This window comes from Salvelinus namaycush, chromosome 39 (genome assembly GCF_016432855.1).
Source record: "Salvelinus namaycush isolate Seneca chromosome 39, SaNama_1.0, whole genome shotgun sequence".
Lineage (NCBI taxonomy): Eukaryota > Metazoa > Chordata > Actinopteri > Salmoniformes > Salmonidae > Salvelinus > Salvelinus namaycush.
The window spans coordinates 20,681,153-20,753,241 of NC_052345.1; the positions used below are offsets into that span (position 1 = coordinate 20,681,153).

Here is a 72,089-nt window from a genome sequence, read left to right on the forward strand (position 1 = left end):
GGATTTTAATATAGGTTTAGGGGTGGGGGGGATAGCAGTGCAGACGCCATAACCGGGCTAATGGCTTGCCATGGTCTGGTTGATGGAGGCCTGCACACTACTCCGACAATGGCTGGTTCCACTTGGTGCAACTCCCGGGGGGTTGCGCGGAGGCTTGACTATATTTTTCTGTCTAGGTCCTTGGGTCAGTTGAAGCCTTTACTGGTTTGTTTCGTGGGATTGAAGGCCTCCGGTCCATGTGTGAGGGGGTGTTAGAGTGGTGGGATTTAGTTAAGGTAAGGTATGGACAACAAACTAAAGGACCTGAATTGGTTGAGCCTCCACAAGTGCTTGCCGGTACGTTTCATCATGTACAGGCATAGCTTGGCGCGATCCCCCACCTGTCCAAGACAATCTTGTGGCGGGGAGGAGACACCTTTTGGGACTGTGCCTTTGCCGGAGTCGTATGGGCACGGATGTTGTTAGGTGGGTGAAAGGGAGTTTTGTTTTAACTTGGGCTAGGGTAGAGAGAGGTGTAGGGAGAGCGAGGGGGACGGTCAGGGACAGGTTTCTGCTCTGACTTCTCATAAGCCTCTTTAAACGGGGGCTGTGGGAAGCCAGGCAGGACATGGTAAAGACAGGGAGAGATTGGGGGGTGGAGGGGATAGTGAGGAGGGAGGAGAGGAAGTGGGGGCAGCATGCTGCCCGGGAGAGGTGGAAGGGAGGTTTAGGGCTGGGGTTAATTTAGATGATTTAAGGGGATAGATTAGGGACGGGAGATAGGGGAAGGTAGGGCTTTAGAGATGTAGTTTGTAGGCATGAAGGGGAGGGAAGATGCTCCCCTGAGTTTTTTGTTATGGGTTTTTGTTTCGTTTTGAATTTAAAAATGCCTATATTTGAGTTTGTTTGGAATATTGATGGTTTTGTTTTGAAGGAATGGCATTGTACATAATAAAAACTTTTATTTATATATAAATAAATAAATAAAAATTCTTCCACTATGTCAATATAGTGCATGGTATGTAAGTTTAGTATCACTTTTCAACCAACCCAGTTCATTTGTTGAAAATAAAAAATGTTGAAATCAACAATACATCAAAGGATTCAACTACTGAAAACTGAAACAAACGATTGGATCAAACAGATCAATCCCACTGGACATTGGGTTTGATTCAGACCCTGCCAGTGTACCAGGTGGACATTGGGTTTGATTCAGACCCTGCCAGTGTACCAGCTGGACATTGGGTTTGATTCAGACCCTGCCAGCATGGCCAGAGATGTAACTTAGAACCACAGTACCAACACAGACCTTTCATGCATGACTAAAAACACCTAAGTATTAGATTTACTGCCCTGGTCTAGTATGTCACTGCATCAGACACCATTCACAATTCTGGCTGAGGTACGAGTAAAACATGACATATTATTTCCTAACCATTCACAATGCTGGCTGGGGTACGAGTAAAACATGACATATTATTTCCTAACCATTCACAATGCTGGCTGAGGTACGAGTAAAACATGACAAATTATTTCCTAACCATTCACAATGCTGGCTGAGGTACGAGTAAAGCATGACATATTATTTCCTAACCATTCACAATGCTGGCTGAGGTACGAGTAAAACATGAAATATTATTTCCTAATTGTAAAAAAATCCCCACTCCATAATCAACTAGTCTCTCTCTGTTTAACCAGAATAACATGAGTTGTGCCCTTCAAACTGTTAGACTGTTAGTCCATAATCATATTCAGCTACTTAGATGCCATGTATTGTCATGTTATGTTCTCTATAATGAAACATCACCAAGTGAAATAAAGTTGATAAGATATTCTTAATAGACATTAAATAAAAAATGGTTGTTCAGAAATCATTAATTATCATGTTGCTCTCATGAAATGAACAAAGTATTTCACAATCCTAACTGCTGATATTCACAGAGAATAATTACAAGGATCATATTTCTCAGTTGCATTGACCTGCAGACATCAGACACCACCTCTCCCTTATGCACATGTGACTGAAATGTAACCAATCACTGAGCCAGCTTTGATGCCCCAATAAAAAAAACAGCAAGGTTCTGCCAGCCAGTGGGATAATTCCAGTGCAGTACATGTGTAAAGGACGTAGAGGGATAATTCCAGTACAGTACATGTGTAAAGGGATAATTCCAGTACAGTACACGTGTAAAGGGATAATTCCAGTTCAGTACATGTGTAGAGGGATAATTCCAGTTCAGTACATGTGTAGAGGGATAATTCCAGTTCAGTAAATGTTTAAAGGGTGGAGAGGGATAATTCCAGTACAGTACATGTGTAGAGGGATAATTCCAGTACAGTACATGTGTAGAGGGATATTTCCAGTACATTACATGTGTAAAGTGTGTTGAGGGATAATTCCAGTGCGCCGGTTATTGACTGGAGACTTAAAATGCTGAAAACAGGTTCCTAGTGGAATGACAACAACATGGCTGCTTGTTAAAGAAGAGATGGAGGGAGAGAGAGGTAACCATATGCTGAAAACAGGTTCCTAGTGGAATGACAACAACATGGCTGCTTGTTAAAGAAGAGATGGAGGGAGAGAGAGAGGTAACCATATGCTGAAAACAGGTCCCTAGTGGAATGACAACAACATGGCTGCTTGTTGAAGAAGAGATGGAGGTAGAGAGAGAGGTAACCATATGCTGAAAACAGGTGTATTTATCCCTGTGTTTCCTGTCTCTCTGTGCCAGTTCATCTTGTATGTCCAAGTCACTCAGCGTGGTTATTCCCGTGCCCATGCCTCCTCTATTCTCTTTTTTATAGTCCTCCCGGTTCTGACCCTTGCCTGTATTCTGGACTCTGTACCCGCCTGCCTGACCATTCTGCCTGCCTTGACCTCGAGCCTGCCTGCCACTCTGTACCTCCTGGACTCTGAACTGGTTTTGACCTTTTGCCTGTCCACGACCATTCTCTTGCCTTCTCCCTTTTTGGATCAATAAACATCTAAGTGTCCAACCATCTGCCTCCTGTGTCTGCATCTGGTTCTCGCCTTGTGCCCTGATACATATGTGTACTTGGTTAGGAGACTCTCCTGTGAGCGACGCAGAGAAGCCCCTGTATTGTCTCTGCATAGTAGCTGCTCTGTCTGTTGCATTACCATCACACTGTTTGATATCTCTGTCCATCTTCTCAAGGGTGTGTTTCACAAGGTCCACAAAGTACTGTCCAGTCGATGACTCACAGTCAATGACCTCAATGAGTCTCTGGTGGACAACATCAGTGACATATCGCAGAACTACTGCACACTGGTCTTTGGATGTTAAATCCTGTGTTGTGTCCATTCATATTGAGAACATCCCTGCCTTTCTCACTTCAACAGCAACTGTCTGCTGAATCAACATTCTGATGACTACAATGACTTTATTTGCTGTTGTTTTGGACGTCATAGTTACCAAGGACCCTCTTCCTTTACTTCCCATCTGCTTCTCGCTCTTCTCAATGCTCCACTAACATGCTCTTGTAGGCAGACATCATATTTGCTTAGTAACAATATAAGCTCAAGAAACGTGTCGTGATTGACGGCCATGTTTTCCAAGTTATATGCAGCTTCGTGTCTGTGTCCTCTGTAGCTACGCCCACATTTACCAATAACTTTAACTACAACAATCACACTTTCCATGACCTGCCTCCTCTTTCTGACCTGTTCTCGTTGAACAGACATTATCACTCAGAAGGGTACGGATGTCTGCTTTGCTGGCTCTGAGGAAAAAGGCTTCTGCACGTTCTCTATGGGTCTTGCTTCTCTCATGTTCCTGTACTCTCTGATGGACATGTTTCCAGGCCTCCTTTGACAAATGCAATATCACTGGCTGAAGGTTTTGTGAATGCAAGACATACTGAGCAGAACAAGGAGTGAGTTACTTCATTGTAGGTCAGCCATTTTCTGTTTGTTCCATCTTTGGAGTGGAATATATTGGGAATGACTCTTTGAGGGGTTGTTTTGGGTGATACTGAAAAAATAAGTCAAAATCCTTGGACTGAGGACGGGCAAAATGATTTTCAGTGCCACTCTGTACCTTTATTTTCCCTGTACTGGGCTCTGAACCTCTCTCTCTCTCTCTCTCTCTCTCTGCACATCTGGTTGCTCTGCAGAATTGTAAGGACTGACGCCGGACAGGAGAAGCAGGCACGGGGGTCAAACATTTATTCTGGAACGGACAAAGAACACAACAGGAACAGCGTAGGATAAACAAGAACTATGACAAACAATCCCGAAGCAGGGAACAGAGCTATGAAACAGACAGTTATAGGGAAGGAAATTACACAAGTAATTGAGTCCACGTGAGTCCAATGAGCGCTGATGCGTGTGACGGGGAAAGGCAGGTGTGCGTACTGAAAGTGGCTTAAGGGCGTAATGTTGGGGAGGAAGAGCGGGAGCAGGCATGACAAGAATGAGATTAACATTGTAAATAACCTAAATTTAAACGTGTATTACTTGTGCAGTCATCGATTGTATGCCTCCCGATTACAGTCCTACTGATAATCTCATAAATAAAGCACATATGAATGTAAAATCATAGCCTCCATGTTTAGGTTTGTGCTCTGAAGTTGTACCTGAAGGTTCCTGCTCTGAGTCTGACTCTGAACTGACCACCATCTCCAGTTCTGCAGGAGCACCTGAAGGTTCCTGCTCTGAGTCTGACTCTGAACTGACCACCATCTCCAGTTCTGCAGGAGCACCTGAAGGTTCCTGCTCTGAGTCTGACTCTGAACTGACCACCGTCTCCAGTTCTGCAGGAGCACCTGAAGGTTCCTGCTCTGAGTCTGACTCTGAACTGACCACCGTCTCCAGTTCTGCAGGAGCACCTGAAGGTTCCTGCTCTGAGTCTGACTCTGAACTGACCACCATCTCCAATTCTGCAGGAGCACCTGAAGCTCTAGTGCTGTTGCTGCTTCCTTCTCCACCTTTACAAAGAAAATAGTCTGTTATCATACTATCATTAGTGTAGCAGTAGGCTACATTCTACATTAATACAGCTCTGTAAATAATTAAGAGTGGTCTGTTAATTTGGAGTGGTCTGTTAATTTGGAGTGGTCTGTTAATTTGGAGTAGTCTGTTAAGTTGGAGTGTTCTGTTAATTTGGAGTAGTTTGTTAATTTGGAGTAGTTTGTTAATTTGGAGTAGTTTGTTAATTTGGAGTGGTCTGTTAATTTTTCACAGAGCTGTATGTTATTGTAACTTGTAATGCTGGTACTAATGGTGCTAATGATCTTTGTCATTTCCTGTGCTGCGTCACACAGGCTACTGTGTTATGTTCATGGATGTATTATGGTTACGTTACTGTAGCCTGTTTCGCTGTACAGTGTATGTACACTTTCCCCAGCTTATGTGGCAAGAGTTATGACCGAATCCTGGCAAGTTCATAGTCTAGGTTTTACATATTCTCATTCACCCCTTTAGATTTGTGTGTATTAGGTAGTTGTTGGGGAATTGTTAGATCACTTGATAGATATTACTGCACTGTCAGAACTAGAAGCACAAGCATTTCGCTACACTCACATTAACATCTGCTAACCATGTGTACGTGACCAATACAATTTGATTTTTGATTTGATTAGATTTTCCAGTTAGCTTCCAACTTGAAAGAGGGAACTTTAGCATAAAACCCACATGGAAAACTGAGATTCAGCAAATAACATATAAAGAGGCTTATTTGACACCAAACCAACAACAGTAGTTACTAGAACATAGATTGCTAATGTATGATGTAAAAGGTGGATTTTATGATGTAATGTCAACTTTATACATTTCTATCCCCGGGACCAAAAACTCATGCTTCCTGCATTGAACTTGTCTGCACATTTTAAATATACGTTTTACTCTACTGCGTTACCCACTCCAGTCAACAGATGGCGGTCTGCGACTTTAAGGCAATGCTGTTAGTGTGACGTATAATCTAGTGGACGGAACGCTTCTTTCAACAGCAGCAACAGTCAGCCACCTCGGTAGTTTGCTAGACAAACTAGCCGAACCAATAAAGCTCTTTAGACGCTTTCGTGTATATTAGTCACTTTGTTTTAAACCCACTTCTGTTGTCTAGTTAATTATCCGATTTAATTTCATATTTACTTCGTTGTTTTTGGTCAGCTAGCGGGCTGGTTAAGTTAGCACTAGCCTAGCTAGCTAACATCCCCGAACATGAGGTCACTAAGCTACTCTCCTGTTAAAGAAGTGAAAGAAGAAGAGAAAGACGTTTCAGTGAAAGAAGAGGAAGACGCGTTCAGAGTGAAAGAGGAGGAGGATGTTACAGTAAAAGAAGAGGAGGAAGAGAAAGAGGAAAATTCAGTTTTTGGAGTGAAAGAGGAGGATTGGGAGATGACTGTCACATCCAAAAATGAGGAGGAAGAAGAGGAGGAAACTGGATATTTGGGCCAAGTTTCCCAAAGGCATCTTAAGGCATCCGATGGTTCTAACGATGAACGTGCCCTGGTTAACACTAGTAAGTAACTGTTTTAAATAGTTGTTGAACTGATGTTTGGTATTAAAGGAGAAATCTGCAATTGTTACATCCATATTGTGACTTTTAAATTATTTATTTATAGCCATTGATTCTTGAAGAATATAACACATGTCTCATGAGCTTAGTTCAACTGTTGTACCACATCAGAACCCCAAATAAGCTTTTTTTACTCCAATGTTTAGAAACAATGTAAACCAACACTGTATAGCCTCAACATGGTTAAAACTATAATGTTGTTATCATGGATGGTCAGTCCTTGCATCCATAGGTCTGTCTATGAATTTGAGAGTAGTTAAATGTCCCCAGCCCCATAATCATCTTATTACCAAAACAGTGGTGGAATGACAGATTTGTTATTGTTTGAACTGCAGATTGGTTGATTGATTTGTAGATTTTTTAAAACCTAGGATTTAAACAGAAGCAAAATGGCAGCCCAGAGACCTGAGCTGTGTTTGAATACTAACCGTACTATTTGTGACGTAAATAGAGTATATAGTATGCTTGTTGGTCATAGTATGCCAAAGGTTCCTGGATGTTGTACTACATTTGCCAAAATACGAAGTATACGAGCAGTGGACACTATTTCAGTGCAATTCTAAAGAAAATGGTCGTGGCTTCACAATTCTTTCAGAATCAAAGAAAATGTTGGAAAATATGCAAGTCAGACGAGAGCCGATACAAATTCATTTCTTTAACTAATTATGACAAATGTTAAGAAAATGTTGAGCATTGTAATAAAATAATGGCTTTTCAAATAAGTTAACTGATGGTAATTTGTTAGCTACACTGTCCTTACGAACCGCATAACATATCATTACAGTAGCATGTACCGGTATGTTAACTACACTCTCCTTACGAACCACATAACATATCATTACAGCAGTATGTACCGGTATGTTAACTACACTGTCCTTACGAACCACATAACATATCATTACAGCAGTATGTACCGGTATGTTAGCTACGCTGTTCTTACGAACCACATAGCATATCATTACAGCAGTATGTACCGGTATGTTAACTACACTGTCCTTATGAACCACATAACATATCATTACAGCAGTATGTACCGGTATGTTAACTACACTCTCCTTACGAACCACATAACATATCATTACAGCAGTATGTACCGGTATGTTAGCTACGCTGTCCTTACGAACCACATTACATATCATTACAGCAGTATGTACCGGTATGTTAACTACACTGTCCTTACGAACCACATAACATATCATTACAGTAGTATGTAAAGGTATGTTAGCTACACTGTCCTTACGAACCACATTACATATCATTACAGCAGTATGTACCGGTATGTTAACTACACTGTCCTTACGAACCACATATCATTACAGCAGTATGTACCGGTATGTTAACTACACTGTCCTTACGAACCACATAACATATCATTACAGCAGTATGTACCGGTATGTTAGCTACGCTGTCCTTACGAACCACATTACATATCATTACAGCAGTATGTACCGACCGGTATGTTAACTACACTGTCCTTACGAACCACATAACATATCATTACAGCAGTATGTACTGGTATGTTAACTACACTGTCCTTACGAACCACATAACATATCATTACAGCAGTATGTACCGGTATGTTAGCTACACTGTCCTTACGAACCACATAGCATATCATTACAGCAGTATGTACCGGTATGTTAACTACACTGTCCTTACGAACCACATAACATATCATTACAGCAGTATGTACCGGTATGTTAGCTACACTGTCCTTACGAACCACATAACATATCATTACAGCAGTATGTACCGGTATGTTAGCTACACTGTCCTTACGAACCACATAACATATCATTACAGCAGTATGTACCGGTATGTTAACTACACTGTCCTTACGAACCACATAACATATCATTACAGCAGTATGTACCGGTATGTTAGCTACACTGTCCTTACGAACCACATAACATATCATTACAGCAGTATGTACCGGTATGTTAACTACACTGTCCTTACGAACCACATAACATATCATTACAGCAGTATGTACTGGTATGTTAACTACACTGTCCTTACGAACCACATAACATATCATTACAGCAGTATGTACCGGTATGTTAACTAGCTACCTAACGTTAGTTGGCTACTTATACATCAAACTTGCCGGTATATGAACTATATTCTAACTAACTACCCAACGTTTATTGACTTGATTATTCCCGTCATTCTTAGCTTAGCTAAATGGTATAGTCGTTCTCAATGGACATTCGGGTGCTTTCATAAATTCGCTCTGGCTCTCTACTCTGATTTCAGAGCACTCTTGTCTGAGTACCAGAGAGCAGAATAATGAATTTACTAGCGCTCAACACCCGTTGAATATGTCCAGGAGTCAGTAATCGAAGGCAAAAAAAATGTTATTCAATTGGTGCCAGCAGGATAGTTAGTCAGCAACGTTCTGGATTACATGAAAACTGCCTAACCAGCTTTGCTAGGGCGAGTGAAATGGTAAGAGTGAAGTTTTCTCTCATTTGTGTCTGGAAGTAGCTAGCAAGCTGAGGTCAGAGCGGTCAAATCAACCCAACTCCTCGGCCAGAGCGGCCAGTGGCTCCGAGAGCCAGTTAGCTTGGGTGCTTGACTGCCATTGTGAGGTCACAATGCTCAGATCAACCCTACTAGAGCGTCCTGCAAAACAGTTTCATTTAATTTATAATAGTATCTCAAAATCATTGTCTGTGATTAATCCACATTCTATCTAAATGAAAATTATACAAATCTATAAATAACTTTTATTGCCATATATGTAAATATAGCCTACATAAAGCCAACAAATTAAAGCATTGCAGCCTGCAGGTAGAAAATATCCTGATAAAAATAAATATCCTATAAATCACATTGGCTGCACATGACCTGTCTACAACAAACTTGAAACATTTTCCTGCTGTCAGTGAGTTCGGACAGACACAGCTGTTGGATATTTGTGCAAATAAAGTAATCAGGTATTTTATAATATTTCCACTAGAGGTCGACCAATTATGATTTTTCAACGCCGATACCGATTATTGGAGGACCAAAAAAAGCCGATACTGAATAATTGTCAGATTTTATAAAAAAAAAAAAAAAAAAAATTGTTTTTTGTTGTTGTTATAATGACAATTACAACAATACTGAATGAACACTTATTTTAACTTAATATAATACATCAATAAAATCAATTTAGCCTCAAATAAATAATGAAACATGTTCAATTTGGTTTAAATAATGCAAAAACAAAGTGTTGGAGAAGAAAGTAAAAGTGCAATATGTGCCATGTAAAAAAGCTAACGTTTAAGTTCCTTGCTCAGAACATGAGAACATATGAAAGCTGGTGGTTCCTTTTAACATGAGTCTTCAATATTCCCAGGTAAGAAGTTTTAGGTTGTAGTTATTATAGGAATAATAGGACTATTTCTCTCTATACGATTTGTATTTCATATACCTTTGACTATTGGATGTTCTTATAGGCACTTTAGTATTGCCAGTGTAACAGTATAGCTTCCGTCCCTCTCCTCGCTCCTACCTGGGCTCGAACCAGGAACACATCGACAACAGCCACCATCGAAGCAGCGTTACCCATGCAGAAAAAGGGGAACAACTACTCCAAGTCTCAGAGCGAGTGACGTTTGAAACGCTATTAGCGCGCACCCCGCTAACTAGCTAGCCATTTCACATCGGTTACACCAGCCTTATCTCGGGAGTTGATATGCTTGAAGTCATAAACAGCGCAATAGCTGCTGGCAAATGCACGAAAGTGCTGTTTGAATGAATGATTACCAGCTTGCTGCTGCCTACCATCGCTCAGTCGGACTGCTCTATCAAATCATAGACTTAATTCTAACATAATAACACACCTAAATACGAGCCTTTGGTCATTAATATGGTCGAATCCGGAAACTATCATTTCGAAAACAAAACGTTTATTCTTTCAGTGAAATACGGAACCGTTCCGTATCTTATCTAACGGATGGCATCCCTAAGTCTAAATATTGCTGTTACATTGTACAACCTTCAATGTTATGTCATAATTATGTACAATTCTGGCAAATTAATTACGGCCGTTGTTAGGAATAAATGGACTTCACACAGGTCGCAATGAGCCAGGCGGCCCAAACTGCTGCATATACCCTGACTGCTTGCACGGAACGCAAGAGAAGTGACACAATTTCCCTAATTATAAGAAATTCATGTTAGCAGGCAATATTAACTAAATATGCAGGTTTAAAAATATATACTTGTGTATTGATTTTAAAGAAAGGCATTGATGTTTATGATTAGGTACATTGGTGCAACGACGGTGCTTTTTTCGCAAATGCGCTTGTTAAATCATCACCGTTTGTCGAAGTAGGCACATCGATTATATGCAACGCAGGACACGCTAGATAAACTAGTAATATCATCAACCTTGTGTAGTTAACTAGTGATTATGTTAAGATTGATTGTTTTAAATAAGATACGTTTAATGCTAGCTAGCAACTTACCTTGGCTTCTTGCTGCCCTCGTGTAACAGGTAGTCAGCCTGCCACGCAGGCTCCACGGGGAGTGCAATGTAAGGCAGGTGGTTAGAGCGTTGGACTAGTAACCGGAAGATTGCAAAAAAAGAATCCCCGAGCTGACGAGGTAAAAATCTGTCGTTCTGCCCCTGAACAAGGCAATTAACCCACCGTTCCTAGGCTGTCATTGAAAATAAGAATGTGTTCTCAACTGACTTGCCTTGTTAAATAAAGGTGTAAAAAAATCTGCCAATTCGGTGTCCAAAAACGATTAATCGGTCGACCTCTAGTTTAGTATCCTGTTACCCTCTTCCTGTTGAACCAGGAGATGTAAGGATTGGAGAGAAGGAGGAGTGTCCAAAGTGGGGTATATATCCTTGTGATGGTGAGAACATGTTTTAGTCTGAATTACAGCTGTAACAACCCTTTGGGAAGAATTAAACTTGGTTAAGCTTCTCTAGTGTCCGTGAGTTATTTACTCTGAAAATTGAGAACCTAACACTATAATTACTGTTCCCTGAAGGAGGGAAATGAGGTACAACACCTGTTTGGCCCCACCCCTTCCTGGGTCGGTAAAGAGCGGTATTTTATTTAAGGAATAAATCCGAGCCTCACGCTCATCACCTGTAGAAGGCGGGGCTTCCAGCGAGGCGTGAATTTAATAGTATGTTGTACTAGTTTCCCTCCTTCGGGGAACAGTAGTTATAGTCATAATACTGGATCTTGCTGTCATTTAGTGGCTCCTTATGTTACGCTAGGAAAACAGTTTTCATGGGCACAGAAATATTAAATAATTTTACAGTTTGCTCAATCCAATGGTTTTTAACAGAGTCATCTTGTAATCCAAGATGGCGTAGCAGTAAGACATGTTTGTTGTAAATGTTATGTTTTTTTCATCTTTTTTTGTATGTATTGCAATATATTTCAATCTCATGTCAGATTTCAAAAAAGCTTTTCGGCGAAAGCATAAGATGCTATTATCTGATGATAGCACAACAGTAAACAAAGAGAGTAGCATATTTCAACACTGCAGGCACGACACAAAACGCAGAAATAAAATATATAATTCATGCCTTACCTTTTTGTTGGCACTCCAATATGTCCCATAAACATCACAAATGGTCATTTTGTTCGATTAATTCCGTCGATATATATCCAAAATGTCAATTTATTTGGCGCGTTTCATCCAGAAAAACACAGCTTCCAACTTGCGCAACGTCACTACAAAATATATCAAAAGTTACATGTAAACTTTACCAAAACATTTCAAACTACTTTTGTAATACAACGTTAGGTATTTTTAAACGTTAATAATCGATCAATTTGAAGACCGGATGATCTGTGTTTAATACAAAAAGAAAACAAACTGATGCAACTTTTTTGGTAATGTGCCTCTCTCAAACAATTTACTTCAAGTGACCCTCATTTACGATGGCCGTACTTCTTCATTACTCAAAGGAATAACCTCAACCAATTTCCAAAGACTGGTGACATCCAGTGGAAGCGGTAGGAACTGCAAACAAGTCCCTTAGAAATCTGGTGTCCCAATGAAAACCCATTGAAAAGACAGTGACCTCAAAAAAATAAAAATTCTGAATGGTTTGTCCTCTGGGTTTTGCCTGCTACATAAGTTCTGTTATTCTCACAGACATGATTCAAACAGTTTTAGAAACTTCAGAGTGTTTTCTATCCGAATCTACTAATAATACGCATATCTTATATTCTGGGGATGAGTAGCAGGCAGTTGAATTTTGGCATGCTATTTATCCAAAAGTGAAAATGCTGCCCCCTACCCCGAAGAAGTTAATCACGGTACTCCATTTTGTTTATTTTGTTTCTGTCGGCCCCAGCCTCGAACTCAGGCCCTGTGTGTAGTTAACTGACCCTCTCTGCCCATTCATTCCCATTTTACCTGTTGCTGTCTTAGCTGATTAACTGTTGTCTTACCCGTTGTTGTCTTAGCTAGCTCTCCCAATCAACACCTGTGATTGCTTTATGCCTCGCTTTATGTCTCTCTAATGTCAATCTGCCTTGTATACTGTTGTTTAGGGTAGTTATCATTGTTTTATTTGACTGCGGAGCCCCTAGTCCCACTCAACATGGCTCAGAGAACTCTTTTGTCCCACCTCCCACACATGCGGTGATCTCACCGAGCATAACTGGTGCCTCCAGAGATGCAACCTCTCTTATCGTCACTCAATGCCTAGGTTTACTTCCACTGTACCCGCACCCTACCATACCCCTGTCTGTACATTATGCCTTGAATCTATCCTACCACACCCAGGAATCTGCCCGTTTTATTCTCTGTTCACAACGCACTAGACGACCAGTTCTGATAGCCTTTAGCCGTACCCTGATGTTGATGTTCTGACTATCCTACCGATCCTTGACTTCGGTGATGTCATTTACAAAATAGCCTCCAACACTCTACTCAGCAAACTGGATGCAGTCCTTCACAGTGCCATCCGTTTTGTCACCAATGCCCCATATACCACCCACCACTGCGAACTGTATGCTCTTGTCAGCTGGCCCTCACTACATATTCGTTGCCAAACCCACTGGCTCCAGGTCATCTATAAGTCTTTGCTAGGTAAAGTCCCCCCTTATCTCAGCTCGCTGGTCAGCATAGCAACACCTCCTTTGGCCACCTTTCCTTCCAGTTCTCTGCTGCCAATGACTGGAAGGAATTGCAAAAATCGCTGAAGTTGGAGACTTATATCTCCCTCACTAACTTCAAGCATCAGCTATCTGAGCAGCTTACCGATTGCTGCAGCTGTACACAGCCCATCTGTAAATAGGCCACCCAATCTACCTACCTCATCCCCATGTTTTTATTTTCTTTTTTTGCTCTTTTGCACACCAGTATTTCTACTTGCACATCATCATCTGCACATCTATCACTCCAGTGTTAATGCTAAATTGTAATTACTTTGCTACTATGGCCTATTTATTGCCTTACCTCCGTACTCCATTTGCACACACTGTATATCGTTTTTTCTATTGTGTTATTGACTGTACGTTTGTTTATCCCACGTGTAACTCTGTTTTTTTTTGTCTGACTGCTTTTCTTTATCTTGGCCAGGTCGCAGTTGTAAATGAGAACTTGTTCTCAACTGGCCTACCTGGTTAAATAAAGGTGAAATACAAAAAGTCTTAACTTTCTTGACAACACCCAAATGGATACTGTCATTAACGTGATTCTTCAATAATTACACATAATTCTTAATACTATAGCAAACGTTATATTAAACAGGACATTCAAACGAAACATACAATTATAATCCAAAGTAGTGTGAAATGTACTCATAAGCAACCTGGAAATGGAGGTTACTCCCCTGAGTTTTCCCCCATTCACATTCAGAATATATTGTGAAAAACTAAAATCTTTGCTCACCATTTTTGCTCCAGGCAGATATAGTACATCCATAACTATTGGCATCACCTTTTACACTGGATTTACCGCTGTTCTGGGCCTTTAATCATCTGTCTGACTTTTGTTTACACAGGAGAGATACGGGACTATCGTGGATCTTCTGGGGAGCCTCAACAACCTCATGATGCTGTAGAGGCAGAGAAGAGTCTCTCTGGGTCAGAACACCTCAATAAACACCTGCAGAGATCCACAGGGAAGAGAACTCACTGCTGCTCTGACTGTGGGAAGAGATTCACCTCCTCATCAGACATTAAAATTCATCAGAGGATCCACACAGGAGAGAAACCTTTTAGCTGTACTCACTGTGGGAAGAATTTTACTACATCAAGCCATCTGACAGTCCACCAGAGAACACACACAGGAGATAAACCTTATAGCTGTGATCAATGTGGGAAGAGTTTTACTACTTCTAGCTATCTGACAGTGCACCAGAGAACACACACAGGAGAGAAACCTTATAGCTGTGATCAATGTGGGAAGAGTTTTACTACATCTGTCTCTCTGACTTTACACCAGAGAACACACACAGGAGAGAAACCTTATAGCTGTGATCAATGTGGGAAGAGTTTTGTTCGATCTAGCTCTCTGACAGTGCACCAGAGAACACACACAGGAGATAAACCTTATAGCTGTGATCAATGTGGGAAGAGTTTTGTTCAATCTAGCTCTCTGACAGTGCACCAGAGAATACACACAGGAGATAAATCTTATAGCTGTGATCAATGTGGGAAGAGTTTTGTTCAATCTAGCTCTCTGACAGTGCACCAGAGAACACACACAGGAGATAAACCTTATAGCTGTGATCAATGTGGGAAGAGTTTTGCTCACCGAAGCAGCCTGAAATCACACCAGAGAACACACACAGGAGAGAAACTTATAGCTGTGACCAGACATAATCTGATAAAAGATCTCTGACCAATCATCAGAAAATACATGAAGCAGTTGTTAAATGATGTCACAATGTAGAATGTTTTTAACACTGTAGTGGGAGTATTTTAATGATGTCACAATATAGAATGTTTTAACATTGTACAAGGAGTATTTTAATGATGTCACAATGTAGAACCCTAAATGTTTGTCCCCTGTTCTATTGATTTCAACATGATATGGATATTAGCCTCGGGGGAAAATCCAGGCTCTGAATTGAAAGAGTACTATTTATGAGATTTAGTAAGTACACATTATTCCCAGATTCCATGTGGTTTTTGAGCTGTTAGTTTTAACAGGACGTGCAACCTCATCTCCCTCCTGTCGCACAATTGATTTCAACATGATATCGATTAGTTATGACAAAAAAGTGTTGCGTTCCTTTGTTTAGCGACCCCTACATTTACATGCATCACTCCACAATGTAGCTGATTGTCTTCTGCAGGTTGTCCTCTAACCAGTGAGGTAAACGATATCTCCCATTTCCATGTATTTTGTTAGTTGTGTTAGTTTCAACAGCACGAACAACCTGATTTCCCCCCTAATCGATATCAGTGATTTATTGCTGCTTGTGCAGTTTATAAGGAGCTTGTTTAAGAAAATACAAGAAATATGATTATTGTGGCAGATGTTTGTGTAAATAGCACGTTATGTTTAGGTTTTCAATTTATCCCAAACTGTTTCTGCATATTGGTTATTGATTTGGACACGTTAAAACTGTGTTTTGACATTGAGGCTATCCCACCTAGCACAATGTAATTGAAAAGACGTTGAAAATAAAACTATGCAATCAAATATTATTATATTTTTTTTTTTATTATACCATGCCTTACCATTAAGTTAATTATTGACAATACATATTAACAAAGGGGTGTCCATTTGGTTTTGATCGTTCATATTTACAATTCATGTAACTTTTAGTAATCATAATTATTTATGCAACCAACTGACAATTTTCGGGTATAATTATATTGACATTGTTGCCCTTCTTTTAGAATAGCAGGGTTAATTCTCAGATGTGCCAACCCAAATGTACTAGAGCATGACATTGGGGACTGGGCCCCGATCCAACAACATGCCTATTGAGTGATCCCTGAAAAGAGAGAGAAGCTCTGCAGTTAGGTGGAAAGTTACTACGGATAGTGCAGGAGTTTCCTCTTGAAATCAGACATGTCTGCGTTAAGGACAACTTTGTTGCTGATTTTCTCAAGGGTGGGCAGTCATAGTTGTGCGTTTAGCCAGTGCGTTGCCATGGATCACAATTTATTTTGACTGCACGTTTTTCCGTATTGGTGATGAGTTTAGTTTGGGCTCTTTCCAAGGGGACGAGAGTTCTAGAATCTAGTGAGTTTTAGAAAGACGAGAGTTCTAGAAGCTAGTGAGTTTTTGGGAGACGAGAGTTCTAGAAGCTAGTGAGTTTTAGGATTCTATAGAAAGAAAAAGGAGAAAAAAATAATACGATCGTATATTATTATTTAGAAATACGTGTTTTTTCTTGTTTTTAATTGTTTGCAGCCAGTAGACACCATGTTTATATTGTAGAAGGTGAAGCATTGTAGTTGATTATATTGAGAAATGGAAGTTGTTTTCTGTTGGTGGTGAGCAAACTTGTCCAACAAAAATATAGGATTTATTTGTTGTCTTAAGGGGAAAGGTGTTCCAGGCTTTGGTTTTTCCATTTATGTTTTGAGGTTGGACTTTAGCACGTATAGCTTGTTAGCACATAGGGCGCACTGATTGGTTTCACCTCGTTAGTCAGTATGTGTAACACCAGTTCTTTTGTTTGCCTCTTCTTGGGCAGATTTAGTGGGTCTCATGGTGGGTGTCTTTTATGTCCCAGTTGTTGTTACTAGTCAACCTTCAGTGGAGACTGAGAGCAAAACTGCAAGATTATGTTATAATACTTTTATTGCATCAAATGGTTGTTTTATGCAACAGAATAGAGGGTTCTTATGACTATTGTGTCTGTGTGTTCTACTTAGGATGGGCCTCTGGGAGATAACACTGACAGGAGATTTACAATGTCTTTTGGGTGATAAAACCTAAAGAGACCACATTCCAGAGCATGAGTTAATGTTTCTGTTCTATATGGTATCAGGGAGAGATGACCTCAGGGACAGACCCTGGTCTCTACACAAAGAGTGCTGTTTTTACAGCAGATACTGTCTGCTGAGAATTATAAGTATCTTTCATACAAATCTTAACCTTGTGACCCGTTCTATACATCTGTTGTTCGTCATGTAGGTTGAAAAGGGTGTATCTTGGCTATGAAAGACCATTGTACTTTTGTCCCGTGGGTTGACCAGCCATCATTATCGTAGAGCACTCAATTGATTCTCTTTATATGTGTACGTTGTATTGACCTGCTCCCTTATTAAGTGAATAAAGATTTAGTTTAAGAATAACTCTGACTTGTGTGATAAGTTTTCTCTCATTTGATATTAAAGAAATTAACCAGCACATTTGGGGATGTGAATCTTGACTTGGAAACCGCTTCTAACGACCTGGGTAAATGGTGCACGAGGGATCCCTCTAACTTGATCTCAGGGAGACCGCATTTCGGGAAAGGAGCCGATGGACCCACCTTTGATCTGAGATGCAGCGAGCCGAGTGGATACCACATCTTGAACATAGTTTAAACAAAAGAGGTGAGCGAAACACGCAAAGGGGAGTTTTTATCAAAACCTCGTAGGCTCTGAGTGTGTATTCCAGCGTGAGGGGGGTCACCTTGGAGGTGTAAACAGGGCCCAGTCAGGAGGCTCTGAGTGTGTATTCCAGTGTGAGGGGGGTCACCTTGGAGGTGTAAACAGGGCCCAGTCAGGAGGTTCTGTGTGTGTATTCCAGTGTGAGGGGGGTCACCTTGGAGGTGTAAACAGGGCCCAGTCAGGAGGCTCTGAGTGTGTATTCCAGTGTGAGGGGGGTCACCTTGGAGGTGTAAACAGGGCCCAGTCAGGAGGCTCTTAGTGTGTATTCCAGTGTGAGGGGGGTCACCTTGGAGGTGTAAACAGGGCCCAGTCAGGAGGCTCTGAGTGTGTATTCCAGTGTGAGGGGGGTCACCTTGGAGGTGTAAACAGGGCCCAGTCAGGAGGCTCTGAGTGTGTATTTCAGCGTGAGGGGGGTCACCTTAGAGGTGTAAACAGGGCCCAGTCAGGAGGCTCTGAGTGTGTATTCCAGCGTGAGGGGGGTCACCTTGGAGGTGTAAACAGGGCCCAGTCAGGAGGCTCTGAGTGTGTATTCCAGTGTGAGGGGGGTCACCTTGGAGGTGTAAACAGGGCCCAGTCAGGAGGTTCTGTGTGTGTATTCCAGTGTGAGGGGGGTCACCTTGGAGGTGTAAACAGGGCCCAGTCAGGAGGCTCTGAGTGTGTATTCCAGTGTGAGGGGGGTCACCTTGGAGGTGTAAACAGGGCCCAGTCAGGAGGCTCTTAGTGTGTATTCCAGTGTGAGGGGGGTCACCTTGGAGGTGTAAACAGGGCCCAGTCAGGAGGCTCTGAGTGTGTATTCCAGTGTGAGGGGGGTCACCTTGGAGGTGTAAACAGGGCCCAGTGAGGAGGCTCTGAGTGTGTATTTCAGCGTGAGGGGGGTCACCTTAGAGGTGTAAACAGGGCCCAGTCAGGAGGCTCTGAGTGTGTATTCCAGCGTGAGGGGGGTCACCTTGGAGGTGTAAACAGGGCCCAGTCAGGAGGCTCTGAGTGTGTATTCCAGTGTGAGGGGGTCACCTTGGAGGTGTAAACAGGGCCCAGTCAGGAGGCTCTGAGTGTGTATTCCAGTGTGAGGGGGGTCACCTTGGAGGTGTAGACAGGGCCCAGTCAGGAGGCTCTGGGTGTGTATTCCTGTGTGAGGGGGCACCTTGGAGGTGTAAACAGGGCCGAGTCAGTAGGCTCTGAGTGTGTATTCCTGTGTGAGGGAGGCTCCTTGGAGGTGTAAAGAGGGCCGAGACAGTAGGCTCTGAGTGTGTACTCCTGTGTGAGGGGGGCTCCTTGGAGGTGTAAAGAGGCCCGAGACAGTAGGCTCTGAGTGTGTATTCCTGTGTGAGGGGGGCTCCTTGGACGTGTAAACAGGGCCGCGGCAGTAGGCTCTGAGTGTGTATTCCTGTGTGAGGGGGACTCCTTGGAGGTGTAAAGAGGGGCGAGCCAGCTATCTGTGTGAACTGGATGAACTAGAATCTGTGTTTACTAAGACAATTTATGATATAGTATAAGATAGTAAGGTGCACCTGTAATTATTTTAAACCTGTACCCCATTTTAGAAGTATTGAAAGATGTAAATGTATGAGTTGCATTATCCTAGGAACTAACCATGAGATAGAAATGTGAAAATATTCCTGCAGGTTAAAACCTTTCTGGACTACCCATCCCGGATCCGGGATCATTCTCATCAGAAACGCTGACTAGCATAGCCTAGCCTAGCGCCACAGGGATATCATATAATTTCATGAAATCATAAGTCCAATACAGCAAATGAAAGATAAACATCTTGTGAATCCAGCCAACATGTCCGATTTTTAAAATGTTTTACAGCGAAAACACACTATATATTTATGTTAGCTCACCACAATAGCCAAAAACACACCGCCATTTTTCCACCACAAAGGTAGCTTTCACAAAACCCACAAGTAGAGATAAAATTAATCACTAACCTTTGAACAACTTCATCAGATGACAGTCTTATAACATCATGTTATACAATACATTTGTTTTGTTCGAAAATTTGCATATTTATAAGTATAAATCGTAGTTTTACATTGCAGCCACGTCACAAATAGCACCAAAACAGCCAGAATAATTACAGAGAGCAACGTGAAATACATAAATACTCATCATAAAACATTTATGAAAAATACATGTTGTACAGCAAATGAAAGATAAACATCTTGTGAATCCAGCCAATATTTCCAATTTTTTAAGTGTTTTACAGCGAAAACACAACATATATTTATGTTAGCTCACCACAATATCCAAAAACACAACGCCATTTTTCCACCGCAAAGGTAGCTTTCACAAAACCCACAAATAGAGATAAAATTAATCACTAACCTTTGAACAACTTCATCAGATGACAGTCTTATAACATCATGTTATACAAAACATTTATGTTTTGTTCGAAAATGTGCATATTTAATAGCTACAAATCCTGGTTTTACATTGTGAATACGGCGCCATAATGCACCAAATTGTCCAGAGAAATTTTGGACAGTCACGTAATCTAACCAAAAAACTCATCATAAACTTTACTAAAAAATACATGTTGTACAGCAAATGAAAGATACACTGGTTCTTAATGCAACCGCTGTGTTAGATTTAAAAAAATAACTTTAGTACAAAGTACAGCATGCAATATTCTGATACAGCGCCCAGCATTTCTCCGCCATGTTGGAGCCAACATATTCCACAAAAATACGAAATAACATCATAAATATTCTCTTACCTTTGATGATCTTCCATCAGAATGTAGTGCAAGGAGTCCTAGTTCCACAATAAATCGTTGTTTTGTTTTAGAATGTCCATTTCTTCTGTCGAATTAGCAACTTTGGCGCGATTAGTTGTGCGCATTGTGGCGCGCACATGTCCAACAACTCTTGGCGCATGCAACGAAAAATTCCAAAAGTCACAATAAATGTCGAATAAACTGGTCAAACTCGGTTGAAAATCCATCTTTATGATGTTTTTCTCATATGTATCCAATAAAGTCAGAGACGGAGCATTTCGTCGTGTATACCTAACGCATTTCAGAAGACAATGTCGTGTTCCCTGGTGCGCATCTGAATACTGCCAATAGGGCGGACCTGTCACTCCAAAAGCTCTCATTCGGTCTCACATCAAGCTAGACACCCCATTCAACATTCTACTGCCTGTTGACATCTAGTGGAAGGCGTATGAAGTGCATACAGATCCATAAATATAAGGCAATTGAATAGGCAAGCCCTGACACAGAGACCCATTTTCAGAATTTTCACTTCCTGTTTGGAAGTTTGCTGCCAAATGAGTTCTGTTTTACTCACAGATATAATTCAAACAGTTTTAGAAACTTCAGAGTGTTTTCTATCCAATAGTAATAATAATATGCATATCGTATGATCTAGAACAGAGTACGAGGCCGTTTAATTTGGGCACGATTTTTTCCCAAAGTGAAAACAGCGCCCCCTATTTCCAAGAGGTTAATTAAAATATTGTTGAAAAACAACTAATTGATTAGGTATTTTTGGGGATAGCATTGTGTGACTGATATGAGAGTTGTGTGAATGTGGAAATGAGTCTTAATCTGACGTTTGGATAGTAACATATAGAAATATGCTTAATCAAATGATTGAAATTTGGATAATAAGCGAGATGATATTTTAGAAAGCAACGGAAGGTCTATAGTTCCTGGGAGGCTTGATTTTGCCGTGGTCTCTGGGAGGTTAGAGAACCGTTGAGAATCCCATGGTCATTGTCCGGGAAACAAAAGTTTATTTTTTGTTCTGCTGGGAGTATGTTTGGAGAGCTGCTTCTTAGCATTGTAGAGTCCTTGAAAAAGCAAATGGAATGGTTGTTGTGAGTACCTGAGAATTTCTTACGTTTTATATGGATTTTGTGAATATATGAAAATATGATTAATTGTATGTGTGTATAATGATTACTAGAGATTTGATAAAGTAATACTGGGAATATAATTAGATACAATTTAAATAACCAATATATAGATGAACGTAGGTTTTGAGTTGGTATCTTTCATGGATCATTTGATAAAGATGAGGTTGAAGCATTATTAAACAGTCTGCAAAGTCTGGGCAGTTGTCTCAGAAACTGATGGGAGTGTGTCCATTTTAGGGCAAGTTACCCTAACGATGTAACTATAAAACGCTTATTAGATGTTCTCCGTCCGGGTACTACATTTGAAATAAAACTGCCCTTAAGGGCTGGGAGGTTCTTCCCAGTATGAGAGGAGTTGCTAGATTTATTGAAATAACCTTTTTCCATAAAGTTAGAGTGAACCAAGGTGGCTGACCAGCTGTTGAAGGAGCGTCCCGTCCACTAGATTATACGTCACAGTGGCAGAATCACCTGATAGACGCACATCGCCATCTGCTGACTGGAGTTGGTATCGCAGTTGAGAAAATACTTTCAGACAAAAAGTTAAAAAGCGACTGCCCCTAAAAACAAACGACTCCCTTTGAAAACGGGCGATGTGGCATCAAACATTTATTATAGTGTAAAAATGTACTACAAAGTGTAGCTAAATAGAATAACTTTGGTCATACCCACTCAGCATATGACGTCCAAGGACGTTGAATTATGGGCGATATCAGGTCTGATTGTTGTGGCCGCTATTTCGCCCCAAAATAGTCATCCCAAATTGGGCTGTGTATAACTATGTAAATGTCTCTCGGAGTGACTTTTATCAATATACACTCTAAAAAGTAAAGGTTCCTGGAATATCCTTTAGGGGTTCTTCAAATTGAAACTGTTGGGGAACCCCTAAAAGTTATTTGAAGAACATTTTGGTGTTCATTTTTTTAACTCCCTGTCCCCCCTCCCTCCATTATAAAAATAACAATTTTGATTTAAATTTGCAGACATGTCAGATCATAATAAATAATACATTTACTTTGTATAGTGCTTTTCATGACATTTAAAAAATATAAAAAATAATGATGTACAATAAAAACAACATACATAAAAAATGTTTCATAGGTAAACTAACAATATTGTAGACTTGATGCTAAATACAGATTTTTCAGCTTTAGTGTGAAGTTAATACACATACAATTAACAAAGAACATAACAAATGTTCAGCTGTAGTTTTATATAAGCATGTACACCTATGTTTATGAAGAAACAGATGATTGGTGCATAGGCATACCTTGTCATGGACATAAAGGCCACTCGGGTCCTCATTGAAGAGGTAGGGCAAGAGCAGAATCGCTGCTGTGGTCTCCAGTCCAATTAAAGCAAAGCAATGATCTTACTACACTTGCTAATTTTATTACAAAATACATTAGAGAAAGGGAAGGAATAAGAGCAAATCCCTCTTCTGTAATGTCCTTCAGGGACTGTCAACATAGCAGGATGATGTCCTCACCCCTGCCTCGTCTCTCTACCTCTGATAGTCCTTGAATTCTCTTTTTGTCTATATCCATTCCATGGACTTGATTCATTTCTGAGAAGATCTGAAAAGATAATTTGCACACGTTTGTATGCTAATAGATTTGACTGCTATGTAGGTTAAATGTACACTTCAAATGCAGCTGTCCTACAACATATCTGTACCTTCTTCTTGATCCCAATTGCATTGTGTCCATGTTCTGTCCTATAAGAATTTCAAAGGAAGAGAAAATGTGTCAAAGAATAGTCTTACAAGCATTAAAACATATATATATATATATATATATATATATATATATATATATATATATATATATATATATATATATATATACTAGCCAATACAGTACTGCCATACAGTAACAGTACTGCCATACAGTCCTAATATCACATTTCAAGATATCTTTGTACACAAATTGTTCAATATTTTATCAGGCTGACTTGAAAGATTATACGCAACATTTTGCTGCGTGGCAATACTGTGTTTGGAGTCTGAAGGGCATTTATACAAAAGAGGTAGTCTAGACACTGTATTAATACCATTATGCATTTGAATCCCATCTACAGCTACCATCTAAGATATTAATTTCCCTCCACAAGGGGGCGAACATGTAACGTTTTCAAAATGGGATAGTATTGTACATGTAACGTTTCCAGAATGGGATAGTATTGTCCATGTAACGTTTCCAAAATGGGATAGTATTGTCCATGCAACGTTTCCAAAATGGGATAATATTGTACATGTAACGTTTCCAAAATGGGATAGTATTGTCCATGTAACGTTTCCAAAATGGGATAGTATTGTACATGTAACGTTTCCAAAATGGGATAGTATTGTCCATGTAACGTTATGCCCCCTTGTGAGGTAATAGTATTGCATGCTGTAGCAGGCTATATAAAGAGGAAGACCTCCATTGACGATTCAGTTCGTTGTAACATCTCGTCTGGACAGGTCACCGTCCTTAGTTAGCTAGTTAACGTTAGCTAGTTCATTATCACAAAAGTGAGAACTTCTCTAGATTGGAAACTTACGTTAATGAGTGTAACGCCGACGGTCAAACCAGGCTTTCTAATATTTACGGTAATTAACTATAGTAACGTTATGGAAGTTATTCACAGGAAACCATCATTGTCTTCGTTATTCGTTATTAGTATGTTATATTATTATATATAAATTATTTCGAGACATATTCAGAGCCAAACATCAACCCAACTTAACCTTTTTTTTTTCTTTTTTTTTAAAACTCTGTTTATTAAGTTTTACACACACAGACAAGACAAAGCAATATAAATAATATACTCAACTAGAAAAAATACAAATAATACATATAAAAAAAATAACTTTAAAGATACCATACTTGAGACAAGTTAAACACACCAGGCAGAAGGCTACAAAAGGTTAAAGGGCAATCTATAGTATAGGGACAGAGCAAACACCTCACCATTGTTCCTGTAAACAGTCAAGGGATGGGGTGGAGAAATGCAACCACTCACAGACAGTCAAGGCCACAGACCAACCATCCACTGGACCAAAAAAAAAAAGTTTACAATGCTTTAAAATAAAAAATGAATAATAATAATTTTATGTAGGCGTGAACAGAATTAAAAAATAAAAATAACTGGGAAAAACAAGCTCACACCTTAGTCTCTGCCCGGGCAAGATGAACAAGGCATCCACAGGTCACAATCAATAAGCACATCAACCTTAATGCCCCCCCCCCCCCCCCCCCCCCCCAGAAAAAAACACAGAGAAATGCTCATCCAACCTCTAAGTCACAGGGGGGTCAAATACAGACTTATTTTGGTTTTAATAGGAATGCCATCAGAGGATGGACTGTTTAAAGTAAGACCGGAATGGAACCCAAGCCTCATTAAACAGTTTGGGGTTCCCACGTGAATTTAATTTAATTTTTTCTAGTTTCAGAGAGCACAACACATCTCTCACCCAATATTTATAAGATGGGGGAGCTGCCATCTTCCAGTTCTGTAGTATTAGCCGTCTAGCTAAAAGAGTTGTATAAGCAACAGTGTCCGACTGGATTCTTGACAGGGGGGTACCTATGGGCAGTACTCCAAAAAGGGCTGTAAGGGGAGAGGGATCTATAACAGTGTTATATATATCAGAGAAACATTTAAATATTAATTCCCAGAAACCTGACAGTTTATGACAGCCCCAGAACATATGCAACAGTGTGGCTGGTTCAATTTTACATCTGACACAGGTAGGATCAAAATCAGAGAATATTCTTCCAAGTCTGGCCCCAGACCAGTGGATACGGTGAACCACCTTGAATTGAATGAGGCTGTGTCTAGTGCTAAAAGAGGACGAATGCACCCTGCGCAGCACAGATTCCCAGGTGTCTTCCCCAAGTTCCTCCCCCAAATCCTTTTCCCATCGAGTCTTTAAAGGCACCAAAGAAGGGTTCTGTAAGTCATGAATGATTGCATATACATCTGAAATTGCGCCCCTAGGAAGCTTGTTCAGCTCCAGGATGCTCTCTATAGCTGTATTCGCAGGCCTATGGGGAAATTCAGGTGTGTTAGCTCTGACAAAGTTCCTAGTCTGGAGATAGCGGAAAAAGTGGGATTGGGGGAGGTTGAACCTTTCCTGTAGCTGAGCAAAAGAGGCAAATGTATCATCAAAGAATAATTGGGCTAGTGAGGAGAGGCCTAGTGAGTGCCAGATGCCAAAAGCCCCATCATTCAAAGATGGAGGAAATAAAATGTTCTGATCGATTGGGCCTGATAGAGAAAAGCCTCGGAGGCCAAAGGCTAAACGGAACTGATTCCAAATTTTAAGAGACTGTTTTACAATTGGGTTGACACACCTTTTGCCTAGGGACATTGGGAGAGACGAGCACAACACAGAAGAAAGTGCAGCAGGTTTACACGATTCAGACTCCATCTGGACCCAGATTGGTCTAGGGCCAGTAGAATCAGTCTGCAGCCAGTACAGAAGGGCTCTGAAATTTGCAGCCCAATAGTATGTCTGAAAATTTGGTAGAGCTAAACCCCCCAATGACTTAGGCTTCTGTAAATGTTTTCTACCAATCCGTGGTACCTTGCCATCCCAAATAAAATGCATGAATGTTTGATCCAGTGAAATAAAAAAAGATTTTGGAATAAAAATGGGTAAACATTGAAATAAATATAGAAATTTGGGCAACACACTCATTTTAATGACATTAATCCTTCCGATAAGAGAAAGAGGTAGCGCATTCCAAAAAGTAAAAGATTGTTTCAAACTGTCTGCTAGAGCAACCAAGTTTTCCTGAAACAGATTTGAATATTTCCTTGTCACTTTAACTCCCAAGTAGGTGAATTGATCCCGGACAATCCTAAACTGAGAACTTGTAAAAGAGCACTTTAAAGCAGCCTTGTTTACAGGAAAAAGCTCACTCTTGCCTAGATTCAGCTTGTACCCTGAGATTGATCCAAACCTTTTAAGAACAGATAAGGTGCGTGGCAATGAGGTATCAGGGTTAGAGATAAACAAAAGGAGGTCATCCGCATATAGCGAGACTTTCTGCTCTGAGCCCGTCCTGATTATTCCTTGAATGGCATCATTAGAGCGTAGTGCAATGGCGAGAGGTTCGATTGCCAAAGCAAACAACAAGGGGGAGAGTGGACAGCCCTGTCTGGATCCGCGGTGCAAGGGAAAATAGTCAGAAGACAAGTTGTTAGTCCGTACCGAAGCCATGGGGGAAAAATAAAGAATCTTTATCCACGCAATGAATTTGGGGCCAAAGCCAAATCTATAAAGGGTAGCTGTTAGGTAATCCCACTCAACGCGGTCAAACGCTTTTTCTGCATCAAGTGAGACCACCACCTCTGGGTCCTCCGAAGCTGGGGAGTACAGTATATTCATAAGGCGCCTAATATTGAAAAACAAATGCCTATTTCTCACAAAGCCAGTCTGGTCAGAGTGTATTACTTGATGCAGCGAGCCTTCCATACGGATGGCTAAAAGCTTGGCTAGGATTTTGTAATCACAGTTTAAAAGCGAGATTGGGCGATAGGACCCACATTCCAGGGGGTCTTTGTTTTTCTTTAATAGTAATGAAATTGAAGCCTGATAAAGACTAGGCGGTAGCTTTGAGGTATTAAGGCACTCTGCAAATAGTCGAGACAAGAATGGGCAAAGCAGACCAGAAAACGTCCTGTAAAATTTGGTTGGAAAACCATCCGGACCCGGTGATTTACCACTTTTCATTGCGGACACTGCTGTTGCAATCTCCTCAGGTGTAAATTCTTCTTCTAGACAGTCATGGGTGTCTGTATCAATTGAAGGCATATTCAGGCCATTAAAGAAGGAATCAATCAGCAAAGGGTCTTGAGGGGATTCAGAGGTGTATAGCGCAGAGTAAAATTGTTTGAATTGTTCATTGATCTCTTTATGTATAACTGTGGTGGCACCAGACGGGGTCCTTATTTGTGGGATTAAACGTGAGGCCTCAGATTTACGGATCTGATGTGCAAGGAGTTTACTGGCCTTGTCGCCTTGTTCATACACTCTGTACCGAGCTCGCAAGAGTAACTGTTCAGCTTGCCTGGTAGAAAGCTCATCAAATTCAGATTGGAGTAGTTGGCGCTCTTTATGCAGATCAGAGGAAGGAACCGTAGCATACTTCTCATCCAATGTGGCTATGGATTCGCTCAGGTCCCGAAGTCGCTGAGAGCGAACTCTGTTTTGGTTGGCTGTATAAGAAATTATTTGGCCACGTAGGTATGCTTTGAGAGACTCCTGTCATGACTGTCCTGATCAGGTCAGGTTACAGGAGACCACAACCCTCCAGCTTATCTCTCAACCCCAACAGATGAGGAGAGATCTAAGGGTCTGAAGATGTGGGGGTTTTATGACCCCTCACACCCATGGTAATTCTGAGGCCACAGAAAACATTCCCTCTCACTATGGAGAACCAGCCTCAGAACTTTAAACATGCAATAAAGGGACTTTGGAACAATGGTTTCCGTCAACTACAATGGTGGTCATGACGATAGATGGAATATGAAAATGTATGTCATTTTTGTTTTGTTATTAAAGGTTAATAGATGACGTTATTATGAAAACATTGTAACGTTAAGAGTTTTCCTCGTATATGCTTGATGTTTATACATTGTACGTTGTGTGGAAAATGTCCAAATCAAAGAGAATGTTTCGGTAGAGATGAAATGTGAAGTTAGTTGTCTAAAATTGGATTTGAGTAAAATCTAGACCTTGCCCCTCAAACTTGGTACGCCCAGAGAATTGCCCTGAAGGCGGTAACGCCCACTTCTGACCCGAGGGTATAAAACCTGTGAGTGCAGAATTAACATAGATGACTAAGTGACCCGAGCTGCAGCCAAAGGTCTAAAAGGTCAACGAACCCAAAACGCAACAAGTTGAAGACAAAGAAATCTTTTTCTACCCAAGCTACGGATGAGTAGCGTGTCTAAGCGGGTGTATTCAAGCCGAACCACCTAGCCTCCACTCCCCATCGAATCGTTGTATCTACACTCTTTCATCTTTACGCTGTGAGCTCTGAGCTACAGAGCTATTTGTCCTCCGAAGACCCCTTCCAGAGCGAGGACAAAGGAACAGGCCAGTAAAGCCAAAGGACACGGACATCGTGTCGTGAGGACACCTAGAGAGGTGCGCAGGAGAAGTGCGTCATTGAGCAGCTTGAACGGTCCACGCGGGAAAATCCACGGAGACCTTCCACAAGTAATTACATCATTATATTCTGACTCATAACAGCGGCAGTTTGGGGCAAGGCTAGAATGAGGGTAGGGTTAGAATGAGCATAGCTGACAATTTCACCCAAATGTATATTCCTCTTGTGTACTTGCTCTCTCTTTTAAATCCCCATTTTGGGTAACACGCGCCCTAGTGTGTTGGCCCGTTATACTAAGTTCTAATCAATAGCCTAGAATGTGTTTTTGTGTATGTGTATCTTTTATCATCAATTTAGCTTTTTAGTAAATAAACATTCAACTAAGATTGGTGTGGTGCGAATTCATTAGTGAGACCCGGGTCCGTGCAGAATCCCGGGCTATACGACGTTCAGAACGAGACTGTTAGAGGCAACTGGTTTAATTAGCGGCTGTGGTAAAATCGATATTCTGATATTCTTTGAGTTAATTTGGGAAATAGAAACTCAATAAAAACTAGTTTTCCCATGGTGCCCCAGGTTAATGAGTTAATAATTGCTTGATTCAGTTAATCACGTAATTAGAAACGTGTAATCAGTCGATGAGCAACAGTCGCCACATTAACTAATACAACGTCACGACACTCCCATATGGTAGAGCAGGACATACCTGGTGTTGAATTAGTTTCTAGGAATAAGGTGATTTCAGAAGAAATGAAATTGACAAACTCCTTATCTGAGAGTAAAATGGGGTTAAGACGCCATTGATAACACATAGGAGGTCGCTGGGGAAACTCTAGTTCAAGCACTAATGGTGAATGGTCAGAAATAACAATACTCTTGTAAGTACACTGCCTGAAGGTTAGGCAGAAGTTTTTTGTCCAAAAAGAAGTAATCAATCCGGGAGTATGTTTGATGAACATGAGAATAAAAGGAATACTGTCTATCTGTAGGATGTAGGAAACGCCAGGCCTCAAACATGGCATATTTCTGAAGAAAGGCTTGAATAAGTAGGGCACATTTAGATGGGCCTGTAGTTGTTCGTGAGGACTTGTCAAGAACTGGGGACATTTTGCAGTTGAAATCCCCCCCTAAAAATCAACAAATGAGAATCTAAATTGCGTATAGCAGACAAAAAGGAAGAAATGAAACTTGTGTCATCCCAATTGGGAGCATAAACACTAGCCAAAACAAGAGGGGTAGAAAACAGTTTACCGGTTACTATGATGTATCGTCCCTTAGGATCAGCGATAACCTCAGAAGCTACAAAGGGAGTGGCTTTATCAACCAAAATGGCAGCCCCTCTTGATTTACTATGAAAGTTAGAGTGGAACACTTGACCAACCCAGTCCCTACGCATCCTAAAGTGCTCACCAGTCCTCAAGTGAGTCTCTTGTAGAAATGCAACATTTGCATTCAAACCCTTTAAGTGTGTCAACACCCTCTTACGCTTCACTGGGTTATTAACCCCTTTGGTGTTCCACGAAATGTACTTGATCGCATTGTTTCGGCCCCTCTGGGCATTCCCGTTATACAACCCTGTCATTAGAGCATAGAATGGAAAAGCAATGAGCGCCCAAAAACCCCAGAATAACTTTTCTCAGAGTAATAATGTACGGTGGTAGATGTTTGGAAAAAGTACAGAAAAAAAAACAAAAAAGACAGAATGACAACATTAGAACTGAACAATTAAACGGGCCGGGAATCGCAGTCCGTACTTCACACCTGGATGGTCCCGAAGTAGTCGTTTGGCCTGTCCGAAAGCTGCGCGCTGCCTGGAAACAGTGGGGGAGTAGTCCTGGTAGATGGAGAAGCTCTGTCCTTGAAAGCTCAGAGTGGTATTGCGGGCTCGTCGGAGAATCTCCATCTTCTCATGGAAAAAGTGCACTCGAAGAATTATGTCACGGGGCCTCTCCCCATCCCGGGGCTTTGGGCGCAGCGACCGGTGGGCACGATCAATCAGGGGCTTTTCATCTAAGGCAAGAACATCCTTCAGCAGCCCAGAAACGAAATCCGTGGCGCGAGGCATTTCCGCTGACTCTGGGACTGATACAAGTCTCAGGTTATTGCGGCGAGAGAATCCCTCTAAACTTACACAGCTCTCCTTCACCTTTTTCAAATCCGCAGCTAGGCGTTTCACGTCAGCCTCCAGGGATGTAGTTAAGTCGGAGACATTTGTAGCGAAGGTCTCCAGTGCTGCAATCGTTGTAGTGTGCGACGCCATTGTTGTTTTGAGTGATGTGATTGCTGGCAACGTCTCGTTCCGCAGGATGGTTAGATCTGCTTTTAAAGTATCAGAAACCTCCTTTATTCGGGCCTCAATCGTAGCAACCACCTCCGTTTTCATTTCAACTATCTCAGAGCGTAGTAGTTTGATGGCCTCGAGAATGTTCACTTCAGCGCCGCCAGGCCAAGCCGCCCCCCCGGGTAAAGTATCAGTCCCCGGGCCGTCAGGCTCAGGGGAGGGCGGTGATGAGAGTGTGTCTTGTAGGCCGGGTTTTCTCAAAGTCATGCTTTTGGCCTTATGTTTCGTCGACATGCTGACATTTGGAAGTAAAGTAGTCTTGGTTTTTACGGGAAGGGATCACCAAAATAAAATATGAAAATAAATACGGTTCTGCTGCAAAATTCACATAAACTTTAAAAATACCACGGGAGCAAACGGAAAACACGTCAGTCGCACATGGCGTCCCTCCAATCCCCCCCAACTTAACCTTTTTAACTGTTGTCGCATCCAAACTTGCCACCATCGTTTTCAGTTGTAATTGCGAAGTTCCCGGAAGAAGTCCAGCAACAACGGAGGTTCCTCGATGAACCCACCTTGTAACAAGTTCTTTGAAGAACCTTTTGAGGCTATTTTTCATTGACCAAGAACCCTACGGTTCTTAGGGGATCTGAGAACAACTCCAGTTGAACCCTTCATTTTTAGAGTTGTAGTCGGCTCTATTTACTCTCAGATTCAAAACATGCTTATTAGCATCAACGATCAAGTCAGCTGCTGCTGCTCCAATACAGTATGAGGTGAGACGGTGAACTGACGTTGAACCGGGCAGTCAGCTGCTGCTGCTCCAATACAGTATGAGGTGACACGGTGAACTGATGTTGAACTGGGCAGTCAGTTGCTGCTGCTACAATACAGTATGAGGTGAGACGGTGAACTGACGTTGAACCGGACAGTCAGCTGCTCCAATACAGTATGAGGTGAGACGGTGAAATGATGTTGAACTGGGCAGTCAGCTGCTGCTGCTCCAATACAGTATGAGGTGAGACGGTGAACTGACGTTGAACTGGGCAGTCAGCTGCTGCTGCTCCAATACAGTATGAGGTGAGACGGTGAACTGACGTTGAACCGGGCAGTCAGCTGCTGCTGCTCCAATACAGTATGAGGTGAGACGGTGAACTGATGTTGAACCGGGCAGTCAGCTGCTGCTGCTCCAATACAGTATGAGGTGAGACGGTGAACTGACATTGAACTGGGCAGTCAGCTGCTGCTGCTCCAATACAGTATGAGGTGAGATGGTGAACTGAAGTTGAACTGGGCAGTCAGCTGCTGCTGCTCCAATACAGTATGAGGTGAGACGGTGAACTGAGCAGTCAGCTGCTGCTGCTCCAATACAGTATGAGGTGAGACGGTGAACTAATGTTGAACTGGGCAGTCAGCTGCTCCAATACAGTATGAGGTGAGACGGTGAACTGACTTTGAACTGGGAAGGCAGCTGCTGCTGCTCCAATACAGTATGAGGTGAGACGGTGAACTGACGTTGAACCGGGCAGTCAGCTGCTGCTGCTCCAATACAGTATGAGGTGAGACGGTGAAACTGGGCAGTCAGTCATCTGTACTATGAGTCTAACAATTCAATTCAAATCAAATCTTACTTATATCTTAGAGTGATACAATACAGTTTTTTTAAAGTACAAATAAGAATAGAAAATAAAAGGAACAAGTAATTAAAGAGCAGAAGTTAAATAATATCTAGACTATATACAGGGGGTATATACAAAGTCAATGTGCGGGGGCACCGGTTAGCGGAGGTAATTGAGATAATATGTACATGTAGGTAGAGTTATTAAAGTGACTATGCATATATGATAACAGAGAGTGGAGGGGGGGGGGCTTCCTCTGACACTGCCTAGGATAGAGGTCCTGGATGGCAGAAAGCTTGGCCCCAGTGATGTACTGGGCTGTACGCACTACCCTCTGTAGTGCCTTGTGGTCGGAGGCAGAGCAGTTGCCATACCAGGCAGGGATGCAACCAGTCAGGATGCTCTTGATGGTGCAGCTGTAGAACCTTTTGAGGATCTGAGGACCCATATTAAATCTTTTCAGTCACCTGAGGAGGAGTAGGTTTTGTCGTGCCCTCTTCACGACTGTCTTGGTGTGCTTGGACCATGATAGTTTGTTAGTGATGTAGACACCAAGGAACTTGAAGCTCTCAACCTGCTCCACTACAGCCCCGTCGATGAGAATGGGGGCGTGCTCGGTTTTCCTTTTCCTGTAGTCCACAATCATCTCCTTTGTCTTTATCACTTTTGAGGGAGAGGTTGTTGTCCTGGTACCACACAGCCAGGTCTGTGACCTCCTCCCTACGTGTAGTTGTTGGTGATCAGGTCTACTGTTGTGGCATCAAAAAACTTAATGATGGTGTTGGAGTCGTGCCTGGCCATGCAGTCATGAGTGAACAAGGAGTACAGAAGGGGACTGAGCACGCACCCCTGAGGGGCCCCTTCGTTGAGGATCAGCGTGTTGTTACCTACCCTTAAAAAACATGAGCTGGCGCACACCCAGAAAAATAGTTTGTGTGGAGGTGCTGACTAATGGAGAATAAACTATAAACTATTAACATAAAGTCGCACACTCCATGTATAATCTGCCAGCAATTTAATGGGTATGTACCAACGTTTCAGCATCACTGTGCCTCCTTCAGGGTTATGTCATGAATACTTGAACCAGGTTATGTAGACAGATAGTGTAATTAGTGTAACCAATGACAATAGTGAGGGGTGTGTCATAATGATTAAGTTAATGAAAATTAATTAGTGAAACTGTTAAAAAATAGTATATGACATATTCAATATATTACGCTATTGTTATCATATAGAAACATCATGGAATATTGTACATCATATTAAATATATTATGCTATTATCATATAGAAACATCATGGAATATTGTACATCATATTAAATATATTACTCTATTGTTTTCATATAGAAACATCATGGAATATTGTACATCATATTAAATATATTACTCTATTGTTATCATATAGAAACATCATGGAATATTGTACATCATATTAGCATCAACATACATTATTGTTTCATTCAATTTCACATAATAAGGATATTTAATATTTAAAAGTACAGAAGTCAGAACCCATCACCTGCTATGTAAAAGAGACAGAAGAATGCACAATGGTCAGTGCTATCTGGGATCCTTGGGACATCCCTACCCTAAACCCTAACCTTAACCCCTACCGTAACCATTTTAAATGTCAACTTCAACGGGCTAGGGACGTCCCAAGGATGTATCTCTACCTGAAAATACATGATCTAAGTAATTGATAGTTGGTATTCAGCAGTCATTAAGCCTTAATTACTTTAATGAACTACTAAAATTGTGATTTTGTCAGACAGCAGCTCTACACTTTATTGACTGACTGATCCATTCATCCTTCCATCCCTCAGCCTTCCTCTCCTCTGAAGAACCATTGAGGGTGGAGCTCAGTCAGAGAGCTGTTGAGGGACTGGTTAGGAAGAACACTTCTACAGCCAGAAAGGTGAGAGGTCACACATGGTTTAGATGGTAAATATTTATGTCCCCTTAGTGGTTCATCACGTCAGCAAAAGGTAATATGTTCCATCATCCATGTTTATTTACATTAGTGCAAATTGCCCACTGATATTGGTGTAATTTCTCACCCCTTTTGGCTGTATGGAAGTTAATTTCCCCTCAGGCACACACATTTGTTCTTTGATATTATGAAGGTAATTTGTGTAGAATGTACTTTACCTCACATCTCTTTACATTGCTTATGCATATTTGGTGGCCTGACTTTGTCAAAGGCCCATCCTGGTTGTTCTGAACCTAATGCAGCTTAGCGTGATCGGATGACAGAAGTCACATTTAGGTGCCAGGTGTTACTGAGGCCATAGATGCTTCATATCCATTACTTTGAGTGTTTTATGTAATATGACTAAATTTGTTTCTTTCCGTGTTACAAGGGCAGTCAAGAAATGGAACAGCAAGGCCACAGAACATGACATAAACAGAGCAGTGGGAGACCACCTCAAGCCCCTGGTAGAGCCGGGGGTGGTGTTTACCACTCCACCACGCCTTCAGCAGGCTGGAAAAGTGATACTGTTTTTCATACTAAGATGGACCAAGAGTCTGTTGATTGGTCAGTCATTGGGTTAATTTGTTGAAATCAAATCCAGCTTTATTGTACAGCACATTTCAGACATTGATACAACACAATGGCTTCTCAGGAAAAAAACTATGAAAATAAACAAAAATATTTAGTGTACAACAAACAGAAGACTAATGAACCCTAAGGAAATGTAACACCTTCCCTTTAAGACAACAAATATCCTATATTTTTGTTGGACAAGTTTGCTCACCACCAACAGAAAAAAACTTCCATTTCACATTATAATCAACTACAATGCTTCACCTTCTACAATATAAACATGGTGTCGACTGGCTGTCAATTAAAAACAAGAAAAAACACATTTCTAAAAAATAATATACAATCGTATCCTTTCTCCCTATAGAATCTTAAAACTAGTTTTGAAAAACTCACTGGCTTCTAGAACTCTCACCCCTTGGAACGAGCCCAAACAAAACTAAATCTCCAATACGAAAAAACGTGCAGTCAAAATAAATTGTGATCCATGGCAACTCACTGGCTAAACGCAAAACATTTTGACTGCCCACCCTTGATACAATCAGCAACCAAGTTGTCCTTACCACAGACATGTCTGATTTCAAGACGAAACTCCTGCAATATCCGTAGTAACTTTCCACCTCACTGCAGAGCTTCTCTCTCTTTTCAGGGTTCACTAGATAGGCATGTTGTTGGATCGGGGCCCATTTGGGTTGGCACATGTGAGAATTAACCATGATATTATAAAAGCAGGGCAACAATGTCAATATAATTGTACAAAAAAATGGTCAGTTGGTTGCGTGAATAATTTTCATTAAGAAATGTAAATATGAAATATTTGATTGCATAGTCTTATTTTCAACGTCTTTTCAATTACATTGTGCTAGGTGGGATAGCCTCAATGTCAAAACACAGTTTTAACGTGTCCAAATCAATAACCAATATGCAGAAACAGTTTGTGTTGAATTGAAAACCTAAACATAAAATGTACTATATACCCAAACATCTGCCACAATAATCATATTACTTAAACAAGCACCTTATAAACTGCACAAGCACCAAAAACGCTGTTTTGACAAGTAGCAATAAATCACTGATATTGATTAGGGGGGAAAATCAGGTTGTACGTGCTGTTGAAACTAACACAACTAAAAAAACACATGGAAATGGGAGATATCTTTTACCTCACTGGTTAGAGGACAACCTGCAGAAGACAGTCAGCTACATTTTGGAGTGATGCATTTAAATTTAGGGGTCGCTAAACAAAGGAACGCAACACTTATTTGTCATCACTCAACGATATCATGTTGAAATCAATTGTGTGACAGAAGGGAGATGAGGTTGCACGTCCTGTTAAAACTAACAGCTCAAAAACCACACGGAATATGGGAATAATGTGTACATCCCTGGTTAGAGGACAATTTGTAGAAAACAGCTAGCTACATTTTGAAGTGTTGAATTTTGATTCAAGTGCGTCACCAATGTGGTAAGTGTAACACAACTATTTTCTTGTTAGTCACTTTTTGTTGAATCTCATAAATAGTACTCTCTCAATTCAGAGCCTGGATTTTCCCCCTGAAGCTAATATCCATATCATGCTGAAATCATTTGATAAGGGGGCAAATGTTTAGGCTTCTACAATGTGACATTATTAAAATACTCCTACTACAATGTGTTAATATTCTACATTGTGACATTAATTCATTGATATCATGGAACAACTCCATGTATCTTCCGATGTTTAATCAGATATCTATTATCAGAGTATCTCTTCCCACATTGATTACAGCTATGAGGTTTTTCTCCTGTGTGTGTGTTCTCTTTGGTGTCTAGTCCGCACACTAGATATAGTAAAACTCTTCCCACATTGAGCACAGCTATAAGGTTTCTCTCCTGTGTGTGTTCTCTGGTGGTATATCAGGCTGCTTGGCCGAGTAAAACTCTTCCCACATTGGTTACAGCTAAAAGGTTTCTCTCTTGTGTGTGTTCTCTGGTGTAATATCAGGCTGCTTAGCTGAGTACAACTCTTCCCACATTCATCACAGCTATAAGGTTTTTCTCTTGTGTGTGTTCTCTGGTGTAATATCAGGCTGCTTAGCTGAGTACAACTCTTCCCACATTGATTACAGCTATAATATTTCTGTGATCCTGTGTGGATTATCTGATGAATTTTAATGCCTGCTGATGAGGTGAATCTCTTCCCACAATCAGAGCAGCAGTGAGGTCTCTTCCTTGTGGATCTCCGCAGGTGTTTCTTGAGGTGTTCTGATGTGGAGAGACTCTTCTCTGCCCTGTCAGCATCATGATGTTGTTGAGGCTCCCCAGAGGATCCACAGTAGTCCCGTCTCTCTCCTGTGTGAACAACAAAGTCAGACAGATGATTAAAGACCCACAACAGCAGAAATCCACAGTAAAAGTGATGCCAACAGCGTAGCCATGATGTTGTACAATAATTGACGCTGTAATGAATGTAATGTATATTTGACATTTGTTTTAAAATGAGCAAGAATAGTCATATTGTCTTGTTTTCACATTAGTAGTTACATCTAAGATTGTAAACTAGAAATAAGTTATTCATGTTGTTGAAACTCTAAGCAGTGTGCCTGACGACTTTTGTTCTCCAATATAGGCCCCTTTCTGTGTTTAATAAAATTGCGGCATGAGGGCGATGCACACACAATTTGATTGCAGAAACACCTCCCTGCTAATGAGGAAACCGATAGTTATGGATGTAGTATATCTGCCAGGAGCAAAAATGGTGAGCAAAGATTTTAGTTTTTCACAATGTATTCTGAATGTGAATGGGGGAAAACTCAGGGGAGTAACCTCCATTTCCAGGTTGCTTATTAGTGCATTTCAGACTACTTTGGATTATAATTTTAAGGATCGCTTGAATGTCCTGCTTAATATAATGTTTGCTACAGTATTAAGAATTATGTGTAATTATTGAAGAACGGCATTAATGACAGTATCCATTTGGATGTCAAAAAACAACAGAGTTACAAGTGGGATAAACAAACGTACAGTTAACAACACAATAGAAAAATCTATATACAGTGTGTGCAAATGGAGTACGGAGGTAAGGCAATAAATAGGCCTTAGTGGCAAAATAATTACAATTTAGCAAATTAACACTGGAGTGATAGATGTGCAGATGATGATGTGCAAGTAGAATTACTGGTGTGCAAAAGAGCAAAAACAATATTCATAAAACAATAGAGATGCGGTAGGTAGTTGGATGGGCTATTTACAGATGGGCTGTGTACAGCTGCAGCGATTGGTAAGCTGCTCAGATAGTTGCTTCTTAAAGTTAGTGAGGGAGTTAAAGTTAGTGAAGTCTCCAACTTCAGCGATTTTTGCAATTCGTTCCAGTCATTGGCAGCAGAGACCTGTTCTCTGAAAGGCGGCCAAAGAAGATGTTGGCTTTGGGGATGACCAGTGAGATATACCTCCTGGAGCGCGTGTTATGGGTGGGTGTTGCTATGGTGACGAGTGAGCTGAGTGAAGGCGGCCTAGCAAAGACTTATAGATGACCTGGAGCCAGTGGGTTTGGCGGCGAATATGTAGCGAGGGCCAGCCGACAAGAGCATACAGGTCGCAGTGGTGGGTGGTATATGGGGCTTTAGTGACAAAACGGATAGCACTGTGATAGACTGCATCCAGTTTGCTGAGTAGAGTGTTGGAGGCTTTTTGTAAATGACATCGCCGAAGTTAAGGATCGGTAGTATAGTCAGTTTTACGAGGGTATGTTTGGCAGCGTGAGTGAAGGAGGCTTTGTTGCGAAATAAGAAGCCGGTTCGAGATTTAATTTTGGATTGGAGATGCTAAATATTAGTCTGGAAGGAGAGTTTATAGTCTAACCAGACACCTAGGTATTGTAGTTGTCCACATATTCTAAGTCAGAACAGTCCAGAGTAGTGATGCTAGTCGGGCGGGTGTGGGCAGCGATCGGTTGTTGATTGATCGGTTGTTATTATCGGCTGTTGAGTCTGCCGATAAGAATACGGCGATTGACAGAGTCGAAAGCCTTGGCCAGGACGATGAAGACGGCTGCACAGTACTGTCTTTTAATCGATGGCGTTTATGATATCGTTAAGTACCTTGAGTGAGGCTGAGGTGCACCCGTGACCAGCTCGGAAACCGGATTGCACAGCGGAGAAAGTACGGTGGGATTCGAAATGGTCAGTGATCTGGTTGTTAACTTGGCTTTCGAAGACTTTAGAAAGGCAGGGCAGGATGGATATAGGTCTGTAACAGTTTGGGTCTAGAGTGTCACCCCTTTTGAAGAGGGGGATGACCGCGGCAGCTTTCCAATCTTTAGAAATCTCGGACGATACGAAAGAGAGGTTGAACAGACTAGTAATAAGGGTTGCCACAATGGCGGCAGATAATTTTAGAAAGAAAGGGTCCAGATTGTCTAGCCCAGCTGTTTTGTATGGGTCCAGGTTTTGCAGCTTTTTCAGAACATCAGCTATCTGGATTTGGGTGAAGGAGAAGCTGGGGAGGCTTAGCCAATTGCTGCGGGGGTGCGGAGCTGTTGGCCAGGGTTGGGGTAGCCAGCTGGTCCAGGTTCTATTTAAGAGTGTCTGGCCAGCCGTAGAGAAATGCATATTGAAATTCTAGATTATCGTGGAGTTATCGGTCGTGACAGTGTTTCCTAGCCTTGGTGCAGTGGGCAGCTGGGATGAGGTGCTCTTATTCTCCATGGACTTTACAGTGTCCCAGAACCTTTTGGAGTTAGAGCTACAGGATGCAAATTTCTGTTTGAAAAAGCTAGCCTTTGCTTTCTTAACTGACTGTGTGTATTGGTTCCTGACTTCTCTGAAAAGTTGCATATCGCGGGGACTATTAGATGCTAGTGCAGTACGCCACAGGATGTTTTTGTGCTGGCCGAGGGCAGTCAGGTCTGGAGTGAACCAAGGGCTATACCTGTTCTTAGTTCTACATTTTTTGAAAGGGGCATGCTTATTTAAGATGGTGAGGAAATTACTTTTAAAGAACAACCAGGCATCCTCTACTGACGGGATGAGGTCAAAATCCTTCCAGGATATCCGGGCCAGGTCGATTAGAAAGGCCTGCTTGCAGAAGTGTTTTAGGGAGCGTTTGACATTGATGAGGGGTGATCGTATGACTGCGGACCCATAACGGATGCAGGCAACGATCGCTGAGATCCTGATTGAAAACAGCAGAGGTGTATTTGGAGGGCAAGTTGGTCAGGATAATATCTATGAGGTGGCCATGTTTATTGTGCAGTGTCCGACAGCAAGATCCCTTATTTAAGTTGAAGTTCATCATATGACAAGCGTAACGTTATGACTATAACTACTGTTCCCTGAAGAAGGGAAACTAGGTACAACATACTATTAAATTCAAGCATAGCTCGGGTTTATTCCTTAAATTTAATACCGCTCTTCACCGACCAAGGAAGGAGTGGGGCCAAACAGGTGTTGCACCTCGTTTCCCTCCTTCAGGGAACAGTAATTATAGTGTTAGGTTCTAATTTTTCAGAGTAAATAACTCACGGACACTAGAGAAGCTTAACCAAGTTGAATTCTTCCCAAAGGGTCGTTACAGCTGTAGTTCAGACAAAAACATGTTCTCACCATCACAAGTATATACACCCCACTTTGGACACTCCTCTTTCTCTCCAATCCTTAAATCTTCTGGGTCGACAAGAAGAGGGTAACAGGATACTAAACCCTTATTTACTCCCTTCAGGGGATCTGACCTGACCTCAACCCTTCCTTCGCCTAATCCACAGATGTCCATCCGCTTCCCCTATAGCAATCCTGTGATCTCCTCCCGTCCACCCAGCACATTCCACAGCCACTCTGTCTTTCTACAGATCTCACTCCTTTATATACTCTGCGTCTGATCTATCATGTCTTTAATATCTCAATGTTCAAAGTTTAGCCCGAATCCAGTCATAAAGTTACACTCCCTTTCAGTCGGTCAACTTCGGTAAAACATACTATGGGAAAATACAATCATTCCCCATGCCGACCCAAACGGATACTAAATGAAACGGCCCCTGGCAGACCACCCAGACCTTACTTCGCAAGATTTTTCAATTTATTAATTGTATTTTGTTTGAAACACTCCTGTCAATATTGAGTAAGGACACACACCCAATTACGCATATAGAAGTAGGACTAGTCTTCCTGGCCTGAGCGCGAATGTAGGCCTATAAATGTGCCCATTTGGGGATGTCTGATAGTATTTCTGATTGTCTTAACGCACCACCACTAATGAGTTGTGGAGCTTCTCAAAGTAATGTTTTATTCACCTCAAACAGCAAGTAAACAAAGTCTAATCAAAATCAATAGCGAATGACAATAGTTCCTCAAAGTATTTGAAAGATATTTCCAGCTCTCGCCCTTTCGATAACCACTCGGCACGAAAGGGAAAAACGTAATGTGCTGATCCAGTGGAAATGTTAAAACACCTGATTACTTCTTATCCCTTTCACAAATAGCCTACAGCTGTGTCGGTCGAGAACTCACTGGCAGGGGAAACTGAGGGCCCAGAATATTTTATACAATGTTGCAAGCTTGCTATCTAGAGTTTTGGGCCGACCCAGTTGATAGTTGATCCAATGTTTCCCGTTCGTTGCAGACAGGACATGTGTAGCCAATGAGATTTATATGATATTTATTTATCAGGATATTTTATACATGCAGGCTGCAATGTTAGCATTTTTTAGCTTTATGTAGGTTATTTTTTTTTAACTTAGCAAGGGCAATAAAAATGTTTCTTTATAATTTTCATTTAAATAGAATGTAGATTAACCACAGAATGATGTTGAGATAGACTATTATAATTATTATTACTATTATAAATGAAATGAAATGAAACTGTTCCAATAAAATGTAAATATGAAAATCCTAACTGGCACCAGATCAGTAGAAATGGTCAGATAACTTGGCACCAAATGGAAAAGGTTGCCGACTGCTGGTGTAGCCTATTACCAGAAACTATAGGAGCATAACGACTGCTGGTGTAACCTATTACCAGAAACTATAGGAGCATAACGACTGCTGGTGTAGCCTATTACCAGAAACTATAGGAGCATAACGACTGCTGGTGTAGTCTATTACCAGAAACTATAGGAGCATAACGACTGCTGGTGTAGCCTATTACCAGAAACTATAGGAGCATAACGACTGCTGGTGTAGCCTATTACCAGAAACTATAGGAGCATAACGACTGCTGGTGTAGCCTATTACCAGAAACTATAGGAGCATAACGACTGCTGGTGTAGCCTATTACTAGAAACTATAGGAGCATAACGACTGCTGGTGTAGCCTATTACCAGAAACTATAGGCGCATAACGACTGCTGGTGTAGCCTATTACCAGAAACTATAGGAGCATAACGACTGCTGGTGTAGCCTATTACCAGAAACTATAGGAGCATAAAGACTGCTGGTGTAGCCTATTATCAGAAACTTCAGGAGCATAACGACTGCTGGTGTAGCCTATTATCAGAAACTATAGGAGCATAACGACTGCTGGTGTAGCCTATTACCAGAAACTATAGGAGCATAACGACTGCTGGTGTAGCCTATTATCAGAAACTTCAGGAGCATAACGACTGCTGGTGTAGCCTATTACCAGAAACTATAGGAGCATAACGACTGCTGGTGTAGCCTATTACCAGAAACTATAGGAGCATAACGACTGCTGGTGTAGCCTATTACCAGAAACTATAGGAGCATAACAACTGCTGGTGTAGCCTATTACCAGAAACTATAGGAGCATAACGACTGCTGGTATAGTCTATTACCAGAAACTATAGGAGCATAACGACTGCTGGTATAGTCTATTACCAGAAACTGTAGGAGCATAACGACAGCTGGTGTAGCCTATTACCAGAAACTATAGGAGCATAACGACTGCTGGTGTAGCCTATTACCAGAAACTATAGGAGCATAACGACTGCTGGTGTAGCCTATTACTAGAAACTATAGGAGCATAACGACTGCTGGTGTAGCCTATTACCAGAAACTATAGGCGCATAACGACTGCTGGTGTAGCCTATTACCAGAAACTATAGGAGCATAACGACTGCTGGTGTAGCCTATTACCAGAAACTATAGGAGCATAAAGACTGCTGGTGTAGCCTATTATCAGAAACTTCAGGAGCATAACGACTGCTGGTGTAGCCTATTATCAGAAACTATAGGAGCATAACGACTGCTGGTGTAGCCTATTACCAGAAACTATAGGAGCATAACGACTGCTGGTGTAGCCTATTATCAGAAACTTCAGGAGCATAACGACTGCTGGTGTAGCCTATTACCAGAAACTATAGGAGCATAACGACTGCTGGTGTAGCCTATTACCAGAAACTATAGGAGCATAACGACTGCTGGTGTAGCCTATTACCAGAAACTATAGGAGCATAACGACTGCTGGTGTAGCCTATTACCAGAAACTATAGGAGCATAACGACTGCTGGTGTAGCCTATTATCAGAAACTTCAGGAGCATAACGACTGCTGGTGTAGCCTATTACCAGAAACTATAGGAGCATAACGACTGCTGGTGTAGCCTATTACCAGAAACTATAGGAGCATAACGACTGCTGGTGTAGCCTATTACCAGAAACTATAGGAGCATAACGACTGCTGGTATAGTCTATTACCAGAAACTATAGGAGCATAACGACTGCTGGTATAGTCTATTACCAGAAACTGTAGGAGCATAACGACAGCTGGTGTAGCCTATTACCAGAAACTATAGGAGCATAACGACTGCTGGTGTAATCTATTACCAGAAACTATAGGAGCATAACGACTGCTGGTGTTGCCTATTAGGCCTATAGGTCTGCACAACGCATCACTGGGGGCAAACTACCTGCCCCCCAGGACACCTACACCACCCGATGTCACAGGAAGGCCATAAAGATCATCAAGGACAACAACCACCCGAGCCACTGCCTGTTCACCCCGCTATCATCCAGAAGGCGAGGTCAGTACAGGTGCATCAAAGCAGGGACCGAGAGACTGAAAAACAGCTTCTATCTCAAGGCCATCAGACTGTTAAACAGCCACCACTAACATCGAGTGGCTGCTGCCAACATACTGACTCAACTCCAGCTCACCTTAATAATGGATTTGATGGAAATTGATCAAAAATGTATCACTAGCCACTTTAAAAAATGCCACTTAATATAATGTATATGTATATACTGTACTCTATATCATCTACTGCATCTTGCCATCTTTATGTAATACATGTATCACTAGCCACTTTAAACTATGCACTTTTATGTTTACATACCCTACATTACTCATCTCATATGTATATACTGTACTCGATACCATCTACTGCATCTTGCCTATGCCGTTCTGTACCATCACTCTTTCATATATCTTTATGTACATATTCTTTATCCCTTTGCACTTGTGTGTATAAGGTAGTAGTTGTGGAATTGTTAGGTTAGATTACTCGTTGATTATTACTGCATTGTCAGAACTAGAAGCACAAGCATTTCGCTACACTCGCATTAACATCTGCTAACCATGTGTATGTGACAAATTAAATTTGATTTGATTTATTACCAGAAACTATAGTAGCATAACGACTGCTGGTGTAGCCTATTACCAGAAACTATAGGAGCATAACGACTGCTGGTGTAGTCTATTACCAGAAACTATAGGAGCATAACGACTGCTGGTGTAGCCTATTATCAGAAACTATAGGAGCATAACGACTGCTGGTGTAGTCTATTACCAGAAACTATAGGAACATAACGACTGCTGGTGTAGTCTATTACCAGAAACTATAGGAGCATAACGACTGCTGGTGTAGCCTATTATCAGAAACTATAGGAACATAACGACTGCTGGTGTAGCCTATTACCAGAAACTATAGGAGCATAACGACTGCTGGTGTAGCCTATTATCAGAAACTATAGGAGCATAACGACTGCTGGTGTAGTCTATGATCAGAAACTATAGGAACATAACGACTGCTGGTGAAGCCTATTACCAGAAACTATAGGAGCATAACGACTGCTGGTGTAGCCTATTACCAGAAACTATAGGAGCATAACGACTGCTGGTGTAGCCTATTACCAGAAACTATAGGAGCATAACGACTGCTGGTGTAGCCTATTATCAGAAACTATAGGAGCATAACGACTGCTGGTGTAGCCTATTACCAAAAACTATAGGAGCATAACAACGACTGCTGGTGTAGCCTATTACCAGAAACTATAGGAGCATAACGACTGCTGGTGTAGTCTATTACCAGAAACTATAGGAGCATAACATCAGAATTTACGAAGGCCAGCAGCAGCGGGAGGAGGAAGAGGTTTTTCTGATGGTTAGGCTATCTTGATCTCTGGCTCCCGAGTCATTTGTGTGTCTTAATTATTTAATCAAACAGCGTGCTTAAAGCATCAAACCAGTTCAGTACATATAGTTGCTTTAATTAAAACACATGGGGTGTGTCTATATATGGAAAAATAAACGTTATAACATTTCTACCAGTCGGTTGGTAGAAAGAAAAGACGATTCTTGGTTGACCCAAGATTTTTTTAGTTGGGGCCCTAGTGCATTCATTAAGTTCAGACTGCTTTCCCTTTTTACACATTTTGTTACGTTACTTATTCTAAATTAGATATTTTTAAAGAATTAAATGAGAATGTTAAATGTTTTAGAAATTCTTGAGACTCAATTAAATCAATTAATCATGTTCTGAGGATATACAGTGCTTGTTTACATTTACTGATAAACATTGGAGTAAAAAAATTCTTATATTTTGGGTTCTGATGGGATACAACAGTTGAACTAAGCTCATGAGACATTTGTAAGTGATTTCTTCAAGAAACAGATGGGTACATATCATTAATGTATAAATCCCAAAATGGATGTAACAACTACTGATTGCCCCTTTAAGAGTACATATTGGGCTAAACTAATAGGAGATATTGAGGACTACAGTATTTCAGGTATTGTCATTAGATGCATTTGATCAATTGTTAACGTTTTGTTGATGGTCCACTCTTGATGTTCTACACGTTACAGTGAAGCTTCAGACATTCCTACAGGACAACATGAAAGTGTAGAACCCCTTTACTGCATATTGGTTCAACGACTGCAGAGACGGTACTTACTGGGGTTAAACGGATCTCCAACCTCGTCTTCTTCCTCCAATATGACAGTAATCTCCCCCTCCTCTTTCACACCAAAAACTGCATCCTCCTCTTTCTCATCTTCCTCTACTTTCACTGAAACTTCTTTCTCTTCTTCTTTCAATGTAACAGCCTCACCTTCCTTCTCCTCTTTCACAACAATGTTCTGCCACAGACCCTCTTTCTCCGTCCAGCAGACCGCCTCTTCTTTAGCAGGAGGGGAGAAGCTTACTGACCTCATGTTCGGGGATGTTAGCTAGCTAGCTAGCTATCATTAGCGACTAGGCTAGTGCTAACTTAACCAGCCAGCTACTATAGCTGACTAATACAAAATAAGGTAATATTCAATTAAATAGGTTAACAAGTTGATACGAGAGAAGTGTGTTTAAAACACAGTAGGTAATATACACCGAAAGCGTATAAATAGCTTGAATCTTTCGGCTATGTTGGCTAGCAAGCTACCGAGGTGGTTGACGAGCTGTTTATGAAGAACCGTCCACTAGATTGTACGTCACGCTGGCAGCATCGCCTGAAAGACGCACATAGTCGTCTGCTGACTGGAGTCGGAAACGCAGTTGAGGATCATATTTTATTTTCAGACAAAGATTATTGTAAATGGATTTAATTAAATAATACTATTATATTGAGACATACAAAGACAGGAATGTATTGATTGATTAGTGCGAATAGAAAATGGTTACTACAGCACATTTAAGGCAGTTACATCAAACTAAATCTAAATAAGTAGCTAGCTACTGTAGGTCTATACTGCTCCTACATGGTGTAACAATACATCATGTAGATGTATATAATGAACAGACTAGGTCTATACTGCTCCTACATGGTGTAACAATACATCATATAGATGTATATAATGAACAGACTCGGTCTATACTGCTGCTACATGGTGTAACAATACATGATGTAGATGTATATAATGAACAGACTTGGTCCATACTGCTCCTACATGGTGTAACAATACATCATGTAGATGTATATAATGAACAGACTAGGTCTATACTGCTCCAACATGGTGTACCAAAACATCATGTAGATGTATATAATGAACAGACTAGGTCTATACTGCTCCTACATGGTGTAACAATACATCATGTAGATGTATATAATGAACAGACTAGGTCTATACTGCTCCTACACGGTGTAACAATACATCATGTAGATGTATATAATGAACAGACTAGGTCTATACTGTTCCTACACGGTGTAACAATACATCATGTAGATGTATATAATGAACAGACTAGGTCTATACTGCTCCTACATGGTGTAACAATACATCATGTAGATGTATATAATGAACAGACTAGGTCTATACTGCTCCTACATGGTGTAACAATACATCATGTAGATGTATATAATGAACAGATGGGGTCTATACTGCTCCTACATGGTGTAGCAATACATCATGTAGATGTATATAATGAACAGACTAGGTCTATACTGCTGCTACATGGTGTAACAATACGTCATGTAGATGTATATAATGAACAGACTAGGTCTATACTGCTCCTACATGGTGTAACAATACATCATGTAGATGTATATAATGAACAGACTAGGTCTATACTGCTCCAACATGGTGTAACAATACATCATGTAGATGTATATAAGGAACAGACTAGGTCTACACTGCTCCTACATGGTGTAACTCCTACATGGTGTAACAACATCATGTAGATGTATACTACCGTTCAAAAGTTTGGGGTCACTTAGAAATGTCCTTGTTTTTGAAAGAAAAGCAGTGTGTAAACAGTGTGTGTTTTTTCTTGTTCTTTAACAAAGCTTTTGTAAACAGTGTTTTTTCATGCAGCAATTCAGCCATGAAGGCCTGATTCACGCAGTATCTGAACAGTAATGTTGAGATGTGTCTGTTACTTGAACTCTGAAGCATTTATTTGGGCTGCAATCTGAGGTGCAGTTAACTCTAATGAATTTATCCTCTGCAGCAGAGGTAACTCTGGGTCTTCCTTTCCTGTTGCGTTCCTCATGAGAGCCACCCATACCTTGTCACAACACAACTGATTGGCTCAAACGCATTAAGAAGGACAGAAATTCCACAAATTAACATTTAACAAGGCACACCTGTTAATTGAAATGAATTCCAGGTGACTACCTCATGAAGCTGGTTGAGATAATGCCAAGAGTGTGCAAAGCTGTCATCAAGGCAAAGGGTGACTGCTTTGAAGAATCTCAAATATAAAATGTATTTTTATTTGATTAACCCTTTTTTGGTTACTTCATGATTCCATATGTGTTATTTCATAGTTTTGATGTCTTCATTATTATTCTTCAATTTAGAAAATAGTAAAAATAAAGAAAAACCCTTGAATGAGTAGGTGTGTCCAAACTTTTGACTGGTACTGTATGTAAATGTGATATTTCAGTTGTTGTTTTTGTTACATTTGAAACATTTATAAAAACCTGTTTTTGCTTTGTCATTATGGGGAATTGTGATGTCATTATGGGGCATTGTGATGTTATTATGGGGTATTGTGATGTCATTATGGGGTATTGTGTGTAGAACGATGAGGGTAAAATATTGATTTAATCCATTTTAGAATAACGTAACAAAATGTGGAAAAAGTGAAGGGGTCTGAATACTTTCCAAATGCGCTGTAAATATAGGGGCAGTAGTTAGTGACATCACTTCATGAAACAGGAGTTACAAATATATAACATAGATTCACAATATCAACATTCAATGTATTAAAATATATGACCAAGCTGGAAGTGGAAACACCAGCCCAGCCACAATCCTAGAGGTTGACTGATGATCAATCTCCTCCTTCACATCTGACTCCTGATGATCAACCTCCTCCTTCACATCTGACTCCTGATGATCAACCTCCTCCTTCACATCTGACTCCTGATGATCAACCTCCTCCTTCACATCTGACTCCAGTGATCAATCCAGAGCATCTTCTTTTGGGGGAATCCCGATGGACGACGTCATCCAATAGGCCGTCATCACCACCACCGCCCACAAGTTAATTGTCATTGAGGTTATCAATGGGAAGAAACTTAGCAATATGTCCTGTCTGGTAACTTGTCTCGTTCAAAGGATTAACATTGGCAGGTGCACAGGGAGAAACCCCATTAAAAAAATCGGTTGATTTCAAACAGAGGAAACACTTTTGGAAGTCTTTAACTGCATCAAAGTCCGTGGCCTGTGATGTTGGGACAAATGATAGTCCCTTATTATACAAGAGACAAAATCCACAAATTCTACAGCACAACGGCAGAGTCATGTCTTAAGTGTAAAACTAACAATGACTCAATAATCCTTCTGGGAATGTTATGATGTCATAAAGTTATGGGCGGAGTTAGAACGTTGGCTGTCAGAAGTACAGTTATACAATGTAAAATTACTTTTAATCCGTCTGTCTGTATATTTCAAAACATGACATTTGAGGGTGCAGTGAGATACCCCAGAGTTGGACGATACTTTTCTCATAAATCATCTTAAATATTATACTTAATTAAACCTGGAAATCAACCAATCCTCTGTTGTTAATTCAATAGAAAGGTCAAATGCTTTATTATCTAAAAGTTGAAAGTGAAAAATGGTGCTGATTAATGCTGTGATGAAGGCTGTGTTCCAGTGGGTCTGGGCAGGTGTGATGTTGTTAATGGAGATGGAGGTGTGTTCTAGTGGGTCTAGGCAGGTGTGATGTTGTTAATGGAGATGGAGGTGTGTTATAGTGGGTCTGGGCAGGTGTGATGTTGTTAATGGAGATGGAGGTGTGTTCTAGTGGGTCTAGGCAGGTGTGATGTTGTTAATGGAGATGGAGGTGTGTTCTAGTGGGTCTGGGCAGGTGTGATGTAGTTAATGGAGATGGAGGTGTGTTCTAGTGGGTCTAGGCAGGTGTGATGTAGTTAATGGAGATGGAGGTGTGTTCTAGTGGGTCTGGGCAGGTGTGATGTAGTTAATGGAGATGGAGGTGTGTTCTAGTGGGTCTGGGCAGGTATGATGTAGTTAATGGAGATGGAGGTGTGTTCTAGTGGGTCTGGGCAGGTGTGATGTAGTTAATGGAGATGGAGGTGTGTTCTAGTGTGTCTGGGCAGGTGTGATGTAGTTAATGGAGATGGAGGTGTGTTCTAGTGGGTCTGGGCAGGTGTGATGTAGTTAATGGAGATGGAGGTATGTTCTAGTGGGTCTGGGCAGGTGTGATGTAGTTAATGTTTCTATGATGTTGTTTGTGTATGTGTAACTTTTGTATTGTTTATAAAATATCAAATAAAATATTAAAACATTTCCAATGCAAAATAACACCTCACAGTTGTATTTTTGGAGTTATTACATTAAACCAATCAGAATTTAGAAGAATGCCAAAGTCAGGTGTGAAGTAATATGGAGGACCAGCCTATTCCCTATGATGTAAACTACAACAGAGATAACTTAAAATGTATAACTTTAAATTAAACCAATAATTTGCACTCATGACTTGAGTGATTAAAGTAAACCACAGTTTTGTAAATACATAATGCCATCTAACCAAATATCAAAGAACGTTAGCTATATGCAGTTATCTTAGCCAGCCAGCTAACGTTAGCTATATGCAGTTATCTTAGCCAGCCAGCTAACGTTAGCTATATGCAGTTAGCTTAGCCAGCCAGCTAACATTAGCTGTATGCAGTTATATTATCCAGCCAGCTAACATGACCTATATGCAGTTATATTAGCCAGCCAGCTAACATTAGCTATATGCAGTTATCTTAGCCAGCCAGCTAACATTAGCCATATGCAGTTATCTATATGCAGTTAGTCAACCAGCTAACGTTAGCTATTTGGCCAACTAGCTATTAGCCTAACCAGCGTAGCCAACCAGCACGGTTATGGTCAGCGAGACCAACTACCGGAGACCAGTTAGAACCCAACTAACAGTAAGCCAAGGTGGAAAAAGTTACAAAACTCCCGTAGTCTAATTCACAGAAAACATGCTGAAAAGTAGTGATGGGGAAAGCATTGATGCTTTCGAGCAAATTGTGTAAAAAAAACAGGTTCATTACTCAAGGCTTTGAGCGACACAGAATTTAGAACAGCCACATTTCATAGATCACAGGCCGTAGCAGCGTAGCCATTCTGTCATATATTAAACCACTGGCCGTGTTCGAGAGCATCAAATGCATGCTGCATTGTGGGTAAACGGTGACTGGCTGACTGTTTTATAAATAATAATGAGTAGTTATTTATGATGCAAGGTGATTTGTAAATTAGTCAGTCAGCAGCCACCTGCAATGTCGGCTGCAATGTTGAACGAGCCCAATACCAAAACAATCAGGTGTTCGACGAAATTATTCTTCAGACGTCATTGATCACGTGCTGCTGATAAAGTGACACTCCTTTGAATTATACGGCTTAGCGACTTCAGTACATGCCTCATAGCTCCAGTCTCAAACTTAACCCCGTTCCTGCTGAAGAAGAGAAGGTTTGCTGGATGGAGAAAGTAGCTCTCGTGAAAGAGGAGGAGGAAAAGGAGCCTATTACAATACAAAAACAAGTAGAGGGTGAGGCTGTTACCGTGAAAGAAGAAGAGAAAGCCGTTTCAGTTAAAGAAGAGGAAGACGGGTTCCGAGTGAAAGAGGATGACGAAGTTTCAGTGAAAGAAGAGGAGACTGACGATGAACGTAAGTACTGTCTTAACAGAAGCACAAACTCTGTGGTTGGAAGTTGAACTGATGTGTGGTGTGCTTGGTGTTAAAGCGGAAATCTGCAATTGCCACATCCATATTTTGACTTTTAAATTATTTATTTATTTATTTATATATATATATATATATATATTATATATATAGCCATTGATTCTTGAAGAATATAACACATGCCTCATGAGCTTAGTTCAACTGTTTGCCCCATCAGAACCCCAAATAAGCTTTTTTACTCCAATGTTTAGAAACAATGTAAATCAACACTGTATAGCCTCAACATGGTTAAAACTATAATGTTGATATCATGGATGGTCAGTCCTTTCATACATAGGTCTGTCTATGATTTTGAGAGTAGTTACATTTCTCCAGCCCCATCATCTTATTACCAAAACAGTGGTGGAATGACAGCTTTGTTATTGGTTGAACTGCAGATTGGTTGATTGATTGTTGTGTGGCTTTTTTAAAGGGGCAACCTAGTTTTTAAACAAACAAAATGGCTGCCCAGAGTCCTGAGCTGTGTTAGAATACTCATACTAACCGTACTATTTGTGAAGTAAATTGAGTATATAGTCTGCTTATTGGTCATAGTATGATCTAGTTAGTATGCCAAAAGTTCCCGGATGTCGTACTAAATTCGCCAAAATATGATGTAAACGCAGTACTTTAGGGCACATAATGCAATTCTTCAGAAAATGGGCGTGGCTTCAACATTTTCAGATTTGAAGAAAATGGGGGAAAATATGCAGCCGAAGTCCAACGAGAGAGCGGATACAAATGAACTGCTTTAAATAATTATGACAAATGTTGAGCAATGTAATGAAGTAATGACTTTTCAAATAAGTTACCTTACACGTTATGTTAACTATTATTTGACTATTGTTGTTCACTTGACAATCTTAAGACAAATGTCAAATAATGAACATTCATTACAGACGTCATTGTTTGTACAACATCATGGCTACACATCACCTTTTACAGTGGATTTCTGCTGTTGTGGGCCTTAAACCATCTGTCTGACTTGTTGTTCACACAGGAGAGAGACGTGACTATCGTGGATCCTCTGGGGAGCCTCAACAACCTCATGATGCTGACGAGGCAGAGAAGAGTCTCTCCACGTCGAAACACCAGCAGAGAACCACAGGGAAGAAATCTCATTGCTGCTCTGACTGTGGGAAAGGTTGCACATCTTCATCAGAACTTAAAATACACCAGAGAACACACACAGGAGAAAAACCTTATAGCTGTGATCAATGTGGGAAGAGTTTTACTACATCTAGCTCTCTGACTATACACCAGAGAACACACACAGGAGAGAAACCTTATATCTGTGATCAATGTGGGATGAGTTTTACTACATCAAGCCATCTGATTCGACACCAGAGAACACACACAGGTGAGAAGCCTTATAGTTGTAATCATTGTGAGAAGAGTTTTCCTACATCTAGCCAGCTGACTTCACACCAGAGAACACACACAGGAGAGAAACCTTATAGCTGTGATCAATGTGAGAAGAGTTTTACTACATCTTGCTCTCTGACTGTACACCAGAGAACACACACAGGAGAGAAACCTCATAGCTGTGATCAATGTGACAAGAGATACTCTGATAAAAGGTGTCTGATCAAACATCAGAAAATGCATACATGAAGAAGTTGTTTCATGATATCAATGAAATAATGTCACAATGTAGAATGTTTTAACATTGTAGTAGGAGTATTTTAATGATGTCACAATGTAGAATGTTTTAACATTGTAGAAGGAGTATTTTAATGATGTCACAATGTAGAATGTTTTAACATTGTAGAAGGAGTATTTTAATGATGTCACAATGTAGAATGTTTTAACATTGTAGAAGGAGTATTTTAATGATGTCACAATGTAGAATGTTTTAACATTGTAGAAGGAGTATTTTAATGATGTCACAATGTAGAATGTTTTAACATTGTAGTAGGAGTATTCTAATGATGTTCTACCTTATCCTTTGCCCTGTTCAATTGATTGCAGCATGATATGGATATTAGCTTCAGGGGAAAATCCAGGCTCTGAATTGAAAGAGTATTATTTAACAAAAAGTGTTTAACAAAAATAGAGCTGTGTTACACTTACTGCGTTGGTGACCCACTTTAATCAAAATGCAGCACTTCAAAATGTAGCTAGCTGTTTTCTACAAGTTGAAAAAGCTGCTTGTTTAAAAAAATACATGTAAGATGATAATTGTTGCAGATGTTTGTGTATATACACACATGAAAGCAGTATAATAAATTGTACTAATCAATTTTATTAACAATCTGACATCACTCCAGTATTTCTTTACAACATTCAAATGCTAATTGTCTTTATTCCACTACTGAAGAAGCATGACTCAAATCACCTACTCATACTTCAAACATTCAGCCTGACAAAAGATACATGTTTTATTATTCCATGCCTCACCCTTAAATGAAGTATTGCCAATACATATTAACAAAGGGGTGTACATTTGGTTTTGATTTTCATATTTACAATTCATGTAACACTTAGTATTCATAATTATTTATGCAACCAGCTGACCATTTTTGGGTACAATTATATTGACAATGTTGCCCTGCTTTTAGAATATCAGGGTTCATTCTCAGATGTGCCAACCCAAATGCATGACATTGGGGACTGGGGCCGATCCAACAACATGCCTATTGAGTGAACCCTGAAAAGAGAGAGAGAAGTAAGGTGGAAAGTTACTACGGATATTGCAGGAGTTGGTTGCTGATTGTCTCAAGGGTGGGCAGTCAACAAGTTTTGCGTTTAGCCAGTGCGTTGCCATGGATCACAATTTATTTTGACCAAGTTTTTCCTTATTGGAGACTAGTTTTTTTGGGGCTCGTTCCAAGGGTATGAGCGTTCTAGAAGCTAGTTAGTTTTACGATTCTATTGAAAGAAAAAGGATTTTAAAAATAATACGATTGTATATTATTATTTAGAAATACGTGTTTTTTCTTGATTTTAATTGTTGACAGCCAGTAGACACTATGTTTATATTGTAGAAGCATTGTAGTTGATTATGTGAAATGAAAGTTGTTTTCTTTCGGTGGTGAGCAAAGTTGTCCAACAAAAACATAGGATATATTTGTTTTCTTAAGGGGGAAAGTGTTACAGGCTTTGATTTTTCCATTTATGTTTTGAGGTTGGACTTTAGCACGTATAGCTCGTTAGCACGTATAGCTCGTTAGCAAGTATAGCTCGTTAACACGTAGGACGCACTGATTGGTGTCACTTCGTTAGTCAGTATGTGTTACACCTGTGCTGGCTTGTCCATCTCGTTAGTGGGAAGGTGTTTCACCTGAGCTGGTCCAGGTTCTATTTTTAAGAGTGTCTGGCCCAGTGCTCCAGTTGGCTTGATAGATGTCAACACCTTTAGTTGCTCCACCTTTTTGGTTTGCTTCCTGTCTGTAAGTTTGTTGTGAGTTTTTCTTTTGTTTGCCTCTTCTTGGGCAAATTTAGTGGGTCTCATGGTGGGTGTCCTTTAGGTGCCAGTTGTTGTTACTAGTCAATTTTCAGTGGACACCTCCATACTGTCTTTCAGAGCCCCTCCTAAAAAACAAGTTATATTTTGGGTTGGATATAACATCATATTGTTAATATTTTAATCAATGGCATTTCTTTACAATGTTCATTAGTCTTTCAGTTGTTTTTCTTCTGTTTTTTTCTCTTAAGTTTGTACTAAATATCTCCTTATTTTCATTGTTTTTTCCTGTGAAGCCATTGTGTTGCATACATGTCTGAAATGTGCTGTATAAATTAAGCTTGATTTGATTTGAACATATTGCAAAACAAATTAACCCAATGACTGACCAATCAACAGACTCTTGGTCCATCTTGGTATGAAAATCAGTCTCAATCCCACTTTTCAAGCCTGCTGAAGGCGTGGTGGAGTGGTAAACACCACCCCCGGCTCTACCAGGGGCTTGAGGTGGTCTCCCACAGCTCTGCTTATGTCATGTTCTGTGGCCTTGCCGTTCCATTTCTTGACTGCCCCTGTAACACAGAAACACATTTAGTCATGTTATATAAAACACTCAAACACAGTAATGGATATGGAGCATCTATGGCCTCAGTTACACCTGGCACCTAAATGTGACTTCTGTCATCTGATCACTCCAAGCTGCATTAGGTTCAGATCTACCAGGATGGACCTTTGACATAGTCTGGATGCAGTCAGGCCACCGAATATGCATAAGCAATGGCAAAAGATGAGTGGGGAAAAGTACATTTTACACAAGTGACCTTCATAATAATTTAAATGTTATTTGTCACATATGTATGTTATTGCGGGTGTAGCTAAATGCTTGTGTTTCTAGCTCCAACAGTGCAGTAATATCTAACCAAATGCTTGTGTTCCTAGCTCCAACAGTGCAGTAATATCTAACAATTTCACAACAAATACTTAATACACACAAATCTAAGTAATGGAATAAGAATATATCAAATGTATTTATAAAGCCCTTACATCAGTTGATATCTCAAAGTGCTGTACAGAAACCCAGACTAAAACCCCGAACAGCAAGCAATGCAGGTGTAGAAGCACGGTGGCTAGGAAAAACTCCCTAGAAAGTCCAAAACCTAGGAAGAAACCAGGCTATGAGGGGTGGCCAGTCCTCTTCTGGCTGTGCCGGGTGGAGATTATAACAGAACATGACCAAGATGTTCATAAATGACCAGCATGGTCAAATAATAATAATCACAGTAGTTGTTGAGGATGCAACAGGTCAGCACCTCAGGAGTAAATGTCAGTTGGTTTTCATAGCCGATCATTGAGTATCTCTACCGCTCCTGCTGTCTCTAGAGAATTGAAAACAGCAGGTCTGGGACAGGTAGCACGTCCGGTGAACAGTTCAGGTTTCCATAGCCGCAGGCAGAACAGTTGAAACTGGAGCAGCAGCACGGCCAGGGGACAGCAAGGAGTCATCATGCCAGGTAGTCCTGAGGCATGGTCCTAGGGCTCAGGTACTCCGAGAGAAAGAAAGAGAGAATTAGAGAGAGCATACTTAAATTCACACAGGACACCGGATAAGACAGGAGAAATAGTCCAGAAAAACAAACTGACCCTAGCCCCCCGACACAAACTACTGCAGCATAAATACTAGAGGCTGAGACAGGAGGGTTCAGGAGACACTGTGGCCCCATCCGATGATACCCCCAGACAGGGCCAAACAGGCAGGATATAACCCCACCAACTTTGCCAAAGCACAGTCCCCACACCACTAGAGGGATATCTTCAACCACCAACTTACCATCCTGAGACAAGGCACCAACCCAGACAGGAAGACCACGTCAGTGACTCAACCCACTCAAGTGACGCACCCCTCCTAGGGATGGCATGGAAGAGCACCAGTAAGCCAGTGACTCATATATATATAAATATATGGACACGCAATATCAGAGCGGCAAAGACAGATACAGTAGAATAGGATAGAATACAGTATATACATATGAGATGAGTAATACATAGACTAAGATACAGTAGAATAGGATAGAATACAGTATATACATATGAGATGAGTAATGCCAGATATGTAAACATGCAGGAGATCCACGAAGGAAAGATAGTGATGGTGCTCAGTGACGTTGTTGCAAATGGTGGGTAAAATGGTAAAACGTTTGAGTTCATTTTGTCCTGACATGGTCACTTTGTCTACTGTTTATTGCCACGTTGGGATGCAACCTTTGTTTGTTGTCATTTTTTTATACATTTTTTATCATTTTACCCCCGTTTTTTCTCCCCAATGTGGATCTTGTCTCATCGCTGCAACTCCCCAACGGGCTCAGGAGGCGAAGGTCGAGTCATGCGTCCTCTGAAACATGACCCGTCAAACCGCGCTTCTTAACACTTGCCCGCTTAACCCGGAAGCCAGCTGCACCAATGTGTAGGAGGAAACACCGGGCGACGCTTGGCCAATTGTGTGCCGCCCTATGGAACTCCCGATCACGGCAGGTTGTGGTACAGCCCGGGATCGAACCCGGGTGACGCCTCTAGTGACGCCTCTAGCACTGCCATGCAGTACCTTAGACCGCTGCACCACTCTGGTCTATAGTGACACCTCTAACACTGTGATACAGTACCTTAGATTGCTGTGCCACTCGGTCTATAGTGACACCTCTAACACTGCAATATAGTACCTTAGATCGCTGTGCCACTCAGGCATAACCTTTTTTTAACCAATTCTGATGGTTGTTAAAAGTGGAATTTTGACATTATTACCGTTATATCAACACACTTAACACCCCCAACTATAATTCTCTTTGGCACTGTAGACATCTAGTGACCACTTGATTCCATGTGACCAAACATTTCTGAGGCTGAGTCTCAAATAGTCGCCTGTTCCTTTTAATAGCCGGGCAATAGCACACATAGCAAATACATTTTGGGTCTAAATTAAAGGAGCTACAATTATAGTTTAATTACATGTTTTAAATAAAATGTCCATAATACCTGCATTAATACGAACGAGCTACAAAAATCTCTGAAACTGGAAACACTTATCTCCCTCACTAGCTTTAAGCACCAGCTGTCAGAGCAGCTCACAGATTACTGCACCTGTACATAGCCCATCTATAATTTAGCCCAAACAACTACCTCTTTCCCTACTGTATTTATTTATTTATTTAGCTCCTTTGCACCCCATTATTTCTATCTCTACTTTGCACATTCTTCCACTGCAAATCTACCATTCCAGTGTTTTACTTGCTATTGTCATGACGTTAGACACAACACTATATTGTATTTACTTCGCCACCATGGCCTTTTTTTTGCCTTCACCTCCCTTATCTCACCTCACTTGCTCACATTGTATATAGACTTATTTTTCTACTGTATTATTGACTGTATGTTTGTTTTACTCCATGTGTAACTCTGTGTTGTTGTATGTGTCGAACTGCTTTGTTTTATCTTGGCCGGGTCGCAATTGTAAATGAGAACTTGTTCTCAACTGGCCTACCTGGTTAAATAAAGGAGAAATAAATAACACATAATAATACATAAAAATGTAGGAGCAGTATAGACCTAGTCTGTTCATTATATACATCTACATGATGTATTGTTACACCATGTAGGAGCAGTATAGACCTAGTCTGTTCATTATATACATCTACATGATGTATTGTTACACCATGTTGGAGCAGTATAGACCTAGTCTGTTCATTATATACATCTACATGATGTATTGTTACACCATGTAGGAGCAGTATAGACCTAGTCTGTTCATTATATACATCTACATGATGTATTGTTACACCATGTAGCAGCAGTATAGACCTAGTCTGTTCATTATATACAGTGGGGCAAAAAAGTATTTAGTCAGCCACCAATTGTGCAAGTTCTCCCACTTAAAAAGATGAAAGAGGCCTGTCATTTTCATCATAGGTACACTTCAACTATGACAGACGAAATGAGGAAAGAAAATCCAGAAAATCACATTGTAGGATTTTTTATGAATTTATTTGCAAATTATGGTGGAAAATAAGTATTTGGTCACCTACAAACAAGCAAGATTTCTGGCTCTCACAGACCTGTAACTTCTTCTTTAAGAGGCTCCTCTGTCCTCCACTCGTTACCTGTATTAATGGCACCTGTTTGAACTTGTTATCAGTATAAAAGACACCTGTCCACAACCTCAAACAGTCACACTCCAAACTCCACTATGGCCAAGACCAAAGAGCTGTCAAAGGACACCAGAAACAAAATTGTAGACCTGCACCAGGCTGGGAAAACTGAAACTGCAATAGGTAAGCAGCTTGGTTTGAAGAAATCAACTGTGGGAGCAATTATTAGGATATGGAAGACATACAAGACCACTGATAATCTCCCTCGATCTGGGGCTCCACGCAAGATCTCACCCCGTGGGGTCAAAATGATCACAAGAACGGTGAGCAAAAATCCCAGAACCACAAATTTTGTTTGTGTTTTCTATCCAATAGTAATAATAATATGCATATTGTACGAGCAAGAATTGAGTACGAGGCCGTTTGAAATGGGCACCATTTAACTGGCTACTCAATACTGCCCCTTGCAGCCATAAGAAGTTAAGACAATTGTAAAATAATTTAACAGACCTCTGGGCATCACCTTTTACCTCAAATAAACAGTGGAGTTGTGGTGTTGTGGGCCTTTAACCGTCTGACTTTGTTGTTCACACAGGAGAGAGATGTGACTATCTTGGAATCTCTGGGGAGCCTCAACAGCCTCATGATGCTGACAAGGCAGAGAAGAGTCTCTCCAGATCAGAACTCCTCAAGAAACACCAGCAGAGACCCACAGGGAAGAAATCTCACTGCTGCTCTGACTGTGGGAAATGTTGCAAATCTTCATCAGAACTTAAAATACACCAGAGAACACACACAGGAGAGAAACCATGTGGCTGTGCTCAATGTGGGAAGAGTTTTTCTACATCTAGCCATCTGACTGTACACCAGAGAACACACACAGGAGAGAAACCATATAGCTGTGATCAATGTGGGAAGAGTTTTGCTAATTCTAACCATCTGACTGCACACCAGAGAACACACACAGGAGAGAAACCATATAGCTGTAATCAATGTGGGAAGAGTTTTTCTACATGTGGCTCTCTAACAAAACACAGGAGAACACACACAGGAGAGAAACCATATAGCTGTAATCAATGTAGGAAGAGTTTTTCTACATCTGGCTATCTAACTAACCACCATAGAACACACACAGGAGATAATCCGTGCTGTGATCAATGTGGGAAGAGTTTTTCTACTCCTAACTATACACCAGAGAACACACACAGGAGAGAAACCTTATAGCTGTGATCAATGTGGGAAGAGTTTTTCTTCTTCTAGCTATCTAACTATACACCATAGAACACACACAGGAGAGAAACCATATAGCTGTGATCAATGTGGGAAGAGTTTTACTTGGCCAAAAAGCCTGAATATACACAAGCGGACACACTCAGGGAAGAGATACTCTGATAAAAGATCTTTGATTAAACATAAAATACATGAAGGAGTTGTTTCATGATATCAATGAAATAATGTCACAATGTAGAAAGTTTTAACATTGTAGTAGGAGTATTTTAATGATGTCACAATGTAGAATGTTTTAACATTGTAGTAGGACTATTTTAATGATGTCACAATGTAGAATGTTTTAACATTGTAGTAGGACTATTTTAATGATGCCACAATGTAGAATGATTTAACATTGTAGTAGGAGTATTTTAATGATGTCACAATGTAGAAGCCTAAACATTTGTCCCTGTTACACTTCCCACGTTGGTGACCCACTTGAATCAAAATGCAACACTTCAAAATGTAGCGATCTGTTTTCTACAAGTTGTCCTCTAACCAGGGATGTACACGTTACTCCCAGATTCTGTGTGGTTTTTGAGCTGTTAGTTTTAACATGACGTGCAACCTCATCTCCCTTCTGTCACACAATTGATTTCAACATGATATCGTTGAGTGATTAAATGTGTGATTAAATGACTTGAGTGATTAAAGTAAACCAACGTTTTGGAAATACATAACACCATCTAACCAAATATCAAAGAATGTTAGCTATATGCAGTTATCTTAGCCAGCCAGCTAACGTTAGCTATATGCAGGTATCTACGCCAGCCAGCTAACGTTAGCTATATGCAGTTATCTACGCCAGCCAGCTAACGTTCGCTATATGCAGTTATCTTAGCCAGCCAGCTAACATTAGCTATATGCAGATATCTTAGCCAGCCAGCTAGAGTTAGCTATATGCAGTTATCTTAGCCAGCCAGCTAGAGTTAGCTATATGCAGTTATCTTAGCCAGCCAGCTAACGTTAGCTATATGCAGTTATCTTAGCCAGCCAGCTAACATTAGCTATATGCAGTTATCTTAGCCAGCTAACCTTAACTATGTGCAGTTATCTTAGCCAGCCAGCTAACATAACTGCATATAGCTAATCTTAGCCAGCCAGCTAACGTTAGCTATTTAGCCAACTAGCTATTAGCCTAACCAGCGTAGCCAACTAGTACGGTTATGGTCAGCGAGACCAACTACCAGAGACCAATCAGAACCCAACTAACAGTAAGCCAACGTGGAAAAAGTTACAAAACTTCCGTAGTCTAATTCACAGAAAACATGCTGAAAAGTAGTGATGGGGAAACAAAGCTTCCTGAATCATTGGCTCTTTCCAGCCAATTGTGTCAAAAAAAATTGGTTCATTACTCAAGGCTTTGAGCGACACAGAATTTAGAACAGCCACATTTTATAGATGAAGTCACACGCATTAGCAGCGTAGCCATTATGTCATATATTAAATCACTGGCCGTGTTCGAGAGCATCAAATACATGCTGGGTTGTGGGATTTATAAATAATAATGAGTAGTTATTTATGATGCAAGGTGATTTGTAAATTAGTCAGTCAGCAGCCACCTGCACTGTCGGCTGCAATGTCGAACGAGCCCAATACCAAACCAATCAGGTGTTCGACGAAATTATTCTTCAGACGTCATTGATCACGTACTGCTGATAAAGTGACACTGCTTTGAATTATACCGCTTAGCGACTTCAGTACATGCCTCAAAGCTCCAGTCTCAAATTTAACCCCGTTCCTGCTGAAGAAGAGAAGGTCTGCTGGATGGAGAAAGTAGCTCTCGTGAAAGAGGAGGAGGAAGAGGAGGTTGTTACAATACAAAAACAAGTAGAAGGTGAGGCTGTTACAGTGAAATAATTATTCTTGAAGAATATAACACATGCCTCATGAGTTTAGTTCAACTGTTTACCCCATCAGAACCCCAAATAAGCTTTTTTACTCCAATGTTTAGAAACAATGTAAACCAACACTGTATAGACTCAACATGGTTAAAACTGTAATGTTGATATCATGGATGGTCAGTCCTTGCATCCATAGTCTGTCTATGAATTTGAGAGTAGTTACATTTCTCCAGCCCCGTCCATCATCTTATTACCAAAACAGTGGTGGAATTACAGCTTTGTTATTGGTTGAACTGCAGATTGGTTGATTGATTGTTGTGTTGCTTTTTTAAAGGGGCAACTTAGTTTTTAAACAAACAAAATGGCTGAGTCCTGAGCTGTGTTAGAATACTCATACTAATCGCACTATTTGTGATGTTAATTGAGTATATAGTATGCTTATTGGTCATAGTATGATATAGTTAGTATGCCAAAAGTTCCCATATGTCGTACTAAATTCGCCAAAATATGACATATACACGCAGTACATTAGGGCCCATAATGCAATTCTCCAGGAAATGGGCGTGGCTTCAACGTTTTCAGATTTGAAGAAAATGGGGGAAAATATGCAGCCGAAGTCCAACGAGAGAGCGGATACAAATGAACTGCTATAAATAACTATGACAAATGTTGAGCAATGTAATAAACTAATGACTTTTTAAATAAGTTACGTTACACGTTATGTTAGCTACACTATCCTTACAAAATGCATAGCAAATCTTTACAGCAGTATGTACCAGTATGTGAGCTAGCTACCTTACATTAGTTGGCTACTTATACATCCAACTTGCCAGTATACTAACTATATTCTAACTAACTACCCAATGTTTATTGACTTGATTAGAGCGCAGAATAACTGATGTATTTAATAACGCTCAACACCCGTTGAATATGGCCGGTGTCAGTAAACATCTGCAAAAAAGCTCAAATTAAATTGTTGCCAGCAGCACAGTTAGTCACCAACGCTCTGGATAACATGAAAACAGCCTAACCAACTCTTCTAGGGCAAGTAAAATGGTAAGAGAGGTTTTCTCTCATTTGTGTCTAGCAAGTCATCCAACGTGAGCCAGTTAGCTTGGGTGCTTTACTGTCATTGTGAGGTCAGAACGCTTGGATCGACCCTACTCCTCAGCCATATAGTATTTGTTTACAAACAGTGGTGTTATACAAGCTTATGTTTTGGTTTCTGGTGGGGTAATACGGTTGAAACATTTGAGGCATTTATAAGTTATATTCTTCAAGAATCAATGGTTATATTGTACATGGGTCTTTCTATAACTGCCAGTGTAGATTTCCTGTTGGGGTCAAATTGTTACAGCTGTTGATAAGTCATTGTACAATATTCTGGCAATACTGTTCATGCCATTACATTAAAGGCGAAAGATTGTCTTGTCTTAGCAAGGTGTTGCTTAAATAATGTTAGCTGCTAATCGCTAGTTAGCGGGCTAGCTAGCTTGCTAAATGTATTAAGAGTCAGAGCAAATGTAGCTTGCTAATACTGCCTGGTACCAGTGCTGGTGTAGGCCTAGATAAGCATGTTTGTGCAGAGGTATCTTATCAGAGAGGGGTAAGCGAAGTATGAATATGTTGGCTAGCTAGCCGGCTACATGAAGTAAGAAAACAACATGTAATGTAACATCTAATTAGGGTCAACTGGAAACACTGACCAACACTTTGCTTCCTACCATGTCTTCTTCTCTGAGGTTTATTGTCAGACTACACTCATCAGGTGTATTGCTGCCACCTACTGTACGGGTTTGTAAAAGATAACGAAAACGCAAAAAAATTGGATTAACAAATCATACTAATTATGTAAAATAAACACGAACCAAATTCACTCCACTACCCTGAATTTCAAACAAAAAGGGTACTATTCAGATCCCTACACAGGTTCAGAAACCTGGGAGGGGTGGAACGTCTTCATTCAGTACTCCCTGTAACATTTAGTCTGAAGTCCTGGAGATCCAGAAATCTATTTGCCGCCTTCACAATGATGTCTAGCTTCTTAGATGTTTTATTAGTTTATTATTAATGCAGTTTATCACTGCTGCAGTGAGGGCAATGCAAACGCAATTTTGTTGTAGAAACTCCTCCATGCTAATGCGGAAACTGCTATTTTTGGACAAAGGTTACTAATAATTTATTAATGCAATTTATCACTTGCTCTATAAACACAACAAAGTCCACCTTGTTCACTATTAGTGTGTTGGGATCCTTCTCCTGCATGGCTTCACTGCAGACTGTGGGAAATGAGCTACCTTCTCCTCTCTACTCCTTCAGCTATTTTCACTGCCTCCACATAGGACACCTGCTGGATGGGCCTGATCATTCTAGCTACTGTGACATCCTTCATTCATACAGGGCACTCTGGGAACTCGGGAACGTGAATCCCATCACAATTACAACATGCTTAATTTATACCTTTGACAAACACCTGCCACATGTCCAAACTGCAGCGGCTTCTGTATATCTCACTTACCCAGGTTTTACATAAGATGGGAGAACCACTTCACCAAACCACAGTAAAACCTTCCGTCTATCATTCATTTTAATCAACGTGCGTCTACCTGAAATGTTTAACCTAAACCACACAAAGCTTTCTCCTTTTGCGCCGTTGACACACAATCAGTATCATACTGCTCCTGGTCACTCGAACCGAGTCCATCCATCATCCATCACCATCTTTGAGACCGTTAACAGGTCACCCACAAAAACATCCTTGCTGATGATTCCCACTCCGACCCTAAACTGCTGTTCATTACCAACTTTAGCCCTTTTCACTCCACTGTTCTTCACCATCGTCCACTCAGTCTCACCAACTGTACAGAGTCAATGTGCGGGGGCACCGGTTAGTTGAGGTAATATGTACATGTAGGTAGAGTTAAAGTGACTGTTCTTCACCATCCTCCATGCAGTCTCACCAACTGTACTCACGCCAAGAGAATCCCACAATGCTTCCTCCATTGCTCCTCCAGTCATCCCTGGACTCCCTCGCTCTGTGCTGTGAAAGATGTGAGAGTTTGTGTTCTCAAAGTAGCATCTATATTGTTGTCATTCCATCTATATTGTTGTCATTCCATCTATATTGTTCTCATTCCAGCACATCTGTTGCTTCACCAACTTGTTATCCCTTTCGTCTGCACTACTTGCTGTCATTTCCCTTCCTGATTTCCCTCTCTTGGATGTCTCCACCATGCTCCTACTCTGTCAGTAATTCCTCCCTGGTTTATTAATTGGTAGTCAAACAAGAATATATTCAAGGTGCTGCACATTCTATTCCAAATCTAGAATTAGAGTCGTCATTATGTTTCCATGATTTCAACAGTTCACCAGTTAACTAAGCCTATAATGTGGACACCAAGGATGTGGATACCAAGGAACTTGAAGCTTTCAACTGCTCCACTACAACCCCTTCGATGAGAATGGGGGCGTGCTCAGTGTTTAGTCCCAGGGTCCTTAGCTTAGTGATGAGCTTTGAGCACTATGGTGTTGAACGCTGAGCTGTAGTCGATGAATAGCATTCTCACATGGGTGTTCCTTTTGTCCAGGTGGGAAAGTGCAGTGTGGGGTGCAATAGAGATTGCATCATCTGTGGATCTGATGGGCCCGTATGCAAATTGGAGTGGGTCTAGGCGCATGTTTGGAGTACACGTCCTGGTAATCCGTTGGGCCCTGTGGCCTTGTGAATGTTAACCTGTTTAAAGGTCTTACTCACATCGGCTGCGGAGAGCGTGATCAGAAAGTCGTCCGGAACAGCTGATACTGTCATGCATGTTTCAGTGTTACTTTCCTCGAAGCGAGCGTAGAAATAAATTAGCTCGTCTGGTAGGCTCGTGTCACTGGGAAGCTATCGGCTGTGCTTCCCTTTGTAGTCTGTAATAGTTTGCAAGCCCTGCCACATCCGACGAGGGTTGGAGCCGATGTTCAAGGGGTATATCAATCTCCCCAGGGTAGCAGTAATACGTTGTGAGATTTGTCCACAAAGGGTTACCCCTCCCATAGGTGGCTCATTATTGGGATTCATTGCTGATTCCTACCTGTAGCTCACTATGAAGTGTCTAGTGATACAGGTTAAGGGCCCTGTTGGAGATTGGTGGTGGGTAGTGGAGTCGAGGGAACAAGTAGGGTTGGACACGGCCATGTTATTATCCCACACAGTCTCTATGGTTCATTTCAACCCCGTTCCTGGGAATTAGATTTGATTACAAATTGTCCCAGTCTGTTACCACAGAAGGGGTACGTTTGTCCCATTTCCAGCAAGGTTACGAGGCGCTTTGTCATTTCCAGAGTCAGTTTATTTTGGTACTGTCCATATATAGCTTGTTTTTGGTCACAGAATGGCTGAATAAGTGCAACATTTTACCTGGAGTTAACTATGCAGAGCATAGAACATGTGGAATGACTTTAGCTTCCCTCCAGGCCTGAGGGCACACGCTCTCTAGTAGGCTTAAATTAAAGATACGGAAAATAGGAGTGCCAATATAGTCCGCTATTATCCTCAGTAATTTTCCATCTAGATTGTCAGACCCCGGTGGCTTGTTATTGTTGATAGACAACAATAATTTGTTCACCTCTTCCACACTGACTTTACAGAATTCTAAATTACAATGCTTGTCTTTCATAATTTGGTCAGGTATACTTGGATGTGTAGTGTCAGCGTTTGTTGCTGGTATGTCATGCCGAAGTTTGCTAATCTTGCCAATGAAAAAATCCTAAAAGTAGTGGGCTTTGTGATGAATGAGCCATCTGATTCAGTTAATTTTTTCCCAAAATTGTATGTAAGGTTCTCCAAAGCTTTTTACTATCATTCTTTATGTCATTTATCTTTGTTGCATTGTCTTTTTCTTCTTTTTCTTCAGTTTAGTCACATGATTTCTCAATTTGCAGGATGTTTGCCAATCGGTTGTACAGCCAGACTTATTTGCCATTCCTTTTCCCTCATCCTTCTCAACCATACCATTTTTCAATTTCTCATCAATCCACTGGGATTTAACAGCTTTTGCAGTCATTTTCTTAATGGGTGCATGCTTATTAGTAACTGGAATAAGCAATTTCATAAATTCGTCCAGCGTCTGGTTGCTCCTCATTACACACCACAGAGCAGCAAATATTCTTTACATCATCAACATAGGAATCCCCCGTTTTATTAAATAATTGAGACACACAAATGACTGAAGGGAACCAGAGATCAAGATAGCCTAACCATAAGAAAAAAACTCTTCCTTAGCATTCTCCTCCCGCTGCTGCTGGCCTTCGTAAATTCTGACGTTATGCTCCTGAAGTTTCCAGTAATAGGCTACAACAGCAGTCGGCAACCTTTTCCATTTGGAGTGCCAATTTATCTGACCATTTCTACTGATCTGGTGCCAGTTATGATTTTCATATTCACATTTTACTGGAACAGTTTCATTTAATTTATAATAGTAATAATAATTATAATAGTCTTTGTATCTCAAAATCATTCTCTGTGATTAATCTATATTCTATATAAATCGAAATTAAAATTATACAAATTGAAATAACTTTTATTGCCATTGCCAACTATGTAAAAATAGCCTACATGAAGCCAACAAATAAAAACAGCTAGAAAATATCCAGATAAAAATAAATCACAGTGGCTGCTCATGGCCTGTCTACATAGTTGATACAATGTTTCAAGTTCTATCACCTAGGTCGGTCTGAAACTTGATAAAAAATATTCTGGGCCCTGAGTTTCCCGCGCCAGTGAGTTTGGGACAGACACAGCTGTAAATCAAATCAAATCAAATGTATTTGTCACATACACATGGTTGTAGGCTATTTGTGTAAGGGATATGAAGTAATCAGGTATTTTATGACATTTCCACTGCATTACATTTTTCCCTTTCATGTCGAGTGGTTATCAAGAGTGAGAGCTGGAAATATTTTACAAATACTTTGAGGAACTATTGTCATTTGCCAATTGATTTTAGTAAGACTTTGTTTACATGCTGTTTGAGATGAAGAAAAAATTACTTTGAGAAGCTCCACAAATCATTAGTGGTGGTGCGTAAATACTATCAGACATCCCCAAATAGGTGCATCGCTCTCTGCATCGCTCTCTGCCCTCTGTTTGCTAAAACGCAATTTGGTTTCAGAAACTCCTCCATGCTAATGCGGAAATCCCTAGTTATACCAATACCATAGACCTACTGTAGGACCCATAACTTCACCTAACAACAACATAGACCTACTGTAGGACCCATAACTTCACCTAACAACAACATAGACCTACTGTAAGACCCATAACTTCACCTAACAACAACATAGACCTACAGAAAGGTGCCTATATTGGAGACCAAAAGTTGTCTGGCACACTGCTTAGGATTTTAACAACTTTAAAAACGTTTTTCTAGCATACAATCGTCAATGTTACTACTAAAGGAAAAACAAGAAAAAATATGACTTGTTGTTCACTTGACTGTCTTAAGACAAATGTCAAATAATGAACATTCATTACAGACGTCATTGTTTGTACAACATCATGGCTACGCTGTTGGCATCACCTTTTTACAGTGGATTTTTGCTGTTGTGGGCCTTAAACCACCTGTCTGACTTGTTGTTCACACAGGAGAGAGACGTGACTATCGTGGATCCTCTGGGGGGCCTCAACAACCTCTTGATGCTGACGAGGCAGAGAAGAGTCTCTCCACGTCAAAACACCAGCAGAGACCCACAGGGAGTACATCTCATTACTGCTCTGACTGTGGGAAAGGTTGCACATCTCCATCAGAACTTAAAATACACCAGAGAACATACACAGGAGAGAACTTATAGCTGTGCTCAATGTGGGAACAGTTTTACTACATCAAGCCATCTGACTTCACACCAGAGAACACACACAGGAGAGAAATCTTATAGTTGTAATCAATGTGGGAAGAGTTTTACTACATCTAGCCAGCTGACTCCACACCAGAGAACACACAGAGGAGAGAAACTTCATAGCTGTGATCAATGTGACAAGAGATACTCTGATAAAAGATCTCTGATCAAACATCAGAAAATACATACATGAAGGAGTTGTTTCATGATATCAATGAAATAATGTCACAATGTAGAATGTTTTAACGTTGTAGTATTAGTTTTTTAATAATGTCACAATGTAGAATGTTTTAACATTGTAGTAGGAGTATTTTAATGATGTTCTACCTTATCGTTTGCCCTGTTCAATTGATTGCAGCATGATATGGATATTAGCCTCAGGGGAATTCTAGGCTCTGAATTGAAAGAGTATTATTTAACAAAAAGTGACAAACAAAAAAAGAGCTGTGTTACACTTACTGCGTTGGTGACCCACTTTAATCAAAATGCGGCACTTCAAAATGTAGCTAGCTGTTTTCTACAAGTTGAAAAAGCTGCTTGTTTAAAAAAATACATGTAATATGATAATTGTTGCAGATGTTTGTGTATATACACACATGAAAGCAGTATAATAAATTGGTCTATAATCAATTTTATTAACAATCTGACATCAATCACTCCAGTATTTCTTGACAACATTCAAGTGCTAATTGTCTTTATTCCACTACTGAAGAAGCATGACTCAAATCACCTCACATTTCAAACATTCAGCCTGACAAAAGATACATGTTTTATTATTCCATGCCTCATCTTTAAGTGAAGTATTGCCAATACATATTAACAAAGGGGTTTACATTTAGTTTTGATATTTACAATTCATGTAACATTTAGTAATCATAATTATTTATGCAACCAGCTGACCATTTTTGTGTACAATTATATTGACAATGTTGCCCTGCTTTTAGAATATCAGGATTCTTTCTCAGATGTGCCAACCCAAATGCATGACATTGGGGACTGGGCCCAGTCCAACAACATGCCTATCGAGTGAACCCTGAAAAGAGAGAGAGAAGGTGGAAAGTTACTATGGATATTGCAGGAGTTGGTTGCTGATTGTCTCAAGGGTGGGCAGTCAACAAGTTTTGCGTTTAGCCAGTGCGGTGCCATGGATCACAATTTATTTTGACTGCACGTTTTTCCGTATTGGAGATTAGTTTTTTGGGGGCTCGTTCCAAGGGGACGAGAGTTCTAGAAGCTAGTGGGTTTTAGGATTCTATTGAAAGAAAAAGGATTAAAAAAAATAATACTATTGTATATTATTATTTAGAAATATGTGTTTTTCCTTGTTTTTAATTGTTGACAGCCAGTAGACACCATGTTTATATTTTAGAAACATTGTAGTTGATTATGTGAAATGGAAGTTGTTTTCTGTTGGGGGTGAGCAAACATGTCCAACAAAAATATAGGATATATTTGTTGTCTAAAGGGGGAAGGAGTTACAGGCTTTGGTTTTTCCATTTATGTTTTGAGGTTGGACTTTAGCACGTATAGCTCGTTAGCACGTAGGGTGCATTGATTGGTGTCACCTCGTTAGTCAGTATGTGTTACACCTGTGCTGGCTTGTCCATCTTCGTTAGTGGGAAGGTGTTTCACCTGAGCTTGTCCAGGTTCTATTTAAGAGTGTCTGGCCCAGTGCTCCAGTTGTCTTGATAAATGTGGAGAGTCAACACCTTTAGTCGACCCACCTTTTTGGTTTACTTCATGTCTTTAAGTTTGGTGTGGGTTTTAATTTTGTTTCCCTCTTCTTGGGCAGATTTAGTGGGTCTCATGGTGGGTGACTTTTATGTCCCAGTTGTTGTTACTAGTCAACTTTCAGTGGACACTGAGAGCAAAACTGCAACATTATGTTATAATACTTTTATTGCATCAAATTGTTGTTTTATGCAACAGAATAGAGGGTTCTTATGACTATTGTGTCTGTGTTCTACTTAGGATGGGCCTCTGGGAGATAACACTGACAGGAGATTTACAATGTCTTTTGGGTGATAAAACCTAAAGAGACCGCATTCCAGAGCATGAGTTAATGTTTCTGTTCTATACGGTACCAGGGAGAGATGACCTCAGGGCCAGACCCTGGTCTCTACACAAAGAGTACTGTTTTTACAGCAGATACTGTCTGCTGAGAATTATAAGTATATTTCATGCAAATCTTAACCTTGTGACCCGTTCTATACATCTGTTGTTGGTCATGTAGGTTGAAAGGGGTGTATCTTGGCTGTAAAATACCT

General features: G+C 40.6%; 1 protein-coding gene across 1 annotated transcript; it reads left to right on the forward strand.

Moving 5' to 3' along the window:
* Positions 1 to 14,615: 14,615 nt before the first annotated feature.
* Positions 14,616 to 53,842, forward strand: LOC120032553 (zinc finger protein 2 homolog; the record flags this gene model as incomplete). The annotated part of the gene is made up of 2 exons (XM_038978695.1): positions 14,616 to 15,255; positions 53,451 to 53,842. Coding segments are annotated over 2 exons (1,032 nt in total), but the record flags the coding sequence as incomplete, so codon positions are not given.
* Between the last annotated feature and the right edge of the window lie 18,247 nt (positions 53,843 to 72,089).